We start from the raw sequence: 60,197 nt of genomic DNA, 5'->3' as shown, positions 1-60,197 counted from the left end.
GGACAAGAGCGAGGATGAGTCGTCCAAGTGCACGGTGAGATCCTGTCTCTATGTAAAATATTGGTATTTTGTTCATCGTGGACTTTTTTACAGCCATTTTGATCTTCTAACGTATTGCCTGATGATTTGGTTTATCATGATGACTGAGTTTTGGGGGCCCCCCGAAATTTTGCATGGAGTCTCTAGGCAGCTCAAATGGTCATGTGCTCAGCTACTAAGCAAGAAGTTGGTGGTTCGAACCCATCCAGAGGCACCTCAGAAGAAAGGCCTGGGGAACTACTTCCAAAAGATCACAGCCACTGAAACCTGATGGAGTACAGTCCTACTCCGACACACATGGGGTTTCTGTGAGTCGGTATCAACTCAGTGGCAACTGGTATACAGCACAGACCACTACTGACGTGTTACTCCCTGCTGGGCTCAGCTGGGAGCCCTGGCAGCACAGTGATGAAGAGCTTGGCTGTTAACCAAACTGTCAGCAGTTCGAATCCACCAGCTGTTCCTTGGAAACCCCGTGGGACAGTTCTACTCTGTCCCGTAGGGTCGCTATGAGTTGGAATCGACTTGAGGGCAAGGGCTTCGGCTCAGCTGAACTGGTTCCTGCCTGTATGGTGCCCACGGTCTCTACAGGAACAGAAGGCTCAGAAGGACAGTTATAATTGGACCCTGCTCAGCTGTTAACCACAGGATTAGCAGTTCAAGTCCTCCCAGAGGTGCCTCGAAAGAAAGGCCTGTCGACCTGCTTCCAAAAACCATCCAATGAAAACCTTATGAAGCCCAGTTGTACTCTGACACGCATAGGGTCGTCATGAGTTGGAATCAACTCCAGGCAACTGGTTTGGTTTCTTTTTTTTTAAATTTTGTATTCAAGGTGAACGCCTCACTTGCCTCACCCTATTCCCGGCCCTCACCCTATTCCCGGCCCTGCTCTGGGCGCCCTCACCCCTTGCAGAGGGAGCCCAGCAGTCAAGCCACATGCTTTCCTTTGTCCAGTGCACAGTGACAGTTTATTCCTGTAGGAGGAGGGGACTCACAGAATCTGCTCAGGGCAGGGACTAGGGGCAGGAATGGAGCCAGTTTAGGGGGAGTCAGGAAGGGGCTGGGCAGGGCTCCAAGTGCAAATGGTCAGTGCAGGAGCCCAGACAGCCCCGGGGGTCCAGGTGAAGCCAGTCTGTGCGGGGCTTGGAGGGACAGAGGCCCCAGGGTGGGTGGGGGACAATCCGGGCAGAGGGCCTGGAAGAGGCGTCACCCCACCCAGCCTCAGCGGCCCTGAGCTTGGAGTCTTTGCTTCTGCAGAATCTGACTCAGAATTCGCTGCACATCTTCGTCCATCTGGCCCTGGGGTTATGGAGAGCAGAGAGAGAGAGAGAGAGAGAGCCTGGGGCTCTGCCCTGGCCTCCCACCCTTCTCCCTCTCCAGCCCTGATCCAGACAGCCAACCTGGGGAATGAACACAGATAGATTGCCACAGGCCATGAACCTCTCCCCGGGATCAGCCTCCCACTATACAGGTGGGGAAAGTGAGGCCCTGAGAGTGGCAGCGGCATGTCGAAAGCCAGGTGGATACCGTGTCAGGGATCAGGTGCAGTTGACTCACCTCCTTCAGACTCACCTGGATAGCATACAGCAGGTGACTCCGGTACAAGGCCACCACAGCACTGTGGTCCCTGGCAGCCTTCTGTGAGTAGAAGGAGGACTGATCAGAAAAACCGGAACCCCCAAGACACCCCAAAATACCCACTTTGCATCCAGATCCTGTATTTCATGGTATGCATCAGTACAACGATGCCAGTTGCTAAAACATGGAAATATTTTTGCCCACGTCCGGAAAGTGCACCCCAGTCCCCTCCTGGGATCCCTGCCCAGAGCTGTACAGTTGGTGAATATTTTGGCAAGCTGCCCCCGCCCCGAACCCTGGCTCTGCCCCACCCCCTGCCCGACGCAGCCCTCACCTCCAGCTGCTGCTGCAGGGCCTTCACCTGGCCTCGCAGGGCCTCCACCTCAGGGGTGGCCGGGGTGGCTGGCTGGTCTTTTAGGGCCTCCTTAAGGCTGAAGACTTCTTTAGAGAGCTCTGTGATCTAGAGAGGGTGGGCTGTCAAGGGTCTCCCGGAGCTCAGGGTTGGGGACACCTTGAGGCAGCAGGGAGTGGCTAGGGGCACAGACTTGCTAGGGAGAGTCACATCTCAGGGGTTAGCAAACTCTGGCCCGGGGGCCGAGTCCAGTCCACAGTTTGTTTTTGTATGGCTCACAAGCTAAGAATGGTTTTCACTTTTTTAAATGGTTGAGGGAAAAAAAGTCAAAAGAAGAATAATATTTGGGACATGTGAACATTACAGAAAAATTCAAATTTCACTGTAAATAAAGTTTGGAGTCCCTGGGTGGTGCAAATGGTTAGCGCGCTCGGCTGCTAACCGAAAAGATTGGAGGTTTGAATCCACCCAGAGGCGCCTCAGAAGACAGGCCTGGTGATCTACTTCTGAAAAGTCAGCTTCTACTCTGACGCACATGGGGTCGCCATGAGTCAGAATTGACTCCTCAGCAACTATTGTTTTAAAATTATGTTTGTGTGTGTGTGTGTGTTAAGCCATTTCTACAATAGACAACTGGTTTTTAAATAAAGTTTTATTGGCACACAACCACGCCCATTGGTTAACATGTTAACATGTTAATGTCTCCGATGGCTTTTGTGCTACTGGGTTGAGTAGGTGTGACAGAGACTGGCCCAAAAAGTGGGGGAAAAAAGTCTTTTTGGCCCTTAACAGAAAATATTTGCTGATCTTGTCATTTCCCCTCTCAGGGGTCTCCACTGGCCCATCTGGAAAATAAAGGCAGCCAGAACAGGAGACCCAAAAGCAGCCTGGCTGGTGGGCTGGGGTTGGACAGTCCTGAGCTTGAGTCATCTTGAGAAGATGACTTAACCTTCCCAAGCCTCAGTTTCCTTATCTGTAAAATGAGGGAGAATCACAGTTCTTGCCTTCATAGGTCGCTGTGATCGCACACTGAGATTAAGTTTAAACTGTGCCTGGCAAACAGTAGACACTCAATAAATGCTGGATGTTATTAGTACAGTAGGTCAGAGGTTCTCAACCAGAGGCAAGTCTGCTCCCCTGAGGGGACACTAGGTCTGAGATGATTTCGTTACAATTGGGGAAAGGGGACCACTCCTGGTATTGAGTGGGTGGAGGCCAGGTGCGCTGCTCAACACCCTACAGTGCACAGGACGGCCCCACCCCAGAGAATGACCTGGCCCCAAATGTCGGTATCGAGGTTGAGAAACCCTGTACTACAGTGAGTAAACTTTTCCAATATTAATCAAGATCCTTTATCACTCATACCTAGTTCAGAAGTTCTCAACAGGGGCATTTTCACCCTTAGGGGACACTTGGTGATGTCTGGGAATGTTTTTGGTTGTCACGACTGGGGGGTGGTGCTATAGGCATAGAGCGGGTGGAGGTCAGGGATGCTGCTCAACACCCTACAATGCACAGGGCAGCCTCACCTCAGAGAAGGATCTGGCCCCAAATGTCAATAGCATTGTGGCTGAGAAACCCTGCTCTGCATAAACCCTGCAACAATTTTATCCTCATTTTACAGAAGAGGAAACTGAGGCACAGAGAGGTGAGTTACTTGCCCAAGGTCACACAGCGAAACAGGGTTGGGCAACTCTTTGAGCTAACCTGCCCAGGGCTCCAGTAACACATGCTGTGTGACTTTGAGCAACTCACATCCCTTCTCAGAGCCTGTTTCTTCATCTGGACCATGCGGCTGAAAATGTTTTCTGGCTCTTTGGGTTGTGGGAAGACTAGAAGTGATAATGTATGGAAAACACCTGACCCAACAACCAGGGGCCGTTATTATCATGATCAACACAACCACCAACACTGCCATCATCGTCGAGAACATGACTTAAGAACTTCAAATCCTGGCTGAAATATTGCATGGCTGTGTGACCCTGGGCAAGTAGCTTCATCTCTCTGTGCCTCAGTCTCGTTCTCAAATAGGGATAATAAAATCATCTATTTTATGGGAATTTCATGTGAGGATTAATGAGTGAATCCCAAAAATCAGCCACTGAAAACCACCTATGGATCACAGTTCTGCTCTGACACACATGGGGTCGCCATGAGTTGGAGTTGACTCGACGACAGCAACTGGCTTTTAAATAAAGTTTTATTGGCAAAAGCCGCACCCGTTCATCAATGTGTTAATGTCTTAACGTGTTGAGGTGGCTTTAAGTGCATGGCACGTGGTTTGGCATGCAGTCAACACTCAATAAATGCTACTCTAGTTATAACGCATAGTTGGAACAATAACTTGTGTGCCAGACTTGCTCAGTGGCTGCAGCTGAGTCCCCTCCCTTCTCTGTGCCTCAGTTTCCCATCTGTAAAACAGGCTGATTTCCTAAGTCCCCCCTAGATGGGATGTTCTTAGAGCCCCCCCACCCTAGCTGAGCAGGGCCCTCTGGCCCGAGCATGGAAGGGGGCACCCACCTTCTTGTCCTTCTCCTTGGCCTTGTCCAGGGCCTCCTGGGCGCGGCTCTGGGCCTGGCGTGCCCTCTCGGCCTCGGTACGCAGTCCCCGCAGCTGCTGCTCAGCTGTGGCCAACTGGGCCTCGGCTGCATGCCGCTCACTCTTCATGAACAGCGCCTCCCGCTGCACCTGCAGCCCAAGCCCATGTGTGACTCTGAGGACAACTGGACCCCAAGGACGTTTGGATCCTGAAGATGTTTGGACCCTGAGTGCATGTGGACTCCAAAGGTACTTGAACCCCACGGCAATTCTGATCCTTCTATTTTGGCCCAAGGACATTCAAATCCCACCAGTTTGACCCCAAGACTCAGTAATGACCTGAAGGGGTTTGACCTATGAAAGTTCTGGATTTCCCTTGGTACTGGGAACATCTGACCCTGCCATTCACCTACAGCCTCCCAGCTCTGTGGTCTTGGGCAAGTGACTTAATCTCTCTCTGCCTCAATCTCCTCATCTGTAAAATGGGAATACTAATAGCTCCCCACTTCATACGGTGGTTATGAGATAAAATGAAGAAACACATGGAATGTGCTTAGAACAGTGCCTGGCAGGAAGTAAGAGCTATATTTGGATTGGGGTATTACGGTCATTTTTATTATTTATTATTGCTATCACCAACGACATTTTCCCTGCCAGTGGTGTGAAGGTTTGTAGATTTCTTACAAAATGAAAGAACAATAGATGAAATGGATGAAAAGCAAACGAATGTCAAAATGTTGATGACTGCATTTTCACAAAAATATCAAGATCAGAGCAATGTTAAGTTTGCAAAATTTAATCCTGGGGGGAAACGGCGCTTGATAGAAGCAATAGCTCTGGGGGAAAACAGATAACTATATTTTCCAATTTGTGCAGACTGGCTACATATTAACAATTCCCATTGCCCATCAAGTCGATTCCGATGCATGGCGACCTTATAGGACAGAGCAGAGCTGCCCCATAGGGTTTCTAGGGCTGCGAACTTTACAGAAGCAGACGGCCACATCTTTCTCCCTCAGAGCGGCTGGTGGGTCAAGCCAATGACCTTTTGGTTAGTAGCTGAGTGCTTAACCACTGTGCCACCAGGGCTCCTTATATTAACAATTAGAACATTTAAAAACCTAAACTGATTGATGAATCAAATCGGACTTATAAAATTTACCCCAAAAAGAAGTGATAATGAGGAAGGTAAATTTTAGAAAGTAAAATGAAGATGGGGAGAATCAGGTTGGCCCATGAAGTCTAGGAATTAGACCAAGGGTTTGACTGGTTAAAAAGTGTGTCCTTGGGAAAACAGTTATTCTGGCTAGCATTTACTATACCAGGCACTGTCCTGAAGAGCGTACGGTAATTAACTCATTTAATCCTCACGTGAGAATTAGGAACCATTACTACCTCCGTTGTGTTGTTGTTCAGGGCTGTTGAGTTGATTTTAACCATAGCATATAGGGTCGCTATGAGTCAGAACTGACTCAATGGCAATGAGTTGTTGTTTTTGTTTTTTTTAACCCCATGTGACAGGGTTGAACTGCTCATAGGGTTTTTAGGCTGTAATCTTTATGGGGATAGATCACCAGGTGTTTTACCTAGCCACTGGGTGGGTTTGAACTGCTAACCTTTCAATTAGCAGCCAAGCACTTAACTGTGGCCCCAAAAGGGTGCCTCACCTTCATTGTACAGATGAGTAAACAGAAACTCAGAGAGAAAAATGCTTTCCTGACGATTAATGAATGTTCATAAATTTGTTAAAACAACTGCCAGTATTTTTTTTTGTTTGTTTGCTTTTGAGAAGAGAGATGGAGACCAAGAAGCTCACCATCAGGGCCAAAAAATATTCCCTGGGTTAAAACAAACAAACAAAAAAAAGCAGCAGCATCAAAGCTCACCAGGTTAAAAATAATGAGATAAAAAATCTTTAGCCACAGGGTTCTCCTTCCAGAATGTTTGAAGGGTCAAAAATGATTAAATGATTAAAACAACAAGGTCAAAACTACAGGGTTGAAATGACCACCAGACAAAATACCCATTACGTAAAAACATCAGAGCAAAAAATCAATCCATTGCTTACAAAAAAGTATTGTAACCTGATCCCCTACCTCACACCATACACATAGACCTAAAAAAAAAAACTAGGAGAAGAAAATATAGGAAAATATTTTCATGACCTGGGGATACGAAAAGGTTTTGTAAACAAACTGTAAAAATTATTAACCATTAAAAAAAAAAAAAAAAGATAGGGTGCAAACAGCAGAAAGGTTTAAAAAAAAAACAAAACAAAACACAAGTTGAAACATTCAGGAGGTCAGTCTGGCTGCAGGGTCAATTGCTGAGTTGAAACTTATGGGGTCAAAATATTCTGTGGCCACAGGGGTCAAATCTGGCCCCAGGTGAGCCTACTGGGGGGCTGGCCATGCTCACCTGGAAGACCTCAGCGCTGGTCTTCTCGTGGCGTCGTCCCAGCTCCTCCAGCTGCCCCTCCAGCCGGGCCACGTCGGCCTGCAGTGCCCCCACTACACGGTCGTGCTCCATGCGTGCCACACTGCCCACACGCTCACGTTCCAGCTCTGCCCGGAGCCGGGCTGCCTCCTTGCCAGTGACCACCACCTCCTGCTCCAGGCTGGCCGCCCGGCCCCGCAGCTCCAGGGCCTCCTCCTGCAGCCGGTGGTGTTCGGAGGCCGGCACAGAGGCCTGGCGGAGAGCCTCGGAGGCCTTGCGCAGCTCTGCTAGGCTCTGTCGGGCCTCCTCGCAGGCTGCAGCCAGTTCGGTGGCCTGAGCCTCAGCTGCGTCTCGGGCCTGGCCCAGTGCGGCAGCCACTGCCCGCTGCTGCTCCTCGGAGGTGGTGGCAGTGGCCAGCTGCTCCCGCAGCACCTGCAGCTCCCGGCTCTGCTCCAGCCGCAACTCCTCCCGCCGAGCCAGCTCTGCCCGCAGGCCCCGGGCCTCCTCCTCAGCCAGTAGCCGGCCAGCTCGGGATTCATCCAGCCGGGCTGAGACTGCCTCCAACTCCCGGAGGCGCGAGTCCCGGTCCCGGAGGTCCTCCCGGGCCTGCTCTAGGGCTGCCCGCAGCTGGACTGTGTTGCCCCCGCTGCTCTCACCACACCCACCGCCCTCGGCCTCACGCATCTGCTCCCGCAGTCGGCCTGCCTCGGCCTCCACGGCCTCGCACCTGCCACGGGCCTCCTCCAGCTCAGCCGCCGCCTCCTGCTCCCGCTGCCAGAGTGCCTCCTCCAGGCCACGGATCCTGGTCTCCAGCTCTGCCTGCAGTTTCTCTGAGGCCTCGGCTGCTCCTGGATGTCGGAGGGGGCTGGCGGGGACTCCCAGGGCTGTGGCCTCCACCCCCGTGGCCTCCATATCCATGTTCTCTGTGCCTGTGAGCTCTGCCTCCGTGGCGCCCACTCCATTGGCCTTCATCTCTGACTCCTCTGCTTTTCTCTTTGTGGCCTCCACTCCAGTGGCCTCAGCTCTGGTGGCCTCTGTCTCCGTGATTTCTGCCTCTTCTGGAGCCTTCGTTTCTATGGCCTCGGCCCCCATGGCTACCTTTTTTTCCAAGGCGGCAGCTCCTGAGCCCTCTGTTTCTGTGGTCGTGGCTCCCAAAACTGTTTCCAAAGCCCTGGCCTCTGTGGTTTTGGCCCCTGCAGCCTCCTCGTCTGTAGTCTCTGCTCTGTTCACTCTGGATTCCAGAGCTGCGGCACCATTCAGCTCTGTGTCTGTCGGCCCGTTCTTGGTGGTCCTGACTCCTAGACCCTTGCCCGCCCCCTCGGCCGCCTTCTCCTCTCCGGAGGCCCCCTGGGCATTCCGCTGCTCTAGCACCCGCAGGGCCTCGGCGTGCTGCCTGCGGAGCTGGTCGAACTCAGCCTGGAGAGCGTCGTAGACGACCAGAGGGATGACCTCAGCCAAGCCATTTGCCTCCACCTCATCCTTCTCGAAGTTCTCCAGGATCTGAGGAGGGAGGGGGACAGTCAGGTGGTGGTCGAAGTGGCTGTGGGGATGCAAGATGACCTCCCCATCTCAGCCCACAGACCCAGCCACATGCCCATCCCAAGCCCAGGGACCAAACCCCCAGGTCGTTAAAGCTCCCATGCCTCAGTTTCCCCACCTGGACTTTCTCCATCAGCTCCTGGTTCTGTCTGGTGAGCGCAGCCACCTGGTCCTGCAGGGAGGCCAGGAGCTCCTGGGCTGATGGGCTCATCCGCTTGGAAAGCAGCGCCTCGGCCTCTGGAGGGGGGCACAGAGTAAGATCCCAGGGCCCCAGGTGGAGGGGGCTGGGGGCCACAGCAGTGGTCCCCAGGGAAGACTCAGGCAATGGAATGAATAACAAGTGAGCACAAACCTCCATCCCAGCTTCAAGTACTCTCCACACCTTTGGGCTCAGGTGCCGTCTCCCGGGACCCCAGGACAGGGGGGCAAGTGTACCTCTGGGCCCCAGGGGATGGGAAGGATGCGGGAGCTCACCTGGGAAATCAGACAGCTCCCCCTCCTCATCCTGCAGGGTGGCCACGTCATAGCTGGTGTTCTCCCGCTCATTCTGGGGGTGGGACAGAGCCAGGCTGGGGGTCCTGTCCCCCTCTGCTTGCCTTTTTTGAGAAGTGCCCACATGTGTGCTGGGTATGTATTGGGGGGTGTGTTGTCGGTGTGTGGCCGTGTTTCAGTACATGTGTCTGTTGTGTGTGTTGGCGTGTTTGCGTGTGAGTGCAGTTGTCCGCCTCTGTGTGTACAGGAGGGCGTGACTGTTCGCTTGGAGAAGTGTTGGGCATGTGCACGTGAGCATATGTTTGTGAATGTGTTGTCTGCCTGAGATTGTACGTTTGAGTACGTTTGTCTGTTGTGTGTGTGTGTTTGCATGTGTGTAAGACTATGCATTAGTGTGGTTGTCAGGCAGCCACAACAGGGGAGGGGTCCCTGGCTGGCCCCACGTCCCTCCCAGGTCCCTGCTCCCTGCAGGCCCACCTCCAGCAGGGACAGCCGGCTCTGCAAACTCTCCACCTCACGCCCCAGGCTCTCCTTCTCCTCCTGCTTCTCCGCCAGCAGCTGCTGCAGCTCCTGCACCTGGTGGAGTGGTGGGGGGCTCAGCCAGCCTCTGCGAGGAGCCCCCCAAGGAGGGATCGCTGGGCAGCTGGGGGGCCTGTTCCTCCCCCACCTTCCGCATCTACCTGTCTCTCCAGGCTGTGGAGGGAGCTGGCCTCAGGCTCCTGCGATTGATGGGAGAAGGAGGACGAGGGTCAGATTTGGGGCCTGGGGTGTCCCTGCCAGCTCCTGCTCAGCAACCTCCATGCCATCCACACCACATGTGCCCACTGAGCAGCTACCGGACACCCAGCATGCTCTACCCACTGACACGCGCCACAAGAATTTACTGAGCGCCTATGGCGTGCCAGGCACCATTCTGTCCACACACTCATTTCTAAGTATTTATTGAATGCCTACTGTGTGCCATGCTATTCTGCCCACTCACTCATTACCAAGTATTTACCGAGTGCCTACTGTGTGCCATGCTATTCTGCCCACTCACTCATTACCAAGTATTTACCGAGTGCCTACTGTGTGCCATGCTATTCTGCCCACTCACTCATTACCAAGTATTTATTGAGTGCCTGCTGTGTGCCAGGCTCTATTCTGCCCACACATTCATTACTAAGTACTTATGGGATTGCTATGAGTCGGAATCAACTCGACGGCAACAGGTATTTTTGTTTGTTTGTTTCTTGAGCACCTACTGTGTTCCAGGCAGTATTTTGGTCACTCACTAATTACCAAGTATTGGTTGAGTGCCTCCTGCGTACCAGACACACTATTTATTACTAAGTACAGTCAGTCCTTGTTATGCGTGGATTCTGCATTTGCAAATTTGCCTACTCGCTAAAATTTGGGTGTAATGTCAAAATCAATACCTGCGGAGCAAGTCGCTCACAGCCATGAGCATGTGCAGAGCAGCGAAAATTTTGAGTGACAGGCACATTTCCAGCTGAAGTTGAACAAGGCTGGTTCATTATTCGCTAATTCCGTATTCACAGAGACTTTATAGAACATAAATAATGCGAATAGACTGTATATATCAAGTGCCAACTATGTCAGACCCTGTTTTTGTCTACTAATTCGTTTGTTCACTCACTCAAATATTCATTCATTTGATAAATATTTATCACACCCTTCTGTGAGCCAGGAACCGTGAACTATGCCTGCCTTCTTGGGCTTACAGTCTAATGGGGGACCATGTATAAAACATATGTCCCATAGTGACAAGTGCTATGAATAAAAAGAAAGGGGGCTTGGAAGTGGGCAGGGAACAATTTAAGTTAAGGTGGGCAGGGAGGTCTCTCTGAGAAGGGGCCTTTTCAGCCAAGGCCTTAAGCAGGGCAGGGAGGAGCCACGCGGGTCTCTGCAGGAAGTGCATCCCAGGTAGGAGGAACAGCTCTTGCAAAAGCTGTGAGGCAGGACTGTGCCTGCTGAGTTGGAAGGGCAGCAAGGAGGCCTGTGTGGTTGGAGAGGAGCGATCCGGGGGAGAGAGGAGGAGGGGAGGTAGGAAAGGCAGGGAAGCCTTACCCCCAGAATGGCACCCAGCCCCGGGCTTGGCCCCAGGCTGCCCTCACCTCCGACTTCCTCCGTTCCTGGTGCTGCTCCAGGCCCCTGATCTTCTGCAGCAGGCGGCCCCTCTCCTGCCGCAGTCGCACGATCTCCTCATAGGCATCTTGATCATCCTGTCCCCCGCCACGGACCCACCACTTCTAAATGAGGCCCAAGAGCTGTCCCCACCCACGCCTGAGCCAGACTTCCCTCCACCCCTACCCGGGGGTCCCCTAATTTTCCCCCCATGTCCAGGCATCTCTCACCGGCATAGGGACACTGGCGGGGGGCTGAGGTGCCTTCCGCTTCTTGGAGGTCCCTGGCTTCTCACGGCTGGACACAGAGTTCTGATGGGGTGAAGGGGGACACACAAGGGACCTGCCAGCCAGTCCCAGCTCCACCCTGCCTTCCTGCGTGACCCTGAGCAAGGCTCTTCCTCTCTCAGCCTCGCTTATCCCAGCATAAGAGGAGGCAAGACAACAGTCCCTGAGTGTTCCGGATCTTACTCTTCACTCTCCACCTCTCTCTGTGCCTTGGTTCTTTCCCCAGCTGGACCAGATTGTCTACAATCTGTGGAGCTGAGGGGCTGCAGAGCTGAAAGAGGAAAAGAGGCCAGGCCTGCCTCCTCCAGAAAGGCTTCCTTGATTACTCCGGCCCTCACCATCTCCTTTCCTTCCATCACTCCACCCCAGTGCTATGATTTCCCAATATTCTCACCCAGTTCTGGGAATGATGCAGTGGATGCTGCTGCCACTTGGTGGCAGCGTACCCTGAAGGAAACATTCTTTCCAAACAGGCCCTCCTGGGTATCATAACCCTGGGACTAGGATTCATTTCTTCTTTCTCTTCCCACGAAGCTTGGAGGGGAGGGGCAAGTGTGTGCATAGGGAGGGAGGATCTGTTAACTGTTTAGGGAGCCATACCTGAGAAGAGGCCTCGCCTGAGTCATCCTCTGGGAGGAAGGGGAGAGAGGGAAGCAGGATCAGGCACTCTGTTTCGGGAACCCCATTCTCCGTTTCAGGGAGACCATTAGCAGGTCCAGGGAACTTGTGGGGGGACTCCCAACTCCCTAACAATCAGGATTTTTACAGCAGGAATCCACCGCTTTGTCAGAATGCTGATAGAAGGGACCTTGAAACTCTCAAAAAGGAGAGGACAGTAGCATCTCCAGAAGGGGGTGGATGGGGATGCCAATTCTTAGGAAGGGCAAAGACCAGGGATAAAAGATAAAGGACCCATTAAAACAGGGTGGACCCCACGTTATCCTGAATGCTCTGGGATTCCTTGAAACTGTCCCGAGTAGGATTAGAGGAGCCATGAGATCTCCTATAGTGCAGCAATTAGGAGGTGCTTTAAAACTATCAACAATAGGGGGAAATGGGGGATGATAAGCAACTGCCTGGAAGGAAATGGGGGTGTTTGACATTGCCTAGAGGCAGAGCCTGCATACCGCTGGGCGGTGAGGGGCGCTGGGCTGCTTCTTGCAGGAGATGCAGGATGAGTTTGTCCCCCACGAGTGCACCGTAGTGAGCCGCGTCCTGGCCCAGAGAGTCGGTGATGCCAGGCTGGGCCCCGCCCTGGAGCAGCACCTCCACTGTTTCGGGGCTGGCCCCTTCACAGGCCAGCATCAGGGCTGTCCTACCAGGGGAGGGAGCTACTGAGGGGGTGAGGACATCCCCAAATCCCCACACCCTTAACCAGAGAGGTTAAGAAATTTGCTCAAAGTCACAGAGCACACGGTGGGTGGGTCAGGAGAGAAAATGCTGACCTGCCCTGCAGGTCCCGGTCATTCACGGCAGCACCCTGCTGCAGAAGGAGGCGGCACAGATCTGTGTGACACATCTGAGCTGCTATGATCAGGGGCGTTGCACCTGACTGATGGGGAAGAAGGGATGAAACAGAGGAACGAGAGGCTGACGGGGGCGGGGTAATGACACCTATATGGCTGCCTCTGAGCTTCAATTCAAACTTTCTCACATTGGCAAGTGCTGTATCCTTCCCAAAAAAAGTCCCAGAAGCTCACCCGATCTCGGGGGTTCAGGTGTGCTTTAAAGGAGCAGAGCAATTCTGAGCAGGAGAGGCAGCCACCAGCCGCTGGTAAAAGAGAAAAGGGGAGTAGAGAGGTCAAAGTTTAGACATTTTCTGGGGGCCTTTTGCCTGGTTGTGATTCTTATCCTTTATTTCATGAGAAATCTCCACCTCCCCTGGGAGATCAATAACAAAGGCACGACTCCCATTTTACAGATGAGGAAACTGAGGCCCACCCAGGCCCCTGGTCACCCAGTGAAGTCTCAAGCAGGGTCATGTTTAGAACCCTGGTCCCCAAACTCCCAATGCCAAGCTCCTTCCACATTTGACCATGATTCCCTCTAAGGTAGAACTTTAACTCATTTTCATCTATTTCCTCCCTTTGATCCCAACAGAACTTGCTGTACGCCTAACCAGTTGCGGTCGAGTCGATTCTGACTCACGGCAACCCCGTGTGTTTCAGAGCAAACTGCACTCCGTAGGGCCTTCACGGCTGTGCTCTTTCGGAGGCGGATCACCAAGCCTTTCTTACAATGCACCTCTGGGTGGATTCTAACCAGCAACCTTTTGGTTAGTAGCCCAGTGCTTAATCATTTGTGCCCCCAGGGACTCCACTGTGTACCTACTATGTGCCAAATCCTCACACAGAGAGTGGTAAGGACATTTACCGGAGAGATCTGACCTCAGGTGGGTTGAGGAGACTTCTTGGGGTTTGATCTCAGTGCTGCGTTTTGAAGGTGAAAAGGGGGAGGGAAGAGTGCACGAGGCAGAGGGAAATGAACGTGCAAAGGCCCTGAGGTAGGAAAGAGTGTGGTAAGGTCAAGGAAGTAGAAGGAAATGTGTATGTCCAGAGCCTCAAAGAGGGAAGAGGGACGTGGTACCAGATGTCACTGAGAAGTCAGCAGGGTCAGACCCTGTGGGTCCTTGAAGCGTGACATCCTCTCTTTAAGATAATTTGAAGAGATTTATTTTAAGAGATCCCTCTGGCTGTTTTGTGAACAGGGCCAAATGAAGGCAAGGAGGCTTACCAGGAGGGTGTCCAGTCTGGATAAGAGCATGGCCCCTGCAACCCCCTAGGTAAGAATCCCAGAATATTGTGGGACACTCTTATTAAGCACAAGAATCTACTTTTTCAGTCAACGAACTCTGAATACCTGCTGTGCGACCAAGAGGTCATGGGGTTTTGTTTGCTGCTGTACCCCCAATGCTTAGAACAGGGCCTGGCAGACACTAGGTAAAAAAAAAAACTAGTGTTTCCACTCAGCAAATATTTGTTGAATGAATAAACCCTCGAGCTTCCATCACACAAGAAAGGCATTGCCGCCACTAGGTGGCAGCATACTCCAACTGCAGAGCACTTTTAAACAGGCGACTAAAACCTCAAAGCAAACTCAAATTTGTTTCCAAAAGAACAGATGTTTCTTGAGTCATCAGTGAAGGTCATGTGAATCTCATGGGCATGGTGGGCAGACCTTGGGCTGGGTCTGGCTTGACCATGTGGGTCCCTGCCCCTCTCTCCAGGAAGGAGTTTGGATTTGATGGTTACGAAGGGCTGGCTGCCCCAACCTTTGCCATTCCAAAGTTTCCTAGGAGTTCCTCAAAGGAACTACAACTCAGAGTCACCCCCACTGTTCTCACACAGTCTGGCACATAGTAGGCTGTGCTTTGGAGTCAGTTGACCTGTCCATCCAATGGGGTAACTGTCTGGCTCAAGAGGTCGCTGTGAGGATCAATGCTGAGCCCCAGTGTTTGACATACAGTAGGTGCTTGTTGAAAAAGAAGGAAGAGGCAGGATGGTTCAAAGCAGGTCCCCAGGGCCCAGGTAGAATAACCCCTGAGCCTGGTCCCCTCTGGGCTGCGGTAGGTAGGGCAGGGCTGGGCTGCACCCACCTGCGTGATGTAGGGCTGTCCACCCACTGCTGTCCACGGTGTCCACCACACAGGAGGCCTGGAGAGGGGGTGGATCAGTGGAGGTGGGGACATCCCTCCTGGCTGCCTGGTTTCTCTAGGACCCTCTCCCACCCTGGGCGCAGCTGTATTTCAGGCTCCTTGCCTTGCCCCTTCCTCCCTTCCCCTGCCCTGTGGAGCCCATTTCCTCTCGGGTCTCCAAGTGACCCTCTTTGTTTTCATGGGCGTTGATGAGAAAGAGGAACTAGCTAGGGGCTCGGGAGCAGCTGGAGATTTGGGGAGTAGCTGAGAGCTCTGAGAGTGGCTGTAGCTAAGAAAGTAGTTAGAGTTTGGAGAGAAACTGGGGCTCAGGAAATATCTGGTCTTGGGAGTGTATCTTGGGTGTGGGAAGTATCTGGACACTTGAGGAGTATCTGGTTGACCGGGGAGTAGCTGGGGCTCAAGAGTAAAAGGAGGTCAAGAAATATCTAGGATTCAGGGAGTATCTGGGGGTTCAGGGAATTGCTGAAACTCAGGAGTACTGAGGGCCAAGGGAGTATCTGAGATTCAGGGAGTATCTGAGACAAGAAAGCAAATGACCTGTAGCAGCTGCTTCAAGCACTGTGGGTGCCCATACTTGGCGGCCAGGTGGAGGGCATTATAACCTAAGGAAGAGAAGACTTACTGGAGCACCAGATACTCAAGGAGCTCCCCAAGCCTGTGTCAAATATTCGTGATGTGTTTCCCTGTGTCTGGCAATTCCCCAAACCCCAAGTACTTCTCAAAACCTGGCTACTTCCTATGGCTGGAGACTCTCCAAGCTGCAGCTAGTCTGTATCCCAGACAATCCCATCTCAGCTACACTCCACACCCACCTACTTCTCAAGCTCTGTTGCCTCAGTCACTCCCCATGTCCCTGGCTACTTCATAAGCTCTACACTCAAGCTCCAGCTATACCTAACCACAACCCACAATTGCTCCTGCTAATCAATATACCAAGAAGCCCTGGTGGCCCAATGGTTAAGCACTTGGCTGCTAACCAAAAGGTCAGCAGTTCAAACCCCCCAGCAGCTCTGCAGGAGAAAGAGTCTGCTTCCATAAAGACTATAGCCTTGGAAACCCTATGGGGCAGTTCTGCTGTTCTATAGGGGCATTATAAGCTGGAAATGACTCAACAGCAGTGGGTTTAATTGATATACCCTTGCTATTCCACGCGCCTGCTACGTCCCTGTCTTTGTTACTCTAAAAATCCCGAGCTACTCCGTAACTCTCAGCTCCTATGCCTATTATGTCTAAGCTTCAAATCTGACTCTGCCCCATACCTAGCTAACCCCTAAGCCCTAACTACTCCTTTTGCCATTCAATCTCAGTGGTTCCCTCAGGTCCCTAGTGAAGTCAGACACCCAGATTCTCCTTTTGTCTCAGCTGCTCCCAAAACTACAGCTACCTCTAAACCCCAGCTATTCATGCACCTCAGATATTCCCCAAACACTACTTATTATTCTCATATCCCTAGACACTTCCTCAGCCCAGATACTCCCACAAGTCCAGCTTCTCCCCCAAATTCCAGATACTTCCCCTGCTTCAGTAACTTCCTTGACCCCAACTACTTCCACATCCCAGAGGCACCTCACGTCCCAGTTTCTTCCATTATCGCAAATGTCCCCATAGCCCCAGGTGCTTCCGGAATCACTTCCTTGATCCCAGGTCCCAGTTACTCTCCTAAGTCTCAGAAACTTCCCCAGGCCTCAGATACTCCCCCGTTCCAGCTACTTTCTCTGATTCAACCACTACCTGAGTCCCAGTTAGTTCCCATGTTAAGTCCATTCACAAATGGTCGACTTACCTGGCTTGGGCACAGCAACCTAACATGCCCCTGAGCCTCCCTGGGTCCAGTGAAGGGGCAGGGAAGGGAACCCCTCTTTGTCAGCAGGGCCTGGCTGGACCCTGGGGCACGTGGTCTGCGTTCCCCCCCCAAGCCCCCTGGGGCCTGGCTGGCAGTACCTGCCCCATCCGTGCTCATGACATTGGCACCCTGTGCCAGCATCACCTCCAGGCAGCTGGCTGCACCCCTCATGGCTGCCAGGTGGAACCTGGAGGTCAAAGGGCAAGGGTCAGCCACAGGGTTGCTGCCACCCCTCACCCATCTGGTTGTCCACAGGGTGGGCACTCACGCGGATTTCCCCTCAGGGTCCAGCTTTGTGGGCACCAGCCCCTTGCGGGTGATCAGGGCAGCCACCCGCGTGGTGTCGTTGTTCTCCACAGCCTGCAGCAGCCGCTCGTCGCTTTTGCCCCAGTCCTGGTTCTGCCAGGAACACCCAGAGGCGTGTGGGCCCAAGTCGGCTCCTGCCCCGACCCTCTCCCCTGGGCAGGGGCTCCAGGCTGTCAGTGCCCGCCCCTGGGCACTTGCCTGGCACCTGCCTCTGGCTGCAGGTTTTGGGATAGGGCAGGGGCCGCAGGGCGGGCAGGAGCCGAGCTCAGTGGGGCTGAGCCGAAGCTGCAGGGGAGGCAGTCCTGGGCAGGGGGCCTGAGATAGTGTCCCCAAGCCCGTGCCCCCCGGACCCAGCAGCTACCCCCAGGTCCACCACCCCAGCCGTCCACCCCTTGCCAGCACTTTCCCATCCCCTGACCAGTCTCAGCACCACTTCCAAGGAGCTATGCCCCATATCTAGACCCCAGCTTGTCCCTTAGTGAAAAGCCACCTTTCAACACAGCCCGTTCAAACTGGCCCACGTCTCTCCAAATTACCCTCCAAGCCTCCCCATCTGAACCCCTACAGGGGTCCCTTTCAATGTCTCTGTCATCTTTCCTTCCACACTTACCCTTTGAAATGCCACAATTGTCCCCAAAGTCCCTAGACCTGTCCCCCAAAACTGTAGCCTGAAATGCATTCCAAATCTCTCCCCCAAATTCCTGAAATCTACTCCAAAATATTCCCCCCAATGAGCCCGTTATCTGTCTCAAGAACTGTCCCCCAGAATGTCCCCTAACAGCACCTTCAAGTGCTCTCTGAAACTGTTCTCCAAACCGACAATCCCCTTCCCAGAAAACTATGCCCCCAAACACCTCCCAAAAGAACCTTGCAAATGTTCTTTGAAATTGTTCTGCACTGTTAATACTTTTTCCCCCGAAACCATCCCCCAAAAGAGCTTCCAGACGGTTTCCCCCAATGACCCCGTCTGTCTCCAAACCTGTTTCCCAAAACTGCTCCCCAATACCCTCTAAATTCTCCTAAATGTCCCCATCTGTCTTCAAAATTGTCTGCCCAAACACCCCTTGTGGCTCTCCAAATGTCCCCCCCAGACTCTGTCTCCCCAACCCCCACCCCCCCCAACACCCATCCTCCCAGGGCCTGGGGGTCTGGGCCCAGTGGGGCCTGGGGAGAGGGAGGAGGCCCCGCCCGCCCCCGCCCACCCCCTCCGCGTCCCCTCTCGGGCCCTACCGCTAAGGAGGCGGTGGCGCACAGGCACAGCTGCTTCATGGCGGCCGGGCTCGGGGCGGCGCCGGGCCGTGGGGACGGGCTGGGGCTGAGCTCGGGCCCCGCGGGACCGGTCGCCCTCTGGTCCCGCCGTCAGGGCTGCCACCCGCGGCGCCGCCCCTCCCCGCCGCTCCGGAGGCCCCTCCCCCACGGCCGGGGTGGGGTGGGGTGCGGGTGGGGTGGGGTGGAGGTGGGGTGGGGTGGAGGTGGGGTGGGGTGCGGGTAGGGTGGGGTGGGGTGCGGGTTGGGGGGGTGGAGATGGGGGATGGAGGTGGGGGGGCGGCAGGAGGGGGCTGGGCTCGTTCTCGCCACGAGGAGGAGGCGGGGCTGGGGGCTCGGCCCGCTCACCCCCGGAGCTGCCGCTGCCGACCCGACCTCCCTTGGACCCGCCAGCGCCCCTTTCCGCCTCCTGGAGCAGCCCGGCGGGCAGGTGTCTCCGGGCCAGGACCAGGACCGACACAGCCGCTCGCTGCCTCCTGCGCACCCGGACTCTCGCTCGCTCACTCATTCATTCACTCCCTCACTCATTCATCCACTCATCCCCTCTCATTCGTGCATTCACCCATCTGTCCAGCCAGCCAGCCACTCATTCATTCGTTCGTTCATTCACTTGGTCACTCATCCACTCCCTTATTTATCCATTCGCTTACTCATTCGCTCATCCACTCATTCATTCATTCACTCATCCACTCATCTGTCCACTGTCATGCATTCATTCCGCTACTCAGCCATCCACTCATTCATTCATTTTCTCATTCATTCACTCATTCACACACTCATTTTTCATTCATTCATTCACTCACTCTCTCATTTATTCATCACTCATCCCCAGCGGGGCTCTGCACTCCGAAAAATCTGCATTTGAATCCAGGCCCACCCACCCCCATTTACTACCTATATGACTCACTAAGATACTTACCTCCTTTGGGCTTCACTGTTGTCCTCTGTGAAATGAGTGTCATAGCAATATCTACCGCATAGTGCTCAATAAGATGACTCAGGGACAAAACTGGGGGGGTTCAGGATGGAGTGGGAGGGCCCTAATACTTAAGGGTGGGGCAGACGAGGTGGAGGAGGGGCATCCAAAGACGGGGTGTGGCAGGACCTGTGGCCTCAGTGGAGTCACTGAGGGAGGGAGTGGGTGTGGCTGCAGGTTCACCAAGGGAGGAACCCACAGGAGGGAGAGGTGGAGGCTGCAGGACAGAGGGGTGAGTGGAGAGGCAAGGTCTTCCAGAGATGGAACCTAAGAGCAATGACCCTGCAGACAGGCGGGCAGGGGTCTGAGTCCAGCTAGGCCATTTTTTACCCTCTGTGTGACCTTGAGCTGGTCACTGCACCTCTCTGGGCCTCAATTTCCTCCACTGCCAAATGGGATTGATAATAGAACTGACATCATAATGTAGGCTTTCTCCCCCCACTCCCACTCCCACCTCCCGCACTGCTGACGTGGGGACCGGTTCCTTCTCTAGGGTGGGGCTGACCCACGTACTGTAGGGTGTTGAGCAGCACCCCTGGTCTCCACCCACCTGATGCCAGTAGCACCCCTACCCCATTGGTGACATCCTAATGTGCCCAGATGTTACCAAGTATCCCTTGGACAGAATCACCCTAGGTGAGGACCCCTGGGTTAGGGAATTCCACTGACCCCAAGAGACTCTGTGTCCCATAATCACCTGACCTACTGACATTCTAGGATGCTGCTCACATTTAAATCCACACACTGAGTGGGGAGGAGAGAGGAGGAAAATCACAGGAGCTGGAGGGTCACCCTGGTTTACACTGTCTGACCCGTCAGGAGTTTATTCTGTTGTATGCTGTGAAGTCCCCCACGAGTCTGTCAGTTTGTCGTATCATGGGGGCTTGTGTGTTGCTGTGATGCTGGAAGCTATGCCACCGGTATTCAGATACCAGCAGGGTCACCCATGGCGCACTGGTTTCAGCTGAGCTTCCAGACTAAGACAGACTAGGAAGAAGGACCCGGCAAACTACTTCTGAAAAGCATTAGCCAGTGAAAACCTTGTGAATAGCAGCAGAACATTGATATAGTGCTGGAAGATGAGCCCCCCAGGTTGGAAGGCACTCAAAATATGACTGGGGAAGAGCTGCCTCCTCAAAGTAGAGTCGACCTTAATGACAAGGATGGAGTAAAGCTTTCAGGACCTTCATTTGCTAATGTGGCACGACTCAAAATGAGAAGAAACAGCAGCAAACATCCATTAATAATCAGAACCTGGAATGTACGAAGTATGAATCTAGGAAAATTGGAAATCGTCAAAAATGAAATGGAACGCATGAACATCGATATCCAAGGCATTAGAGAGCTGAAATGGAAACCCTGGTGGCATAGTGGTTAAGAGCTACAGTTGCTAACCAAAAGGTCAGCAGTTCGAATCCACCAGGTGCTCCTTGGAAACCATATGGGGCAGTTCTACTCTGTTCTATAGGGTCACTAGGAGTTGGAATCGGCCTAACAGCAACAGGTTTAGTGAGCTGAAATGGACTGGTATTGGTCATTTCGAATCAGACAATCATATAGTCTACTGTGTCAGGAATGACAACTTGAAGAGAAATGGTGTTGCATTCATCATCAAAAAGAACGTTTCGAGATCTATCCTGAAGTACAACCTTGTCCGAGATAGCATAATATCCACACACCTACAAGGAAGACCAGTGAATACAACTATTATTCAAATTTACGCACCAACCACTAAGGCCAAAGATGAAGAAATTGAAGATTTTTACAAACTTCTGCAGTCTGAAATGGATTGAACATGCAATCAAGTTGCAATGATAATCACTGGTCATTGGAATGCAGAAGTTGGAAACAAAGAAGGATTGGTAGTTGGAAAATACGGCCTTGGTGATCGAAATGATGCTGGAGATCACATGATTGAATTTTGCAAGACCAACGACTTCTTCATTGCAAATACCTTTTTTTAACCAACATCAATGGCAACTATACACAGGGACCTCGCCAGAGAGAATACACAGGAGTCAAACTGACTACATCTGTGGAAAGAGACGATCAGCAACACACGTGCAAGTTCAAGCTGAAACTGAAGAAAATTAGAACAAGTCCAGAGATGGAATCTGATCTTGAATATTCAATGCAATGCCAAAAAAGCCAACAAATCTCCTTAGAAGCAAGGACGGTGAGACTGCGTCTTGCATACTTTGGACATGTTATCAGGAGGGACCAGTCCCTGGAGAAGGACACCATGCTTGGTAAAGTAGAGGGTCAGCGGAAAAGAGGAAGACCCTCAATGAGATGGATTGACACAGTGGCTGCAATGATGGGCTCAAGCATAGCAACGACTGTGAGCATGGCACAGGACCAGGCAGTGTTTCGTTTTGTTCTGCATAGGGTCGCTGTGAGTCGGAAAGAACCCGACAGCGCCTAACAACAACAACAACATGTTGTGAGGTAGGGATCAAACTCAATTTTTTCCAAATAATTAACACAGGATTTCTTAACCTTCACATTGCTGACACGGGGGTCAGCCCCTTCTCTGGGGTGGGGCCCTCCTGTGCACCGTAGGGTGTTGAGCAGCATCCCTGGCCTCCACCCACTCGAGACCAGTTGCACGCCTACCCCCCCACCCCGCCGTCATGACAACCAAAAACATAGCCAAATAACCCCTGGGCGGAATCGCCCTCGTTGGGAACCACTGGTTTGGGGCTGTGCAAGGATTCACAGTGAACACCATCAGCGTTGCCCGGGGTTATTTTTGGAAGTGGGCCAGGCAGGTAAGTGGAGAGTTTGGTGATAGGGATGGGGGGGGGGGGGGAGTCCTGAGGTCTCCTCCCTCCTCCTCGCGCTCTCAGGGAGGAGGGGTGATCCTCTCCAGCTTGTCCAGACAGGAGATTGAAACAGATCTCCTGGCTCAGTCCTTGAATTTCCAACTGCCCCCTCGACCCGTCCTCATGGATGCTGTTCAAGTTCACAACAAACGCTGAGGGGAGCCAAGGGTACCCTGTCCTCCGTGGGGCTCAGGCCACATCCTGGTGTCATCCTCGACTCCGCTGTCTCCGCCCATCACGCAATCCACCAGCCAATCCCACCAACGTCGAGACCCCGCCCCTCTCACTCCTGCGGTTACCTCCCGGGTCTGCCCCCCCACCCCCGCGCCGGTCTGCCGGAAACTTCCCCCGGTCCCCCTTTTCTTCCTTCACCAGCAGACAGACCACAAAAAACCAAACCCATGGCCGTGGAGTTGATTCCGACTCATAGCGACCCTATAGGACAGCGTAGAACTGCCCCACAGGGTTTCCAAGGCTGTAAATCTTTATGGAAGCAGCCTGCCACATCTTTCTGCTGAATTCACGGTCAGCATCCATAAATAAAGTTTTATGGGCACACAGTCAGGTCCCGCTCATTTACATATCCTCTGTGGCTGCTTTCTGCTTCAGCAAGCATAGCTGATTACTTGCAACAGAAGCTTGTGGCCTGCAAAGCTAAAAATGTTTACTGTCTTGGCCCCTTACCGAGGAAGTTTGCTGACCCCAGCTGTACAGGGTCCCCTGCTGCCAGCTCCTCGAGCTCCTCTCAACCCGCCTTTCCCCTGGCCCAGCTCTTTTGCCGTGGTCTCCTTTCCACTTCTCCAGGCCTTTGCCCTTGCTGCCCTTGCTTTCCCTTCTGCCTGGAGTACCCTTCCCCCACTGCCCACATGAAAACCAAAAACCAGTTGCCGTTGAATCTGTTCCAAGTCATGGTAACTCCATGTGTGTCTGAGGGTTTTCAATAGCTGATTTTTTGGAAGTAGATCGCCAGGCCTGTCTTCTGGGGCATCTCTGGCCAACCTTTCAGTTCCTAGCCCAGGGCTTGTTTGCTGGTGCAGGGACCCTTCTCTGCCCACATTTGAGCCCTTAATGGGGGTTTGCTTTATCTTTATTGCTCTTATCACCCCTTGACATCATAGTTATTTTATATTTATTTTTAAATATTTAAAAGTTTAAAAGAAAATTTTAAGAATATTTAAAGTTTAAAATATAAATTAAATACTTAAAAATATTTGGAGCCTTGGTGGTGCAGTGGTTAAGAACTCAGTTGCTAACCACAAGATTGGCAGTTTGGATCCACCAGCTACTCCTTGGAAACCCTGTGGTGCAGCTCTACTCTGTCCTATAGGGTTGCTATGAGTTGACTTAAAGATATTTGTTCAAAAAAGTCTGTTTCCTCTTAGTCTCCCCACCCTGGAATGTCACCTCCACAAAGGCAAGGACTTCTGTCTGTCTTGGTCACGACTGTGTCCCCAGCAGGACTGGCTACAGAATTTGCAGGGCTCAGGGCAAAATGAAAATGCAGGGCTGTTTGTTCAAACATTACGAAAAATTTCAGGACGGTGAGAGCAGAGTATAAACCAAGTACACAGCCCTTTGGAGCTTGGGGCCCTGGGTAAATGCCATGGAGCCAGCCCTGGTCCCCAGCATCTTACAACAGGGCCTGGCCACAGAAGGTGCTAAATCAATGTTTGTTGAATGAATTAAAGACGTAGTGACTCTGGAGACAGAGACAGACTTGGCAGGAAGTGTCGAGGTACTAGAGTCTAAAAATAAAAAAAAACCAAGCCCACTGCTGCTGAGTGAATTCCAACTCGTGCTGACTCCATGTGACAGAGTCGAACTGCTCCATAGGATTTTTTTTGGCTGTTATCTTTACAGAAGGGAATCATCAGGACTTTCCTCCACAGCACCGTTGGGTGAGCTCAAACTGCCAACCTCTAGGCTAATGCTGTTGTTGGGTGCTGTGAAGTTTGATTCTGACTCTTGGGGACCCCGTGTGACAGAGTAAAACTGTTCCATAAGCAGGGACGGATTACCCAAAAAGCAAGATATGCACTGGCTTAATTATGCTTACCTATTAATCTGCAGTGCACAATTTCACCTGGGTTTCACCCACTAAAACCAAAAACCAAACTCGTTGCTGTCAAGTCAATCCCGGCTCATAGCGACCCTATAGGACTGAGTAGAACTGCCCCATACGGTTTCCAAAGAGGAGCTGGTGGGTTTGAACTGCCGACCTTTTGGTTAGCAGCTGTAACTCTCCATAGCTCTTAATCAGTGCACCACCAGGGCTCCACAGATTAGTAAATAAGCACGATTAAGCCCGTGCGTACCTTGCTTACTGTAAACTGATGCATACCGTCCTTACTGGTTAGTCCACAGCTGTCCATTTGATTTTCTTGGCTGTAATCTTTATGGGGAGGCCTGGTGGCACAGTGGTTAAGCATTCAGCTGCTAACCAAAAGGTCAGCAGTTTGAATCCACTAGCTGCTCCTTGGAAACCCTGTGGGGCACTTCTACTCTGTCCTATAGGGTTGCTATGAGTCGATGACAATGTTGTTCTTGTTTAATTTATGGAGTTTAATGTTTACAGCCCTCGACGAGATGGATTGACACAGCGGCTGCAACAATGGGCTTAAGCATAACAACGGTCGTGAGGATGGTGCAGGACTGGGCAGTGTTTCATTCTGTGGTACATAGGGTCGCTATGAGTTGGAACAAGCTCAGCGCACCTAAAACAACAACAATCTTTACGGAAGCAGATTGCCAAGTTTTTCTCCCAGAGAGCTGCTGGGTAGGTGCAAACTCCCAATCTTTAGATTAGTAGGTGAGCACAAACTGTTCACACCACCCAGGACCTGTTGTTGTTAGGTGCCACAGAGTTGGTTCCAACTCATAGCCACCCTATGTACAACAGAACAAAACACTGCCCAGTCCTGCACCATCCTTACAATCGTTGTCATGCTTGAGCCCATTGTTGCAGCCACTGTCAATCCATCTCATTGACAGTCTTCCTTTTCTTCACTGACCCTCTACTTTACCAAGCATGATGTCCTTCTCCAGGGACTGATCCCAGGGACTTAGGAATCTCTAAAAGCCCCAGTCTTCCCACTTGTGGAGTTTTTCTAGAAGCTGAAATGAGGACAGGAGGCCGGTGGGAATGCAGTCATGGAGACTCATAGATACAGTTCACTCCCATTTCATGGATGGAAAAACTGAGGCCCAGGAAGGAAGACATGTGATCCATTGGAGCCTTGAAGACAGGGCCAGTGTGAGAGAGGAAAAACAGGGTGGAGAGGGCACACTGGGCAGGAGGGCCTCGCTCCAGCAAGAGCGTGGGGACTGTGCATGCTGGGTAAAGGGGGACAAAAAGGTCTGGTGGTGACAATGAAGCAGGGCCTCTGCAGTCACGGGGTGTTTGCTTTCTTCCCTTGGGGGAGCTGAACAAAAGCTGAACCTGACTCCCGCTGCCTGCTGAGAAACTGGAGAAGGCCAGGTGGAGGGAGGGACGGCGAGATGCCCAGGCCAGGGAGTGGAGAACAAACTCCCCCCTCCCCCTGCCAGGCCTCCCATCTGCTGCTCCCTCTCCAGCCAGGCTGGCCCAGCCCCAGGTCCTTCTCATTCAGAGCACCCATGGTCCCCACCCTCCAGACGCCCTCAGAGACCGGCACCCAACCCCACCCCGGCAGCCTTGATTTTGTGACCTGAACCCCGTGACACCAAACATATCAACACACGGCCACATCCTCAATGAGGTGTTTTAGCTGTGCAAACTGGGAGGATTTGCTTTAAATATCATCTGCTTTTGAAATGTAATTGTAAAATGACAAGGCTTGGTTTACCGCTGGCTACAACTTCTTGGGAGTTCTCGGGGAAAGGAGACCCGTCTAACTTAGGAATTGATTCCAAACAGGATGAAAGATTTTAGGAAGGGTGGTCGAGAGGGAGACCCTAAGAGGTCATGTTTTCTAGGCATTAAAGGGGCCATTTATTCCTCTCACTTCCTTCCTCCTCGTTGTTTTCATGGTGACGCAGCCCTGGAGGAAGGCAGATGTCTCACACCCTAGGTGGGTGACCTTGGGCAAGCCTCTTAACCTCTCTGGGCCTCGTTTCCTCATCTATGAAATGGGGATAAAGAAAGCTCCTACCTCACAAGATGGTTTAAATTCTCACAGGTGAGGATTAAATGACCTGGCTGGCATCTGCAAAGCACCTTAAAACTTTACAGCATGTTTGAAAAGAAAGAAAAAAAAAAAAAAGGAAATGAAATGAAATAAATGAGAATAAATTGCACTAAATTAAATAGCAAAAAAATAATCGAATAAGCATTAAAATTAATAAATAATAGATTGCTGTATAGGACAGAGTAGAACTGCCCTGTGGAGTTTCCAAGGAGCGCTTGGTGGATTCGAACTGCCAACCCTTTGGTTAGCAGTTGTAGCACTTAACCACTACACCACCAGGGTTTCCAAATAATAGATAATTAATAAAATTAATAAAGAATAAAAATAAGTGATAAAGTAAAATTAAACAGTAAAATAATAAAATAAAGAGTAATGTAAAACAAAAATAAATAAAATGAAACAAGCAGTAAAATTAATTAAAAAATAAATATTAAAAAATAAAGTAAAAACAAGCATTAAAATCAGTAAAAAATGAAAACAAAGATAAATGAAATAGTAAAATAATTACATAATAGCATAAAATAAAAACAAGCTTTCAGATTAATAAATAATAAAATTAATTAAGCATTAAATGGAATGAATTCTAGAATAAACTTAATTTAAAATGAATAAAAAATTTAAAATAATGAAATAGAACAAAAATACATGAAATGGTAAAATAATTGCATAGTAGCATAAAATGAAAACAAGCTTTCAAATTAATAAACAATAAAATGAAATAGAATAAAATAAACATTAATTAAATTAATTTAAAATGAATAAAAAATTTTAAATGGTGAAATAATAAAGAAAAATAAAAACAAGCAATTGGAATTAACAAATAATAAAATAAAGAATAAAGTTAAAAAAATGATCCAGTAAAAATAAGCACTAAAATGAATAAATAATAAAAGACACTGGGAAAACTGGGGAAGTCACAGAAAGGTGGGACATACTTAAGATCACCCAGCCAGTCAGAGACAGAGGAAGGATTTGAACCCAGGTCCGCCTGACTCTGAAACCAGCCTCGGTCCAATTTTCCTAGGTCGTCAATGAGAAGTGGAGCCTGACTGAGGCGAGGCACAACGGGGAGCTCGGGAAGGCTGGCTGCCTGATCTGGGTGGGGATCCCCACTTAGGTTCTTGCAGTATGTGTCCTGGACCAGCCCCCACACTGGCAGGGATTTGGGGGGCCAGGCAAAAGTGGGGATGACTGAGGTAGCAGCACCCCTCTCTAGAGGTTCACAGTCCAAAACAAGATGGCAGCGAAGCCAGCTGCATCCCAACCCAGGGCCTTTGCACTGGCTGTTCCCTCTGCCTGGAACACGCTCTTCCGGCAGATAGCCACGTAGCTCCTCCCTCTTCCTGCAGATACCCACGTAGCTCCTCCCCTTTCCCCTTCTCATCTCTGCTGCAAGGTCAGCTTCTCACAATGCCTTCTCCGACATTCCTCTTTAAAACTGCAACCACCTCCCTGGCCCCAGACACTCTGACTCCTTCCCTTGCTTTATTTGTCTCTGTAGCACAAAATCTGCATTTTTACTTATTTACCTTGTGTAGTTGGCCCTAGTGGTTGGTGTGTAAACTAGGGCCAAAGATGAAGAAATAGAAGATATATCAGCTGCTGCAGTCTGAAATTGATCGAACATGCGATCAAGATGCATTGATAATTACTGGTAATTGGAATGCGGAAGTTGGAAACGAAGAAGGATCAGTAGTTGGAAAATATGGCCCTGGTGATAGAAACAATGCCGGAGATCGAATGATAGAATTTTGCAAGACCAACGACTTCTTCATTGCAAATACCTTCTTTCACCAACACAAACGGCGACTATACACATGGACCTCACCAGATGGAACACACAGAACTCAAATTGACTACATCTGTGGGAAGAGATGATGGAAAAGCTCAATATCATCAGTCAGAACAAGGCCAGGGGCCGACTGGAACAGACCATCAATTGCTCATATGCAAGTTCAAGCTGAAACTGAAGAAAATCAGAGCAAGTCCATGAGAGCCAAAATATGACCTTGAGTATATCCCACCTGAATTTAGAGAACATCTGAAGAATAGATTTGACGCATTGAACACTAGTGACCGAAGACCAGACAAGTTGTGGAATGACATCAAGGACATCATCCATGAAGAAAGCAAGAGGTCACTGAAAAGAAAGAAAACACCAAGATGGATGTCAGAGGAGACTCTGAAACTTGCTCTCGAACGTCGAGCAGCTAAAGCAAGAGGAAGAACTGATGAAGTAAAAGAACTGAACAGAAGATTTCAAAGGGCGTCTCAAGAAGACAAAGTATTATAATGACATGTGCAAAGAGCTGGAGATGGAAAACCAAAAAGGAAGAACACGCTCGGTGTTTCTCAAGCTGAAAGAACTGAAGAAAAAAATTCAAGCCTCAAGTTGCAATAGTGAAGAATTCTATGGGGAAAATATTAAATGATGCAGGAAGCATCAAAAGAAGATGGAAGGAATACACAGTCATTATACCAAAAAGAATTAGTCGATGTTTAACCATTTCAAGAGGTGGCATATGATCAGGAACCGATGGTACTGAAGGAAGAAGTCCAAGCTGCTCTGAAGGCATTGGCAAAAAACAAGGCTCCAGGAATTGATGGAATATCAACTGAGATGTTTCAACAAACAGATGCAGCGCTGGAGGTGCTCACTCATCTACGCCAAGAAATATGGAAGACAGCTTCCTGGCCAACTGATTGGAAGAAATCCATATTTATACCTGTTCCCAAGCAAGGTGCTCCAACTGAATGTGGAAGTTATAGAACAATATCATTAATATCACATGCAAGCAAAATTTTGCTACAGGTCGTTCAAAAACAGCTGCAGCAGTATATCGACAGGGAACTGCCAGAAATTCAGGCAGGTTTCAGAAGAGGACGTGGAACCAGGGATATCATTGCTCATGTCAGATGGATCCTCGCTGAAAGTAGAGAATACCAGAAGGATGTTTACCTGTGTTTTATTGACTATGCAAAGGCATTTGACTGTGTGGATCATAACAAACTATGGACAACATTGTGAAGAATGGGAATTCCAGAACACTTAATTGTGCTCATGAGGAACTTTTACATAGATCAAGAGGCGGTTGTTTGGACAGAACAAGGGGATACTGATTGGTTTAAAATCAGGAAAGGTGTGCGTCAGGGTTGTATCCTTTCACCATACCTATTCAATCTGTATGCTGAGCAAATAATCCAAGAAGCTGGACTATATGAAGAAGAACGGGGCATCAGGATTGGAGGAAGACTCATTAACAACCTGCGTTATGCAGATGACACAACCTTGCTTGCTGAAAGTGAAGAGGACTTGAAGCACTTACTGATGAAGATCAAAGACCACAGCCTTCAGTATGGATTACCCCTCAACATAAAGAAAACAAAAATCCTCACAACTGGACCAATAAACAACATCATGATCAACGGAGAAAAGATTGAAGTTGTCAAGGATTTCATTTTACTTGGATCCACAATCAACAGCCATGGAAGCTGCAGTCAAGAAATCAAAAGACACATTGCATTGGGCAAATCTGCTGCAAAGGACCTCTTCAAAGTGTTGAAGAGCAAAGATGTCACCCTGAAGACTAAGGTGCGCCTGACCCAAGCCATGCTATTTTCAATCGCATCACATGCGTGTGAAAGCTGGACAATGAATAAGGAAGACCAAGGAAGAATTGATGCCTTTGAATTGTGGTGTTGGCGAGGAATATTGAATATACCGTGGACTGCCAAAAGAACGAACAAATCTGTCTTAGAAGTACACCCAGAATGCTCCTTAGAGGCAAGGATGGCGAGACTGCACCTTACATACTTTGGACATGTTGTCAGGAGGGATCAGTCCCTGGAGAAGGACATCGTGCTTGGCAGAGTACAGGGTCAGCGGAAAAGAGGAAGACCCTGAACGAGGTGGATTGACACAGTGGCTGCAACAATGAGCTCAAGCATAACAACCATTGTAAGGATGGCGCAGGACAGGGCAGTATTTTGTTCTGTTGTACATAGGGTCGCTATGAGTCGGAACCGACTCAACGGCACCTAACAACAACACAACAACATCTTGTGTAGTGTCTGTCTCCCCCACTTGACAGTCAGCTCCACGAGGAGGGGGTTTGTCTGCCACATTCACACTGTTCCCCCAGTGCCTAAAACAGTGCCTGATACAAATATTTACTGAAGAAACACACAAACACAGAAGACTGGAGTTGCTGAGAAAGTAGGTGCCCAGAAAAGCCAGCGGCCACTGTAGCTGGGGAGGGTAGAGATTTCCTGGAGGAAGTGGCAATGGAGACAGATTGGGAGAGGTGTGGAGGATTTCATAAGTAGCAATGCAGGGAGTGTTCCAGGCAGAGGGCACCGCCTGGGCAAAGGAATCGTGGGTGGAAAGCTTATAGAGGCAGCAGTGGGGGAGATACGGGCAGCAGGGGGCAGCAGAGAGCAAAAGGAGGCAAGGTGGGCGGAGGCTGAATGGCTTGGCCTTGAACCTGTGTGTGGGGAGGGACCATTGTAGGGTTTTGAGCAGGGAATTCTGAGCAGTTTTCTGATGAGGGGTGGATCCCAGCAGATCTTTGGCCAGGCCCTGGGGTTGCATTAGGCATTTCAGTAGCATGAGACTAACCTCTGTCTTCTTAAACCGTGCCCGGAGAGTCTTCATGGCCAGCGTCCGGCGTTTCTCCTCGCCCCAGGCCACCTGGGAAAGGCCAGAGAGATTGGGGAGTGAGGGACCCAGTCCTGGAGGACGGGAGGGTCTGGCTGCCTCCCTCTGCTCCAAAGGACCACTTCCTCCTTCATGGGCAGCCGCAGCCCCTAGAACAGGACCAGTGATCCACCTCCTATTTACTGTGTGTCCTTGGGTAGACCGCTCGCCTTCTCTGTTTCACGTTCCTCATCTATAAACTGGGGTAGATAGCCCCCTCTTGATGGAGCCCTTGTGGCATAAATAGCTAAGTGTTTGGCCGCTAACAGAAAGGGTGGTGGTGCGAACCCAGTGACTCCACGGGAGATCTGCTCCTGCAAAGATTACAGCCAAGGAAACCCTATGAGGCAGGTCTACTCTGTCACGTGGAGTCACTATGGAATTGACTCAATGGCAGCCAGCAACAGCAATCCCCTCTCAACTGACTCACGGTCAATTGTCATTTAGGTTTCTAGCACAGAGCCTGGTATACTGTAGGAGCTCAATAAATGCACCTCACCTGGTCCCTACGATTTAGCCTTAGCAGGTGGTCCCTTCCTCTCCCACAGCCACTCCTGGAGACACTCTTCCCCAACTCCAGCTGCTGGTATTTCCTATTATCCAAGCCGATCAAGCTTTTCCCAGTCTCCAAGCTTTTCTCTTTGCTGTTACCTCGGCCTAGAATGCCTTTTTGTTGTCTTTCCCTGGTGAACTCCTACTCAGTCCCAAAATAACATATTCTGATCAGCCTTGCCTCTTGCCTGAAGGTTGAGTCCTAACTCCTCAGATTGGACTACCCCAGCCCTGGCTCCACAGGCTGGGAGTATCTGGACCAGTTCTGTCTTCCTCAACAGTTAGGGGTTCCTTGGGGGCCAGGCCCAGTCTGAGGTTTGTCTGCATAGAGGCACATTTCTTGGATAGTCAGAGAGAGCAACCTTGCAGCTAAGTCCCCATACACAAGCCTGGCCTCTGCATGGTGAGGGCGTGGAGACAGGTCACCCAGGGTGGTGGAGGTCTGGGGTGATGGCTGCACGTGTGTGGATGCACACGGGAGTATGACGTGTGTACATACAGGCACGTCTGTCCACCTTGCCTGTTACATGCATGTGTGTGCATGCAGGTCAGGATGTTTTGAGGGGCTGTTTTGCAAGGTGTGTGACTGGGGTCTCTATGTGTGAGCAGGATCTCGGTGAAAGTGTAGCTTTATTTGTCTGCCTTTGGCGGTGGGGGGGTGGGATGGCCTGTCCCCCTGCCTGTGAATTCTGAAAGCCATCGTCCACCCATCCACTCACCTGTGCACACATCCTCCTACTCGAGCACGGTACATCCACCCAGTAGCCACCATCCACCAACTAATCCACCCATTCACCCATCCATCTACCCAGTCACTCATCCATCAACCCACCCATCCATCTGCCCACCCACCCAACTTACTACAGCCATGGACCTTACTACATCTGCCCACCCATCCAGTCACCCACCCATCTGTCCACCCCACCCATCCATCCACCACTCTTCAACTCAACCACTCATTGACCTTCCCATCCACCCTCCCACCTACCCACTCACCCATCCACCCACCCACTCATCCATCCGCCCATCCTTCTTCTACCATCTACCCATCCATCCTTCTACCCACCCCCTAAACCCAACCATCCATCTACCCTCCCACTCATTCATCTATGGCCCATCCATTCATTCCCCATCCACCAATTAATGTACCTCCGCCCCCACCCTTTTTTTTACTCCCTAATAAAAGGCAATGGTTTTTTTTTGCTTTTGTTTTAAATAAAGGTCTCAATCACACTCAACCAACCAAATCAAACTCATGGCCGTAGAGTTGACTCTGACTCATGGCGACCCTATAGGACAGAGAACTGCCCCATAGGGTTTCCAAGGAATGGCTGGTGGATTCGAACTGCCAACCGTTTGGATAGCAGCCGAGCTCTTAATCACTGTGTCAAGTCACACTCAAAGCAGAGTGTAATAAGACACCCAGGAGAGGACTCCACAGGTTGCCCGGAGCTGGAGGGAAGCAGTGGGCTCAGTGGGAGGAATCCCCTCACCTAAGGATTTGCTTCCTGAAAGAGGTGATAAAGTATAAGCTGGGCCTGATGGCCCGGCCAGATATTAGACAGCAGCAGCAGCAGGAAAGGAGGATGTCCCCGGCAGGGCACAGGCTGGAGGGGACAGTGTATGCATGAAGGAGCGTATCCGTGTGCCTGGAGCCTGGGTAGCTCCTGACCCTGGCTGGGACACACCACCAGCCTATCCTCTCTCTTACAGAGGGCAAGGAGCCCTGAGCCCTGAGGGGAGCCTCCATCCCAGGCCTCTCTCACCCCTTTCCTCTCCTACCTCCTGCAGCTCCAGTGCCCCAGCACCAGGCCACCGTGCAGGCTGCCGGCTCCAGTTGCCCACTCCCAGCCGGGCTGTGAGCTCACACCAGCCGCTCTGGGCACTAAGCTCTGACACTTGATCAGCTCTGAGCAGGCAGCTGCCCCAGGGGGCCGGGGATGAGCTGAGGGAGGAGACAGGCTGGCAGCGGGGCTGCCCGTTGATCGACGGGCTCTGGCGGGAAGATGCTCTCCTCCCATCATCACTGGACTGATTTCAGTTTCTGGAACCAGCCATGATCTTGCTGTCTTCCCAGCCTTTGCACTTGTCAGGAGTCCTCTGCCAGGAGTCCACTTTCTGAACCCCACGTCACCCCGAACTGGCTCACTCACTCCACCTCACGCTACTCACTCTTGAGGTCTTTGCTGCAACGTCATTCCCCTTCCAGGAAGCCCTCCCGGGACGCCCCCAGGCTGGGTGAAGTGCCACCTCCGAGCTCCTTCATTGCTCTGTGCCCTCGTCGTTCCCCGTAGCACCTCAACCACACTGTGACACCTTTGACTGGCCAGATGCTTGCGTCCATCACTAACAACGAGTAGGGAATCGTGTCTTCTTTGTTCTCCAGGGTCTGCCCAGAACACAGTAGGTGCTCAACATGGTACTCAAGGCCACCAGCCTCAACAACCTTGTGCAGTTTCACTCTCCTACCCTGCGTTTTGTAACTTTATAAACTTCTGAAATGTGCAGAAGAAAGATCCTTGGTGTAGAGAAGCAGGAGTCCTGGGTCCCTGCCCTCCTGGCTATGTCCTTACTGGGGGTGACAGGGACATCAGTTTACTCATTTATAAAACAAGGGAATGGGGTACTGATCGCTTATGCACTTCATTCTAGAAGAAACTGCAGAACTCTCACGTGAGCTGCCGCCCCAATCTTCGCAGCCCCTTAACCACCCCTGCGAGTTTGGACAGGGAACCGGGAATTCCTTCTGCCAGCAGTTAAGATGGCGCCTGCAGCCTCACGAACACGCGCATGCGCCTTGGAGGAAGACGCCGGGCCCGTAGAAAAAGAGCGCTGCCCCTCCTTCCGCCCCGCCCGCCCCATTTCCGGCGGAAGCGGCCTCAACAAGGGAAACTTTATTGTTCCCGTTGGATGAGCGAGGATGTCGGTGAATTACGCGGCGGGGCTGTCGCCGTATGCTGACAAGGGCAAATGCGGCCTCCCCGAGGTGAGCGCGGCCTGGGGCCCCGAAGTGCGCCCCCAGGGTCGCGGGCTGGGAGGGGCTGGCCAGCAGCGGGGCATTGTGGGAGTATCAGGAGGCACTGAGGTTAGACAATGGGAGGGACTTCCCAGTGAGGAGGGGGCGGGAAGTGACGACCCCTGCGCGCCCGGGGACACGAACACGCCCAGCTCTGGGTGGGCCAGGCTGGGACTGAGGTCGGGGAAGGCCTGAAGGCTGGTGGTGGAGGAGGGCACGCAGTTCTAGGCGGAGGGCACGTAGTTCCAGGGGGAGGGAATAGCCAGGGCGAAGGCAGGAATGTGGGATAAACACACTTGGAGAACAGAGTAGGGCAAAGAGATCTTCAGAGGCCGGCCAGGACGGGCCTCAAATGGCAGGCTGGGAAGTGTGATGGGGAAGGGTTTTGAGCTGGGGAGGTACCGACCGGGACAGATTGAGGAGGGTCCGAAAGATCCCTCCAGCCACTCTGGGAGGAAATGGAGTAACAGTCTGTGCCCACCACCTACTGAGGGACCTTAGGCGGGTCTCTTCCCTTATGGGCTTCCATCTCCCCTTCTGTAAGCTGAAGGACAACATGGTTCCCATCTCATAAAGGCTGGCCCATTCTTTTCTAATCATACGTTTAATAAACTCTCAGATGGTGTGAATCCCTTCCATTATTCATCTTATTCCACAAACATTTATTGTGCACCTACTGTGTACCAGAAGTCCCTGGGTGGTGCAAACTGTGAACATGCTCAGCTGCTCCCAAAAGATTAAAGGTTCGAGTCCACCCAGAGGCACCTCGGAAGAAAGGTCTGGTGACCTACTTCCAAAAAATAAGCCATCGAAAACCCTGTGGGGGCACAGTTTTACACTGATACACATGGGTCACCCTAAGTTGGAGTCGACTTGATGGCAACTGTGTACTAAGCACTTTGTAGGACACAGGACAGACAAAACCCTCTCATTCTACTGGGGGACACCGACAAGAAACAAATGAACGTAATAAGTCAGGTGGTGCTAAGAGCTATGGAGAAAAATTAATCTGGGAGAGCTGGGGGTGGAGGGAAAGGCGGCATTGAAACTGGGTAACCAGGGAGGCCTCATTGAGATGACATTTGAGCCAACACCTCAAGGAGGTGAGGGAGTGGTTGGCGTGATGATCTGAGGGAAGAGCACTCCAGGCAGAGGGAACAGCCTGGGCAAAGACCCTGAGGCAGGACCGTGCCTGGTGAGTTGGCCCTTGTGGCTGGAGCGGGATGAGTGAAGGGGAGAGCCGAGGAGGAGGGGAGGGCAGGGCGGGGACAGGGCAGGGAGGACTTTTACGGAATAAGGTGGGAGCCATGGTGGGCTACAGGCAGAGGAGGGACGCCAAGACAAGCTGTGCTTTCCAACCCTGTCTCCTCCCCCTGAGCATAGCACGTCAGTCCATCTGTGGCTCTTGGTCTCCATGCTTGTAGGGCGCGTTCCGACCCCACCCTCCCATTCTCTCCCAACAGATCTTCGACCCCCCAGAGGAGCTGGAGCGGAAGGTGTGGGCGCTGGCCCAGCTGCTCTGGGAGGCCTCCAATGTGGTCTTCCACACAGGCGCCGGCATCAGCACCTCCTCCGGTATCCCCGACTTCAGGTCTGTGTTCGGAGAGGGGAGGTTGAGGCAGGGCCCGCCACGGGCTTCCCTGTCAGCTCATAGATGCCTGGGCACCTGGACCCATCCCACTGATTGTCCCCTTCCTGGGTCCTGGGCCATCTGTCCCTGGGATGTTGGCAGGGTGTTGAGAGGTTGCCCTCTCCCTTTCGGACTTACCCTTTAAGTCAGGCCCAACATTCCACTTATACTTCATTGGCCGGATCTTGGCCACCTAACATTAGCCGCAAGGAATGCTGGGAAATGTAGTCTTTAGCCACCCATGTGGGGGCCAGCACTCGGCTGCTAACCAGAGGAAAGGTCCTGATTTGAACCCACCAGAGGCTCTGGGGGAGAAAAGACTTGGTGACCTGCTCCTCTAAAGATTACAGCCAAGAAAACCCTATGGGGAAGTCCTGTTGTCATCTAGGGTCACTATGAGTTGGAATCAACTTGATGGCACCCAACAATGTTACCATAGAGGAATCTTTGGGTGGCGCCTACAGTTACTGTGCTCAGCTGCTAACTGAAAGGTTTGCAGTTCAACTCCACCCAGAGGTGCCTTGGAAGAAAGGCCTGGCAATCTACTGAAAAATCAGCCACTGAAAACCCTATGGACAACTCGTACAGAAACTTAAATGGGAGCCTAAACTGCTGTGAAAACACAATAAAATATTATTTTTAAAAAAGCCCTATGGAACACAGTTCTCCTCTGACACACATGGGGTCACCATGGGTTACAGTCAACTCAAAGGCAACTGGTTTTATTGTCATAGAAGATGGGGGAGAATTGACATCAGGGAACAATTATCTACACACGCTTGCAGGTATTTTCTCATAGCACCTGGTGTTACTGGGTAACCTCGGACAAGTGGCCTAACCCTTCTGGGCTGCGGTTTCCTCATCCATAAGTGAGGGTGTGAGACCAGATGATGTCTCAACTCCCCTCTGCTTCAGGCAGCCTGTGTTAGACAAGAATCTTGCTGCTGAAAAGCGGGGATCTCCAACTGGCGGCCCCTGTAGATGCTGAGTTTGCAACCCCTCTCCAAACAAACAAACAAAAAAAACAGAACCAAATTCATTGTCGATTTCGACTCAGTGACCCTACAGGACAAAGTAGAACTGCCTTGCAGGGTTTCCATGACTAACCTTTATGGAAGCAGGCCACCACATCTTTCTCCCACAGAGCAGCTGGTGAGTTTGAACCACTGACCTTTTGGTTAGCAGCTGAGCACTTTAACCACTATGCCAGTGGGCCTGTTGCATTATTCCAAAGAGTGAATCTGCTTGTGCCCTTCCCTTGCTCCAAAACCTACCATGGCTCCCCCCTGCTGCCCAGTAGTGTCCCCAACTCCTCCAGCTGGGAGTCAAAGCCCTTCCGGACCCAGCCTTGGGTCATCTCTCCAACCTCAATGCCTCCTGCTCCTGCTGAGGAAATACAAATGACTTGTATTTCCCCAAACTCATGGGTTGTTGCTAGCTGCCCATCCTGTGCTGACCCCTCTGCCTGGACTGCCCTTCCCTTCCCTTTCACACTTTAAGATACAGGTCAGCCTCCTCCAGGAAGCCTTCCCACACTCCCCAAGCAGAGCATACACTCCCTCCTCTGGGCTCCCCAGCCCTTCCACCCTCCCTCTGCTCCAGCCCAGACCCCACAGGGCTAGAGGGTCTGTGTCCAGCTTGGCCACCCCCCCACAAGACTGATGTCTCCTCGAGGTCAGGGTCTGGGTCCACTCAGATCCCAGCATCACCCAGCACAGGGCCAGGTGCAGTGGGGCCGGCAGTGAGTGTTGGATGAATTGAATAATTAATTGCCAAGTGTTGTTTCTCCCTGTTTCTGTCTGTCTCTGTGGGTTCGTCTCTCTGTCTCCTTTTCTGACCCCTTCTTTCTGTTCCCACATGCTGACTCCCCGCCTCTCTCTCTTTTCTCTCTCCATCTCTCATTTTCTGGCTCTGTCTGCTTCTTTCTCTTTCTGCCCCCCACCCTGGTCCCCTAAACGCTCTCTCTCTCTGTGTCTGTCCCCACCCGCTACCACCAGGGGCCCACATGGCGTCTGGACTATGGAGGAAAGGGGCCTGGCCCCCAAGTTCGATACCACCTTCGAGAGCGCACGGCCCTCGCAGACCCACATGGCGCTGGTGCAGCTGGAGCGGGTGGGCCTGCTTCACTTCCTGGTCAGTCAGAACGTGGACGGGCTGCACATGCGCTCTGGCTTCCCCAGGTAGTCCCGCCTGGCCCGCCCTGGCCCCGCCCACCCTGCTCCTACCCAGCCCAGCCCCACCCCGCCCCAGGGCTCACTTAGCCTGGGCTTCCTCAGGGTTGGGTTGATGGGGCAACTCTCTCGCAAGTCAGCTGGGGAGAAGCACTTGGCATTGGTTGGGGTTCAACAGATCAGAGCCGTCATTATTGCCATTGGCTCTTGTCCCCATCTCTTGGGCGGGTCTTAAGTCTTGGGGTCCCTTTTTGCAGGCCCCAGGGGGTTTCCAGCCCTGAGCTCCCCAGAGCTCTCAGCCTGGCGTGGGAAGCTTTCTGAGCTCTGTCCCACCTTCAGCGTTTCAGCTGGGTATCTCCACTCCCATCCTTGTGGCTGGGGCTGGAGGCGGGGACAGAATCTCCCTCAGGAGGAAAATCAGGGAGGGTGAGGGTGGTGGGGAGGGTGGGCAGGGCCTGGAACTCCCAGTTCCTTAGGTTTTAACATTCGTCCGTGTTCCCTTTATCCTAAATGAGCACATGGCATTCTGGGGCAGAGAGAATTCACAATGTGTGCACCCCTGCTCCTGCGCCCCAGCCCCTACCCTGCAAGGAGGGAGTGGATGGATCCCTCCGTGGAGGGGGACCCAACAAGGGTTCCCAAAGGACGGCTTAGCCCTGGGCCTGCCGTGCTGGTCGGAGCCGTCCACCACCCAGCTTTTCCTTCTCCTCCCCCAGGGACAAGCTGGCCGAGCTACATGGGAACATGTTTGTAGAAGAATGCGTCAAGTGTAAGACGTGAGTGGTCCTGGGGTGCAGCAGGGGTGAGTTTGGCTGGGCTGGCCCCCAGGCTGGGCTGGCCCCCCTGTCACTCCCCAGGTTGGGCTCTACAAAAGGGCCCTCTAAGCTGGGCCTGATGTTCCCAGAGACCCAGAGGCTGTAACCGTCCTGTGGGGGAAATGGGGTGTTACTGTCTTGGGGAGTACGGAGGTGTGACTCTCGGGGGGATGGAGTGCTATGCTTATGGGGGGCATGGGGGTGTGACTCTCCTGGGGGGCCTTGTGAGGGAAGAATGAGGTGTGACTTTCCTGGGGTGTGGCCTGCGGGGACTAGGATATGTCCCCTCCACTCTGGGAAGGCTGAATGAGAGCCCCTCCCTGGACCAGATGGGATCTGGGCATGACCACTCCCCCATCACAGGTGTGACCATCTGGGGTAAGGTGCCTCCCTCCAGCAGGTGGAATCTCTGAGGACAGACCCCAGATGGCATCCCCACTTTTTTTAATAAAAGTATTTTTCCTCCGTGTTTATTTTGAAAATTTTCAAATCTATTTTTAAAAAGTTATGAAAACCTTACAATGGACTTTGAAACCCCTTCACCTAGAGCGGGGGTCAGCAATTTTTTTCTGTAAAGGGCCAGAAAGTCATTGTCTTCAGCTCCGTGGGCCAGTGGTCTCTGTGCAGACCACTCTACTCAACTCTGCCCTTGTAGCTACAGAAAGCAGATAGGCAATATGTAAACAAATGGATGTGGCTGTGTGCCAATAAAACTTTATTGACAAAAACAGACAGGGGGCTGATGTGCCCTGGGCCATAGTTTAACAAGCCCTTACCTAGACTGACCAACCGTTAACGTTTTGCCACAATTGGTTTTCTTCTCTGTCTGTGTTAAGAGTATCTGCCGAAACATTGGAGAGTTAAGTTGCAGACTTCATGACCCATTGTTCCTAAACCCTTGAGAGTGTGTTTCATGTGAGCTAGAATATTCTCTCTGGTACCACCATTGTTGTCATTGTTGGTTGTCGTAAGTTGAGTTGACTCTGACTCATAGCGACCCATGTGACAACAGAACTGCCCCATAGGGCTTTCTAGGCTGTAATCTTTACTGGCACAGGTCTTTCTCCTGTGGAGCCGCTGGGTGGGTTCAAACCACCAACCTTTGAGTTAGAGCCGAGTGCTTAACTGTTGCACCACCAGGGCTCCTTCTACCCCCATTGCCGTCATTAAAATCAGGTAACGCTATTCCTAACTCCCCAGGCCCTGCCGCCGGTGCTCTTTGTAGATGCTCATACCTGCCCAGAGGGCTCCCTTTATAGCTAGCTTCTTTTTCCCAGTTCAGGACTCCAGCCCGGGTCAGGCTTCGCAGGGCGCTGTCCAGTCTCCTTTATCTGAAACAGTTTCCCACCTTCCTTTGCTTCCCGTGACGTGGACACGGAAACGTCCGGCCCAGTTGTTCCCGTGGAAGGTCCCTTGTTCTGGGATGGCCGGAAGTCTCCTCCCACCGAGATTCTGCTTGTGTGGCTCCGGCTGCCCTGGGAGAACATCGCCGAAAAGGGAGCAAAGGGTGGGTCTCCCAGGAGCAGGCGGGCGGCTCTGGTGACCGCCCCATGTCCCCTGTCCCTTGCACAGGCAATACGTCCGGGACACAGTTGTAGGCAGCATGGGCCTCAAGGCCACCGGCCGGTTCTGCACCGTGGCCAAGGCCAGGGGGCTGCGGGCCTGCAGGTGAGTGACACCCCTCACCCCTGCTTCATTGACCCTGGGGAGGTGGTGGGAGCCCTGCTGACTCCTCTCGACCTCACCATCGCAGGGGGTCGCTGAGAGACACCATCCTGGACTGGGAGGACTCACTGCCTGACCGGGACCTCGCCCTCGCTGATGAGGCCAGCAGGTCTGGCCCCCAAGCCCCCCACCCCTGATAAACATGGGCTGGGACAGGCAGGGCAGACAGCTGGAAACAGCCAACTCCAGCACAGGGCAGAAGACACAGCTCAGGGGGCGAGACAGCAGCCATAATAATAGCTGATATTGTTGGCTGCCGCTGAGTCAGCCCCTGCCTTACGGTGACCCCACGCGCAGTGGAACAAAACGCTGCCTGGTCCTATGCCATCCCCGTGATCAGCTGCAGAGGGTCTTCACTGAATGATTTTCAGAAGTCAATTGCCAGGCCTTTCTTCCTAATCTGTCTTAGTGGGGAAGCTCTGCTGAAACCTGTTCAGCATCCCAGCAACATGCAGGCCTCCACTGACAGACCAGTGGTGGCTGCACATGAGGTGCACTGGCCAGGAATCGAACCCTGGTTTCCCGCACGGAAGGCGAGAGTTGTACCACTGAACCACCACTGCCCTCATATAATAACAGCAGCTCCTAGGTATTGAGCCCTCTCACTCACCTGGCCCTATGCCAGGGCTTCACACACATCCTTCTCACCACAACCCCCAGTGGGTGTTCTACTGGGCCCATTTTACAGGTGAGGAAACTGAGGCTTAGTAAGGTGACTACTTTGCCCAGTGCTACCCGGCCAGGAAGTGATGGGGTCAGGATTCGAACCCAGGAGACCAGGCTCTTTCCTGTGATGCTCTGTGAATCCCATAGTACCTAAAGCCCCTTCCGCAGCAAGGACAAAACATCAGGGAGGGTGGCAGGGGCGGAGCGAGGGGCGGGGCAGCTCAGAAGCCTGGCTCTGGAGGTGGGTGGACCTGGAATGCCCAGGTGAGCAGGGAGGGAAGTGGTAGGAGCTGGGGGGAGGTGGCATGGCAGAGAGCAGGAAGAAGGGTGGGAAAAAGGGGGGCTTGAGCTAGGGTGTCCCAGGCCTACCAGCCTGGCAGGGCAGGAGGAGGGCCGCCGGGATTCCTGGTGGAGGTGTGGGAGAGGCAGGTTCGGACTAACCTCCCTGCTCCTGGCCCCAGGAACGCCGACCTGTCCATCGCCCTGGGCACCTCCCTGCAAATCCGGCCCAGCGGCAACCTGCCGCTGGCCACCAAGCGCCGGGGCGGCCGGCTGGTCATCGTCAACCTCCAGCCCACCAAACACGTAGGTGCCCGAGCCCACTCCCACGCCCAACCGGGTCCCTAAGTACCATCTGACCTGTCCTTGTCCCTGCAGGACCGCCACGCCGACCTGCGCATCCACGGCTACGTCGATGACGTCATGACGCAGCTCATGAAGCACCTGGGGCTGGAGATCCCCGCCTGGGACGGACCCCGCGTGGTGGAGAGGGCGCTGCCACCCCTGCCCCGCCCGCCCGCCCCCAAGCTGGAGCCCAGGGAGGAGGACCCTGCCCAGCTCAACGGCTCAGCGCCCCCCAGCCCTAAGCAGGAGTCCACTGCCCAGCACAACGGCTCTGGGCCCGCCAGCCCCAAGCGGGAGTGGCCAGACACTCCTGCTCTCTGCAGGCCCCCAAAAAGGGTGAAGGCTGAGGGGGCCCCCAGCTGACCAGGGTGCTCGGGGAGGGGGGGTGCTTTTGTAAGAAACTGCGGATTTTACTTTTTCTTACTGGTCTTGCTTTATTATTTGTATCTGGCCTCTGGGGCTGCGGTGCTTGGAGAGCTGGGCTCCAGGCCCTGGGGCTGACTTGCTCTCCTTTGCAGCTCCCTTTTGCTCAGGGGTCTATGGTGGGGGCCTGGAAAGGAGCGCCCTCTCTCCGACCTTGACCCCGGAACTGACACCCCAGGCATTGCTTCTTCCTCCCAGCCTCAGCACATTCTAGGGAGCTGGTGGCCGGGCCCTCCCTGGTTTCCACCCTAAAGCTCCCTCTGCCCCCTGTGTCTCCTCCTTGTCACCCTCACCACCCTTAGCCCCCTGCACAGCTCCTGAGCTGCCTCCCCAAGGCCTCTTTCACAGACCCGCAAGGGGGTGGAGCCACCATTTGGGGGCCCAGGCCTGGGGGTGGGGTGAACAATAAGGATTGCACTGCTGGAGGGAGAGAGCTGACTCCCTCCAGGTTCCAGAAAAGTCGTCAATGCAATAAAAACAACTAATTTCTCGCACTGGAATCTGTTTAATGTGTTTGATATCCACAACCTCGTGCTGGGTCCTAGTGTGGAGGGGGTTAGGGCCGTGGTCTCCTCTCTGCCCCTGCTCCTTGATGCAATCCTGCAGCCTAGGGCTTAACCTCAGGGTCAGGTGAGTTGTTAATGGTAACAATACCAGCAGCTAGCATTTCTCAAGCCAACCTGTTTGTAGTTACATACTTACTTGGATGGCTTCCCTGTTTAAGATAAAAAAAAAAGATAAACCCACTGTTAAATGGCTGCAAGCCCTTTAGGAGAGGCCTGGTCTGTGCTGGCCACACCCACAAGTAGCAGACAGGCGAGTGGTGCGTAAAGACCGGAGCACAGCCGCGTACAACTAACTGCCTCCTTTGCCATGAGACCAGAACTAGATGGTGCCGGGATACCATTACTGAGCGTTTTGATCAAAGATTCTATAGAAGAATCCTGATCAAAAGGGAGGAAATACAGGCCAGAATTTCAAATTCTCACGGACCCCAGACTTTCTGGAGCCATGGAGGCTGGATGAGACCCACCACCCTGTTAATACTGCCTTGAGATAATCTTGAAACCTTAAACCAAAAACAGCTCCTGAAGTCTTCTTAAAACCAAACAATAGTTGAACTTAATATTAAAGAATGCCTGCCTTGAGCATTATGCTCTCGTCATGGATTGAACTGCATCCTGCCAAAATATGTGTCAACTTCGTTAGGCCATGATTCCCAGTGTTGTGTGGTTGTCCTGCATTTTGTGATTTTCCTGTGTGTTATAAATCAGAATCTCTGCCTGTGGTTAAAGAGGATTAGGGTGGATGTAACACCCTTACTCAGGTCACATCCCTGATCAAGTGTAAAGGGAGTTTCCCTGGGGTGTGGCCTGCACCACCTTTTATAAGTGGTAAAAGGAAGGGGAAGCAAGAAGAGAGTGGCGGACCTCATACGACCAAGAAAACAGCACCAGGAGCAGAGGGCATCCTTTGCGCCCAGGGTCCCTGCGCTGGAGAAGCTCCTTGACCATGGGAAGATTGAGGACAAAGACCTTCCTTCAGAGCCGACAGAGAGAAAGCCTTCCCCTGGAGCTGACGACCTGAATTTGAACTTCGAGCCTACTAGACTGTGAGAAAATACATTTCTCTTTGTTAAAGCCATCCACTTGTGGTATTCCTGTTGAAGCAGCACTAGATGACTAAGATAGCCCTTTTAGGAAATATCTGTATGAGATCAAATTGACAACAGCACCTCAAAAGGTCAGATGAGAAACTTAGGGGGCAGTGACTTTATGTTAATGGAAGAGGAACAACTCATAAAAGGAGGGTGAGAATGGTTGCACAACTTGAAAAATGTAATCAATGCCACTGAATTGTACATGTAGAAATCGTTGAATGGGTGTATGTTCTGCTGTGTGTATTCTCAACAACAAAAAGTATAAATTAAAAAAAAAAAAGAGCGGAGCCAGGCACATCCCAGGGGTGCACCCCTTCTCTGCTGTGTGACCTTGGGCAGGTCTTCCCTTCCATACCTGTTTCCTCTTACTTAAAACAAGCAGGGAGTGAAGCCCAGGACCCCCAGAAAGGCGGCTGCCTCAATTCCTCAGCTCAGGGTGCCCCTTGGGACACACACCCCCTCAAGCCTCTGGGCTTCGGGCTCCAGGCGCGCCTGCGCTCAGCCGGAGACCGCTCTCCGAGGTGCTGAAGTTGAGCCTGACGCCTTGGCGACCGCCGCTGCAACCTAGGAATCCCGGGGACCCCGCACCTCACTCTGCTTTCCCGGGCTGGCCCAGCCCCTCCCTCTGAGGCTGGGAAGCCCCGAACTCCACTTCAGCCCCCACACCTCTCCGCTTCACCGCCAGCCACGTCTGTCAAAATACTTTATTAGGGGTCACAGCAGTCTTAAAAAAAACGGGGCGGTTATGGGTCAGCAGATCCAGAGTCCAGAGCTCACCCCTTCTCTGGGGCCAGGGCTCCTGCAGTCTTCGTCGTCTCCTCTCTGTGTGCGAGGGAGGGTGGGAGAGATCGGGGGTGGGGGGATCGCTGAGGCATCTGGTGTGTGTGTCTGTGTGTATATATATACATTATACGTGTGTGTGTTGGTTGTGTACCTGTGTGTGTATGTATAAACATATGTCCGTGAGTGTGTTTATGTGTGTGTGCGTGCTTCTGTGAGTGTATGTCTGTGTGTGAGTGTGTAACTGTGTCTGTGTGTATATATGTATAGATTATGTGTGTGTACCTGTGTGTGGATGTATAAATATATGTGTCTGTGAGTGTTTCTGTGTGTCAGTGTGTGTAGCTGTGTGTGTGTCTGTTACGCGTGTCCTCAGGGTCTGTGGCTCAGTCTGCACGTGTCTGCTTGTCTCTCTGCTCCTGGGTCCCTTGGTGTATTTCTCAGGCATTATAGCTGTCTTTGCCCTGTGTCTGCGTGAGAGTTGCTGCATGCATCCTTCAGTCCCTGGGTGTGTATCTGTGAGTTGGGGTAACCCAATCCAGGTGTCTCTGCCATGGTTTCTGCCTCACCTCTGGCCCAGTGCCAGTCACTGTCCACTGCAGGCCCCTCGGCAGAGGGGCATGGGGCACGGTCCTGGTGGCCATCACAGCTCCTCCCCTGCCACCTCCAGCCCCACACGCCCGGGCCTGGGCCCTGTTTCAGGTGCGGCCCAGTCCAGCAGGGCGGCCGGGCCCAGCACCTCCTCCGAGTTGCCCAGCACCAAGGTGGAGTTGCCCAGCACCAGGGTGGAGTTGTCCAGCGCCAAAGTAGAGTTGCCTGGCAGCAGCGTTGAGTTATCCAGCTCTGGCATGTCCCTGGAGCCCCAGTCTGCCCTGGGGCTGCCTGGAGACCCTTTTCGGTGTGCGCCAGCCTCGGGCTGGGGTCCTGGGTTCTCGGAGCCTGGCACAGCGTTGGGGGCCACGCGGGAGGCGGCTTCATTCTGCAATGTTCTGGAGAAGACTGGGAGAGGGTTGGGGGGGTCACAAGGGGCAGGGTGGGGGGCTGTCCTGCTTCGCTTCCTCACCCTCCAACCACATGGAACACTGGTACTGGGTCTCCTCCTCCTCTCCCAGTTGCCGTGAGGGGTTTTGAGGACAGGGCGTTCCTGGCCCACCTACCACGCACAGGCGCGAAGTCCCCAGGGCTCTCTGCTTTGCTGGTGGTGAAAGGGCTGATGGAGGGGAGGACGATGAGGGCGAAGGAGAGCAGCAGCACCTGGCAGAGATGTGGGCCAGGTCACCCCATGCCGTCCCCTCGCCTCTTACACTCCCCCCACCCGCCACCGCCCCCTGTGAGCATGCGCAGCTCCTAGGCAGGGATCTGAGGCCAGGACCGGGCTGTGCTAGAGTGGGGCTCGAGGATGTGCTTCTACGTAACTCCCCTCCCCGCTGTGGAGACCTGGGACCACTCCCCCTACTCTGCCTACCCTCCCCCCTCATCCAGGGTGCGGTTGGGCTGGGCGCCGGACTCACCGCTATGCAGGTGCCCGTCTGGGCAGACTTGCTAGTGGACTGGACCACGAGGGCTTGGAGTTTCTTCAGCTGCTCCAAGAGGGACCTTGGAAAGACAGGCAGACCTCAGCTGAGCCCTCCATGGCCTTGCTCCAGCTTCCTGACATTTCCAGGGTCCCCCAGCCTCTCTGATGTCCGAATTCCGTCCATCTTCCACCTACCTCATTGCTTCAACAAATTCCTCATTGGACATCCTGTCCACTTTTCTTCCACTTCTGCTTCCTTTATGCAGGTCACCTGGACACCCTCCCTTTCCTCCTCCCCCCTCCTCTTCTGCCCCCTAGAGTTCATACTCCACACAGCAGCCGTAGGGCCCTTTTCAAATGTAAATCTGCCCTTCCCATTGCCAGCTCCCTATCCTCCCAGGGCGCCCACCTCACTCCAGGTAAAAGCCCAAGTCCACCACCAGGTCCCCTGTGACCTGCCCCATCACCTCCCTCCCCTCTTCTGCTCCAGCCACCTGGGGCCTCCTTGCTGTTCCTGTAACACAGAAGTACAGTGCCGCCCCAGGGCCTTTGCACAGGCTGTTCCCTGTGCCAAGCACACTGTTTTCCCAGGTCTTTGTGAAGCTGGTTCTTTCTCATCCATGAAGTCTCAAGTGTCCCCTCCTCTGAGAAGGCTTCTCTGGCCTTGTTGTTGAAAATAGCCCCATCACTCTCCAGCCCTTCACCCTGCTTTGTCTTCCAAATGTTTATTGCTATTTGAATTATCTTTTATGTATTTTTGTATTGAGTATGTTTCCCACTGGACTATGAGTTCTTTATGTTGGAGGGACTGGGCGTGCTTTGTTCACTTTTGTGGACACTTTTAGCAACATCATGATAAACTGAGGAAGGAACGAAGTTGTCACGGATTTCCTTTTACTTGGATCTACAATTAATGCACATGGAAACAGCAGTCAAGAAATCAAACGATGACCCACCTGGAGCAAAGGAGAATGAAGAACACCAAAAACAAGGTAATTATCAGCCCAAGAGACAGAAAGGGCCACATAAACCAGAGACTACATCAGCCTGAGACCAGAAGAACTGTATGGTGCCCAGCTACAACGATGACTGCCCTGACAGGGAACACAACAGAGAACCCCTGAGGGAGCAGGAAAGCAGTGGGATGCAGACCTCAAATTCTTGTAAAAGGACCAGACTTAATGGTCTGACTGAAACTAGAAGGACCCCAGAGGTCATGGTCCCCAGACCTTCAGTTAGCCCGAGACAGGAACCATTCCCAAAGCCAACTCTTCAGTCAGGAATTGGATTTTATAGGATAGAAAATGATTTTACAGGATAGAAAATGATACTAGTGAGGAGTGAGCTTCTTGGCTCAAGTAGACACATGAGACTATGTGGGCAGCTCCTGTCTGGAGGGAAGATGAGAAGGCAGAGGGGGTCAGAAGCTGGCTGATGGACACGGAAATAGGGGATGAAGAGGAGTGTGCTGTCTCATTAGAGGGAGAACAACTAGGAGTATATAGGAAGGCGTATATAAATTTTTGTATGAGAGACTGATTTGATGTGTAAACTTTCACTTAAAGCACAATAAAAATTAAAAAAAAAAAGAAATCAAATGACATATTGCATTGGGCAAAGCTGCTGCAAAAGACCTCTTTAAAGTGTTAAAAAGCAAAGATGTCACCTTGAGGACTAGGGTGCGCCCGACCCATGCCATGGTGTTTTCAATTGCCTCATAAGGATGCAAAACGAAGACAATAAATAAGAAGGAATGAAGAAGAATTGACACCGTGAATTATGATGTTGGGGAAAAATATTGAGTATACCGTGGATTCCCCGAAAAACGAACAAATCTGTCTTGGAAAAAGTACAGCCAGAATGCTCATTAGAAGCAAGGATGGTGAGACTTCGTCCCACATACTTTGGACATGTTGTCAGGAGGGGTCAGTCCCTGGAGAAGGTCATCATGCCTGGTAAACTAGACGGTCAGTGAAAAACACCAAGTCCCTCAATGAGATGGATTGACACAGTGGCTGCAACAATGAGCTAAAGCATGACAACGATTTTGAGGATGGCACAGAACTGGGCAGTGTTTTGTTCTGCTTTATATAGGGTTGCTGTGAGTCGTAATCAACAGGACAACACCTAAAAACACGGATACTTTGTTATTGCCCTGGGTAGTGCAAATGGTTAGTGCTTGACTACTAGCTAGAAAGTTGGCAGTTCGAATCCATCCACAGATGCCTTGGAGTAAAGGCCTGGCAATCTGCTTCACAATGTCCCAGCCCTGAAAACCCTACGGAGCAGTTCTACTCTGCACACATGAGGTCACCATGAGTCAGAATCAACTCGACGGCAACGAGCAACAACTCCAAAACGGTCGCAATGCCCAGAACTATTCCTGATGCAGAGTGGATACTCTAGAAATATTGTCTAAATAAATACACCCTTAGAGTCACTTGCTGTTCTCCATCAGCATCACGCTTCTAGCATCAGGGCGTTTGCACAGGCCATTTCTTCCACCAGGGGCAACCTCTCCCTAGTGAACTCTGACACATCCTCCAGTGTTCCAAGTCCAAATCCCCATCCTCTATGGAGTTTTCACTTCCTAGTGTCACAAGCTGTTACTTCCTGCTCTGCTCTGCCACTACGAGGCTCTCCCCACATCGTCCCCTTCTCCTGCGAGGGACTCTAGGGCTGGCCCTCCCTGCCCTCTGCCCTGGGGAGACCCAGACTCACAGGTTCTGCTTCTCGAGATGTAAGACCTTCCTCTGCAGCTCCTGGTTCTGGGCTGTGTAGGCAGACATTCTGCAGAGACAGTGTCACCGTAATAGTCAGAAGTTGCTTGTCATCAGCTGACCCAACTGCCATCCCCCTGCGAGGGAGCCTGAGGCTAGAGAGGGGAAGTTACTGGCCCAAGTACACCCAGAAAAATTGTGATGGGGCTGGGATTTGAACTCAGGTCTACCTGGCTCCTAGGTTCATTTCTGCATTGGCGTGGGGGTTCCACTCAAGCCTGAGGCTAAGGGTTGGGAATGGAATGCCAAATTCGGGCAGCAATGATTCCAGAAAATGAAATAGCACAGTGATTAGGAGTCCAAGGAGACTTGAGTTATAATCCTCACCAGCCCCATGACACTGAATCGCTCCACTTCTCTGACCTCAGTTCTCTCATCCATAAGATGGGGAGATAATTACTGTGCTCACAAAGTGGTTGGAAGAATGGTATGAGATAAAGTCTATTAGGGAGTTAGCAGATCACACTTAAGGAACAGGACAAAAGCCGTCATTCCATCTCAGGTTCTGGGGTCCAGGCTGGGGACCTCAACTTTCTCTTCTGCATCCACCTTGAATGTGGTCTTGGCACCAACTCTTCAAACGTGGGGCTGAAATGCTCAAATCAGGAAACTAGGATATGTATGAGGTGGGCATTGGGCCAGGTCTCTACCTTCAAGGCAGAGGGCATGGAATATGGGAGACAGAGATGTGAGGCCAGGGGCTGTCACTGTGTGTCACATATATGAAACCTTCAAACAAATCTTCATCTTGAAGCTTAAGACTCTCAGATCTACCATACATTTATATTTTTCATGGGATTATGTTCTCTGTTCTCCAGGAAGGTCCAGGAGGATCTGGGATTACTTTCCAGAAGTTAGCTCAAACATAGCAACCAGAGTGATCCTCCTTCTAAATAACTCATGAGAAAAGGAAGAATTCATAATATAAATCAGGGGATACCAAAGTATAATGATAATAGTACAAATAAAAATGTGTGGGATGCAGCTAACGCAATATTGAGAGGAAAATATATAGCCTTAACACAATTTAATGAGCTGAGCATACACATTTGAAAATTAGCTAAAGAACAGCAGACGAACAACCCCCCCAAAAAAAAACACAAAAGAAGGATATAATAAAGATAAAAGTAGAAATGAATAAACCAGAAAACCAAAATATAATTGAAGGGAGGCAGAAATACTTTTTTTGAAAAAAATAATAAAATAGACAAACCTCTGGCAAGATTAAGAAAATAAAAGAGCAAAGAGAGAAGGCACAAATGAGCGACATGAGGAATTAGAAAGAGGGCAAAACGACAGATATCACCAAAAAGCCAAACCAAACCTGTTGCTGTCAAGTTGATTCTGACTCATAGCGATTCTATAGGACAGAGTAGAACTGCCCCATAGAGTTTCCAAGGAGCACCTGGTAGATTCAAACTGCTGACCTTTCGGTTAGCAGCCGTAGCACTTAACCACTATGCCACCAGGGTTTCCACAGATATCACAGAGATTAAAAAAAAAAATGGAGAGTACTATGAGCAATTTTGTGTCAATAAGTTTGAAATGAGCAAGTTCTTAGAGAGCCATCATATCCCAAAACTGACTCAAGAAGAAACAGAAAACCCAAATAGACCTATAACATTCAGTAAAGTCACTCTTGGTTTAAAGAGTGAGCTTACTCACTTCTTATATTTCTATTAGAGAATAAGGAGGAGCCTGTCCCCTCAATATCCTAAATGAGTTAGGAGAGAGGTGATGGGACAAGGCTTTGGTTGGTGCATGATTTATAAGTTGAGAAAGTTCTGCCTGGAATGAACTCCAGGGTGTCTTCCTCCCCTTGACCCTAAGAAGCCAGACAGCTCTGTGGACTATTACTGCTCAGACAAAGGAAGTAAGTGTCCTGTCTTCAGGAAGAGAGTCAGAACAGGGTAGGTAATACCGTGTCCTTTCTTGGCACCACATTTTGTAGGGAATAAGAATAAAAACCCATGAGACCCGTTGTCATTCAGTCCATTCCGACTCATAGTGACCCTATAGGACAGAGTAGAACTGCCCCATAGAGTTTCCAAGGAGCGGCCTCATGGATTCAAACTGCCTAACTTTTGGTTAGCAGCTGTAGCTCTTAACCACTATGCCACCGGGGTTTCCCTGGGGAGTAAAGGGACCCCAGTACCCTTGCCCTGTGCCTTCTCTAGACATCTTTCTATTCCACCGTAATCAATACTAAAAATGCTCTCTCTTAGAGAAGAAAAAAAAAAACCTCTAATTTTGTCAAGTCTTAAAAATTGTGACCTCAGCCCTGTCACTTCCCTCCCTCTGGGGCTCAGTTTCCCCCGAGTGGACAGTCCAGGCTCCAGCATTACCGAGTCTCCAGACCATCAATATATTCCTTCTTTTTCTTCCTGCTTTCTTGGGCCGACTGTTTGTTCCGGATTTTCCGGCGGATTTTTTTCAGCACTCGCTCTTCATACTGGCAAGGGAGGTGGAGAGGAGGAAGGGTCATTGTGGATGGCGTCCTCACCCCACAACCCCATCCCACTTTTTCCATGTAAGCTATCCCAGACCCAGGGAATCGGTGTGTGGGGGGTGGAGACGGAGCAGATTCCTGATGACTCAAAGACGAGCTCTCCTCTTCCTAAATTCTTTCAGGGTCCGCAGGAGGCTCCTGAGTTCTGATAGTCTTCCCAGCTCGCCATTCCTGTTATTAACGGGTATACCAGACTTTGGGCATTGGTGCAACTGCACCACCTTCTGGCCATACCTGGGAACAGCACCTTTCCTGGGCGTCGGCCAGTACTACTGTCGGGTGCTGTCAAATTGATTCGGACTCATAGCGACCCCATTCGACAGAGTACAACTGTCCCATAGGGCTTTCTTGGCTATAATCTTTAGGACAGCAGGCCGCCAGGTCTTTTCTCCCACAGAGCAACTGGTGGGCTTGAACCACCGACCTCTTCATTAGCAGCTGAGCACTGAAAAATTGTGCCAGCAGGGCTCCTTCAGTAAAGGTTACAGCCAAGAAAACCCTATGGGGCAGTTCTACTCTGACACATGGGGTCATTATGAGTTGGAATTGAATCGATGGCACCCAACAACAACAACATGGGTAGGTAGCTCCAGGAAAGAGGGAGAAGTCCAAAGACAGGGACCCCATCGACTCACTTTGGTGAGGGGCAGCTGAGTGGGCAGGGTGATGCCTTCTTTGGCAAGCAGCTTCTTCTCATCTTCTGTCAACACCAGCTCCTGGCAGTGCCCAGCTCCAGGTCGCAGCAGGTGGGGGGCTGCCAGATGATGTTGCTATGAAGAAACCAAGGCCGTTAAGTCGGAGGCTGGAAGACCCACAGCCCCGAGCTGGTGAGCTGAGCCTCTGGGAAATAAGGAAAACATCCGATTTGAGAAAGGATCAATCAATCCACTACAGAGTCCCCACTGGCAATAGGACCCAAAACAGCCACTGCACACCTCTTTGGCCCAGGAATTCAGCTTCCAGGAATTCAGGCTACAGATAGCCTTATAAATGCACGAAATGGTGTACGGACAAAGTTATTCATTCTTCCGACAAAGAGCCATTCAGCAACCATTTATTGAGCACCACTACGTGCCAAGAGGGCATCGGTGGTGCAGTGGCAGAGCTCTTGCCTGCCGTGTGGAAGACTGGGGTTCGATTCCCAGCCAACGCACCTCACGCGCGGCCACCACCCATTTGTCAGTGGAGGCTTGCTTGTTGCTAGGATGCTGAACGTCCATACTAAGGCAGACTAGGGGAAAAGGCCTGGAGATTGACTTCTGAAAACCATCCACTGGGTCACAACGGTCCGATCCTCAAGTGATCATGGGGATGGCGCAGGAACGGGCAGTGTTTCGTTCCATCGTGTGCGGAGTCGCTATGAGTCAGGCCAACTTGACAGCAGCTAACAACAGCTACTACTGTTAGTAACGCCCTGGCCCAGGAGATAGACAGCCCAGGACTGGAGCCTACTGACTTGCTTTGGGCATGACCAAGTGTGAATTCCGGCCCCTCTCTGTGACTCAGTTTTCCCTCTCTGAAATGGGGAGATTGATTGGAGCTTCACAAACCCTAGCAGCCCTCCCAGCTCGTGTTCTGGGGGGGGGTGTTGGGGGTGGGGGACGCTCACCAGGTCCCCGCTATTGCCAGAGAGGAGGAGCTCCTTCACGGTGAGGTTGTAGCGTGGGAGTGAGTCTGACAGCTCCGTCCTCTCCTCAGGATAGAGGCATCCTTGTGGGCTCCACATGTCTGATCAGCGCAGGTGCGAACAGAGACGGAGAGGGTGTCAGGTGGGAGGCCTGAGCTCTCAGCTTCCCCCTCCTCCTCCTCCAGGAAGGCTCATTGATTGAGACTCAGCTCCCAACTCCTCCTCCTCCTCCAGGAAGACTTCCTGACTGAACTCCCATCTCCTCCTCCAGGGGGGCTCCCTGATTGAGCTCCAGCTCCCTACTTCTCCTCCTCCAGGAAGGCTCCTTGATTGAGCCCTCAGCTTTCCTTTCATCCTCCTCCAGGAAAGCTGTCACGATTGGACCTCCAGCTCCCACCACCACCTCCTCCTCCAAGAAGACTCCCTAACTGAGCCCTAATGCTCAACTCCACCTCCAGGAAGGCCCCCTCATTGAGCCCCCCAGCTCCCACCCCTCTTCCTCCAGGAAGGCTCTCTGATTGAGCCCTGGCTCCCTCCTCCTCCAGGAAGACTCCTTCATTGAGCCCCCACCTCACACCTCCTCCTCCTCCAGGAAGGCTCCCGGATTGAGCCCCAGCTCCCACCTCCTACTCCTCCAAGAAGTCTCACTGATTGAACCCCACCATGCTTAGCACTTGGGGACTTGCCTTTTAGCAGAACTTGGGGTCCCCAAGGCCTGAGCTGAAAAGGACAGCCCTAATCAGTGCCTCAGTTTCCCCTCTGCTATAAAAGGGGAACCTAAATCCATCAGGGCACATCTTGTCTGTCCCACAAGATCAAAGGAGGAGCAGGGACATTACCATGAGACCCACTGCCAACCCTGGAGGGAGTGGCTGTTATTGAAGCCAGGCCTTATCTCCTCTGTGGGGCAGGGATGAGGTCTGATTCACCCCTTCCTGACTCCCTCCTCCCTGGTGCCTGGCACCCAATAGGCAGCTCCAAGCACACAATCCAGACGGGGCTGAACTGTGTGACCCTGGGTAAGTCACTGTACCTCTCTGAACCTCGGTCTCATCAACTCTACAATGGGACCAGAGGTCCTATCTCAAAAGTAAGGCTTGAGGGACAAAGGCCGTACCAGGAGCCACCCATCTCCAGCCAGGGGCTCTGTGCCTGGTACACCATGGGTACTCAACCAGTACTCCTGGAGTAAATCATTACTGACCTTCTGGGTCAGTAACATAACATCTTCTGCAGGAGTTCCCATTCCCCCGCTCCAGGAGGAGTACCCTGAGCCCTGGGACATCAAAACGTCTCATACTGTTAGAGCACTTACTATGAGCCAGACACGGGAGGACAGACGAGGGAGACACGTCCCTGCCTCCTGAGGTAACCAGCATGGTCCCCCCGGTGTCTGAGCCAGCCTGCCTGGGTTATACCCTAGCTCTGTGATTCTGGGTTCCACCTCACGGGGACTCAGTTATACCACCTGAAAAATGGGCCCACAACAGCACCCATCTCACAGGGCAGTTATGAGCATACAGTGTTCAGAAGAGAGTGAGAGTGCTGGGCAATTGCACAGCAGAACTTACCCAGGTCTATGGCCACGGAGGCCTCGGGCACTGGTGTCACTGGCCCCAGGGGCCTGGAGGGGCAGGGGTAGCCAGGATGATAGGAGGGGCACAGCCCCTTGCCAGGCTCAGTGGGGTGGCAGCCAGCAGGGGTGTTGGGAGGTCCATTTCGTGGAGGGGTGTCTTGGGGGTCAGAGGGCAAGTCTTCGGAGATACCACTGTCACTGGCCGCAGGGGACCAGAGCGGGGAGCTGGGCACCGAGTCTCCAGAGCCCAGGATGGAGGTGATGAAGTCACTGGGGTCGGGGTCCAGCCGGACCTGCTGGGTGGGGGCAGCAATGAGCAGGGAGACCTCTAGTCTGGTGCCTCCTCTGCTCTAGACATGCGTGTGCCCTGTGCATGCCTCAGTAGTCCTTCCTGCAAGATGCAGGTCAGGCCCCTTCCTCTCAGGGACAGTTTGAACTCGGGCTTGAACACAATAATCTAGCACGGCACCACCAAGGCCACGTTGAGGCACGAGCCCTGAGTTTCAGTTTGAACTCAACTCCAAATCACTGTGTGACCCTGAACAAGTTATCGCCCTTCTCTGGACCTCAGTTTCCCCACCTGTAAGAAGAGCTGATGCAACCTGCCCATTGGAGGAGCTGAGTGGTTCAATGCATAAAGGCTGAGGAGACCAGGGTGAGTTTTGACTTTCCCAGTGCCTCAGACCAGAGTCCAGGGCTCAGGGGCCTGGGGCATCTGGAGTAGGGGCCTCACCTGGTCCTCAGGGTGGTCCCAGTTCTCGCCCAACTCTACATGTCTCAGGATGCCGTCCTGCTGGTCGAAAAGGAGATCCAGGAGCTCCAGGCTGTCCATGGGACCCGTGGGACAGGTGGGGGAAGCCATCTAGGGCAGGGAGGGGACAGGCGTGAGGGCCATCGGCCTCCTCACCTCCCCACCTCCCATGCACCCACTGCCCTGAGCACCTGCCAGCCCCCAGGTGGGCCACCCACTGCCCCTTGCTGAGCCTTCATCTCCACGCATGCACTGGGGTGGGCCAGGGGTCTGGGAATCCCAGGGGCATGAGAGCCAACTTCTTTAGCAGCTGCTGGTCTCCACTGTGAAGAACTGCCCATCCACAAGTACCAAGAAGTAAAGCTATGTGCAGGAGTCCCTGCTGGCGCAAATGTTTAAATGCTCTGCTGCTAATCAGAAGGTTGGCAGTTCAAACCCACCCCAGCAGCTCCTCGGGAGAAAGACCTGGCGAGCTGCTCCTGTAAAGATTAACCAAAGACCAAACCCACTGCCAGCAAGTCGATTCATAGCGACGCCTATTATAGGACAGAGCAGAACTGCCCCATAGGATCTCCAACGGCTGTAAACCTTGATGGAAGCAGCCTGCCAGTCTTTCTCCCGAGGAGCCACCGGCTGGGTTCAAAGTGCCGACATTCAGGTTAGCAGCCGAGCACTTTAACCACTGTGCCACCAGGGCTCCTTGCCATAAAGACTCCAAGCCAAAACCAAACTCTTTGCTGTGGAGTCGATTCCAACTCATAGCAACCCTATAGGACAGAGTAGAACTGCTCCATCGGGCTTCCAAGGAGCGGCTGGTGGATTTGAACTGCCGACCTTTTGATAAACAGCTGAGCTCTGAATCCCTGTACCACCAGAGCTCCTTTCTGTAAAGTTGACAGCCTAGGAAACCCCATGGGGCAGTTCTATTCTGTCACATGGGGTCGCTATGAGTCGAAATTGACTCCAAGGCACCCAACTACAACAAAATCAACATGGCCTATTCCCATGAGGCTGATCAGCCAGCCCTCCGATGTCTGCCCGAGATCCCCCTCCTGGGGGGCAGGGGTTCCGAGAGGATAAGCACTGCCCCAGACGGGAGGCAAGATTTCTGGCATGGTTTTCTCTCTCTGGGCCTCAGTCTTCCCACTTCTTCAATGAGGGTAAGCTCACCTTTCCAGAAGCTGCTAAATCCCCATTCATGAGCCCAGCTCTTCCACCAGCCACTTCCCAGGTCTCTGCTTGGAGGTGGCACCCACCCCACAACCAGTGTTGCAGGGCCAGCTCACTCCTCTCTGTGGCTCTGTCCCCACCCTTAAGGATGCTGAAATAGTCCCCCCAGAACTCCCAGCCCACCTCCAGGTGCTGATTGGTGAGCAGGGCGAATGGACAGGGTTAAGGGCCAGTGACATTGGACGGACTGGGGAGGGGGAGGAGAGACCATTATCGGTGTTTTGTGCTTTTCCAGCTGGCAGTGGGCAAAGGCCAAAGTCTGGGATGCCTCAGCTCTGCCTTGACCTCTCCCCTACTTTCGGGACAGCTTCTTTCCGAGTCGCCGGACTTTGGGTTCCAGGGTGGCCCAGGGCTCCTGGACGGTTTGTCTACTCCCAGCACAGAAGGGATCCAAAAGAACCACCCAGCCCTTTGCTGGGGCCGTTCTTTCCGCTGGGAATGCCCTCTCCCCATCCAAACTGTCAACCCCCTGCCCACCCTCTAAGGCCAGCTAGATGCCACCCACAAGTCCTCCACGGCCAAATCCCCACAATCAATTCCTTCTAGAATCTTCTATCGTATTAAGCCAAACTTGTTCCCTCTTCATGGCCTTTGCACTTGCTGTTCCCTCTGCAAGGAACTCCCCCAGCTGACCTCCCACCCTGCCCCCAGCTCTGTTCCCCTGGTGCTATGCACACATAGCTTGTGAGCTGTCCTGAAGTCAGGTTCTGATTCATGGAGACCCCTGTGTGCAGGGTAGAGCTGTGCTCCACAGGGTTTTCAAAGCTGTGACCTTTCGGAAGCAGATCACCAGCCCTTTCTCCCTAGCCTGTCTTAGCCTGGAAGCTCTGCTGAAATCTGTCCCTGGTGGGTGACCCTGCTGGTATTTAAAACGCCGGGGGCATAGCTTCCAGCATCACAGCAATACGAAGGCCACTAGAGCAGGACGTGCTGACAGACAATGCTGTTGCTTTTAGTTGCCACCAAGTCATTCCAGCTCATGGTGACCCCACATGATCTTCTGTAAGCAGACTGACAGGCCTTTCTTCCGAGGCATCGCTGGTGGCGTTGCTGTTGTTAGGTGCCATCGAATCAGTTCCGACTCAGAGCGACCCTACGTACAACAGAACAAAACTCTGCCCAGTCCTGCACCATCCTCACCATCGTTGTTACACTTGAGCCCATTGTCGCGGCCACTGTGTCAGTCCAGCTCACTGAGGGTCTTCCTCTTTTTCACTGACCCTCTACTTTACCAAGCATGATGTTCTTCTCCAGGGACTGGTCCCTCCTGATATCATGTCCAAAGTACATGAGACGAAGCCTCTCCATCCAGGCTTCTAAGGCGCATTCTGGCTGCACTTCTTCCATGCAGATTTGTTCCTTCTTCAGGCAGTCCACGGTGTATCCAATAGTCTCCGCCAACACCACAATTCAAAGGTGTCAATTCTTCTTCGGTCTTCCTTATTCATTGTCCAGCTTTCTCACGCATATGAGGCGACCGAAAAAACCATGGCTTGGGTCAGGCACACCTTCGTCTTCAAGGTGACATCTTTGCTTTTTAACACTTTAAAGAGGTCTTTTGTAGCAGATTTGCCGATGTAAATTAGAGGTGCCTCTAATCCAGAAAAAAACAAAAAAAATTTTTTTTTCTTCTAGGTGGGTTCAAACTGCCAGCTTTTCAGCCAGTGGTGGGGCCCTTATACATCTGTGCCGCAAGGGGGTCCTGTGCAGAGCTTACTTCCTGGTGTTTGTGGCTGGGCTGTACTTCAGACAGAAGACCGCACCCCCCAGCCCTGCCTCCTCATCACATCATTTTGTTAATTAAACCCCTAGCACCGTTTGAAATGTCCTTCTTTATTGTCTTCTTCTCCACCCCACCCCAGCATGTGAACGCCTCGTTGTTGTGTGCCATGGATAGATTCGGATATTTGATTCTGACTCACAGTGACCCCAAGTGACAGAGCAGAACTGCCTATGGGGCCTCCTAGGCTGTCACCGTTACTGGAGCCAATCACGAGCTCTTTCTCCTGCAGAGCCACTGGGTGGGTTGGAACCACCAACCTTTAGGTTAGTAGCTGAGTGCTTAACCATTATGCCACCAGACCTCCTTCCTAATGCCTTAGGGGCTGGCACAGAGTCTGTCTTGTTCACTCTGGATCCCCCATGTCTGGGAAAACAACTGGTATGCAGTAGGTGCTCAGTGGGCTCATGCTGCACTGAGCCTTCTGTGTGCTGGGCACACCAAAAGGCGAGGTTTAAGCGGAGATCTCGAAAACACCCTCCTTACCCTTCAGAAATTCACATCCAGGTTTATATTTCTCAACAGACTAGTTGTCATTTATTAGGGTAACAAGGATTTAACAAGGGCCTACTGTGTGTCAAGGAGTCCCTGGGCAGGGCATACAGTGAGTGTGCTCAGCTGCTAACTGAAAGGTTGGCTGTTGGAGTCTACCCAGAGGCACCAGGTAGAATGGCCTGGAGACCTACTTCCGAAAATCAGCCTATGACAAAAGTAGAGTATATTTCTACTCTGACACCCGTGGGTCGCCATGCGTAGAAATCGAGTCTGCGGCAACGGGTGGTAACTACATGCCGGGCCCTTGTTGGATAAACGAAATCTAGCAAAGACCCATGTTACGGCAGCCGCCCCTCAGGGGACATTAGCAATGTCTAGAGACATTTCTGGTTGTTACAACTGGGTCAGGGGGGTGCTACGGGGCTCGAGTGGGTAAGAGACCAAAGGTACTTCCTGCTTGATCCCCCTCCGGTGTGCAGGACAGCCCCCACTGCAAAGAACGATCTGTCCTCAGAAGGCTGACAATGGGGAACCCAAGGTCGGTAAGGGGAGAGGGTTGACACATCGTTGGGTTGGCAACCAATGTCACAAAACCATATGTGTATTGATTGTTTAAAGAGAAACTAATCTGCACTGTGAACCTTCACCTAAAGCACAATAAAAATAAATAAATAGAAAAAAAAATTTTTTAAATGACCTGTCACCGAATGTCATCAATACCGAGACGAAGACAATCTGTTACAGTAACTG

The 60,197-nt window shown here is 52.2% G+C and overlaps 3 protein-coding genes across 5 annotated transcripts; 1 reads left to right on the top strand and 2 right to left on the bottom strand.

Moving 5' to 3' along the window:
• Nucleotides 1-898: 898 nt before the first annotated feature.
• On the bottom strand, nucleotides 899-33,911 carry ANKRD24 (ankyrin repeat domain 24). 2 transcript variants are annotated; one of them, XM_049876430.1, is made up of 22 exons: nucleotides 33,846-33,911; nucleotides 31,044-31,115; nucleotides 17,391-17,477; nucleotides 17,155-17,285; nucleotides 16,985-17,073; nucleotides 15,581-15,645; nucleotides 14,984-15,041; nucleotides 13,089-13,159; nucleotides 12,834-12,940; nucleotides 12,516-12,703; nucleotides 11,989-12,017; nucleotides 11,332-11,412; nucleotides 11,092-11,199; nucleotides 9,655-9,693; nucleotides 9,452-9,550; nucleotides 8,957-9,029; nucleotides 8,601-8,719; nucleotides 6,926-8,443; nucleotides 4,490-4,657; nucleotides 1,952-2,077; nucleotides 1,612-1,677; nucleotides 899-1,338 (listed from the first exon to the last, which is right to left on the bottom strand). In XM_049876430.1, the coding sequence occupies exons 2-22, from the start codon at nucleotides 31,077-31,079 to the stop codon at nucleotides 1,261-1,263; spliced, it is 3,336 nt and encodes a 1,111-aa protein (XP_049732387.1). In that variant the 5' UTR covers nucleotides 31,080-31,115; nucleotides 33,846-33,911; the 3' UTR covers nucleotides 899-1,260. The 2 variants fall into 2 exon arrangements, with proteins under 2 accessions (XP_049732387.1, XP_049732386.1); XM_049876429.1 differs by lacking the exons at nucleotides 17,391-17,477; nucleotides 31,044-31,115; nucleotides 33,846-33,911 and adding an exon at nucleotides 18,423-18,554.
• A 643-nt stretch (nucleotides 33,912-34,554) lies between these two features.
• Nucleotides 34,555-43,230, top strand: SIRT6 (sirtuin 6). Its single transcript, XM_049876428.1, has 8 exons — nucleotides 34,555-34,659; nucleotides 36,153-36,280; nucleotides 38,317-38,499; nucleotides 39,207-39,266; nucleotides 40,878-40,973; nucleotides 41,059-41,139; nucleotides 42,158-42,281; nucleotides 42,354-43,230. Exons 1-8 carry the CDS (start codon nucleotides 34,594-34,596, stop codon nucleotides 42,681-42,683), a joined length of 1,068 nt encoding a protein of 355 aa, XP_049732385.1. The 5' UTR covers nucleotides 34,555-34,593; the 3' UTR covers nucleotides 42,684-43,230.
• A 2,519-nt stretch (nucleotides 43,231-45,749) lies between these two features.
• CREB3L3 (cAMP responsive element binding protein 3 like 3) lies at nucleotides 45,750-57,189 on the bottom strand. Of its 2 annotated transcripts, none has more exons than XM_049875786.1 (10): nucleotides 57,113-57,189; nucleotides 55,925-56,053; nucleotides 55,187-55,487; nucleotides 53,598-53,716; nucleotides 52,624-52,758; nucleotides 51,825-51,931; nucleotides 49,421-49,489; nucleotides 46,695-46,779; nucleotides 46,341-46,437; nucleotides 45,750-46,182 (listed from the first exon to the last, which is right to left on the bottom strand). In XM_049875786.1, the coding sequence occupies exons 1-10, from the start codon at nucleotides 57,140-57,142 to the stop codon at nucleotides 45,827-45,829; spliced, it is 1,428 nt and encodes a 475-aa protein (XP_049731743.1). In that variant the 5' UTR covers nucleotides 57,143-57,189; the 3' UTR covers nucleotides 45,750-45,826. The 2 variants fall into 2 exon arrangements, with proteins under 2 accessions (XP_049731743.1, XP_049731744.1); XM_049875787.1 differs by having other exon boundaries at nucleotides 55,187-55,484.
• Nucleotides 57,190-60,197: the final 3,008 nt, after the last annotated feature.

This window comes from Elephas maximus, chromosome 3, assembly GCF_024166365.1.
Source record: "Elephas maximus indicus isolate mEleMax1 chromosome 3, mEleMax1 primary haplotype, whole genome shotgun sequence".
Classification (NCBI taxonomy): Eukaryota; Metazoa; Chordata; class Mammalia; order Proboscidea; family Elephantidae; genus Elephas; species Elephas maximus.
The sequence above is the reverse complement of the archived record's forward strand: the minus strand, read 5'-3'. Positions and strand labels throughout refer to the sequence as shown.

What these genes read in the sequence shown, in the direction of transcription:
- CREB3L3 (XM_049875786.1), bottom strand. Translation starts at nt 57,142, where the DNA reads ATGAATGGGGATTTAGCAGCTTCTGGAAAG. An exon ending in CTGGCAATAGCGGGGACCTG is followed by an intron (nt 52,759 to 53,597) that starts GTGAGCGTCCCC and finishes GTTTCTTCATAG; the next exon opens with CAACATCATCTGGCAGCCCC. An exon ending in ATTGATGGTCTGGAGACTCG is followed by an intron (nt 49,490 to 51,824) that starts GTAATGCTGGAG and finishes CTGTCTCTGCAG; the next exon opens with AATGTCTGCCTACACAGCCC.
- ANKRD24 (XM_049876430.1), bottom strand. Translation starts at nt 31,079, where the DNA reads ATGAAGACTCTCCGGGCACGGTTTAAGAAGACAGAG. An exon ending in GACCCTGAGGGGAAATCCGC is followed by an intron (nt 17,074 to 17,154) that starts GTGAGTGCCCAC and finishes TTTGACCTCCAG; the next exon opens with GTTCCACCTGGCAGCCATGA. An exon ending in ACCTGAACCCCCGAGATCGG is followed by an intron (nt 12,941 to 13,088) that starts GTGAGCTTCTGG and finishes CTTCCCCATCAG; the next exon opens with TCAGGTGCAACGCCCCTGAT.
- SIRT6 (XM_049876428.1), top strand. Translation starts at nt 34,594, where the DNA reads ATGTCGGTGAATTACGCGGCGGGGCTGTCGCCGTATGCTGACAAGGGC. An exon ending in TCCGGTATCCCCGACTTCAG is followed by an intron (nt 36,281 to 38,316) that starts GTCTGTGTTCGG and finishes CGCTACCACCAG; the next exon opens with GGGCCCACATGGCGTCTGGA. An exon ending in ATGCGCTCTGGCTTCCCCAG is followed by an intron (nt 38,500 to 39,206) that starts GTAGTCCCGCCT and finishes CTCCTCCCCCAG; the next exon opens with GGACAAGCTGGCCGAGCTAC.